Consider the following 72,089-nt stretch of genomic DNA (forward strand, 5'->3'; position numbering starts at 1 on the left):
ATATGTAGATTACCTGTTTAGCGTGCATGTAGGAAGCCTGCTAGATTACATTAGTTATGTATTTAGGCTTCGAACCATCCAACCCTGTCACGTCGGTACAGGCTGGAGTATGACCCGGCGGAGTATGACCGGTTCGACCGATCAGCCGACATTTGGTTGGTGGTTCGGTCGTTGACCTATCCCGTCGGTACAGCTGGAGTATGACCGACGGCGGAGTATGACCGGTTCGACCGATCAGGAGGATATTTGTCAATAGTACCGTCCCTATGAACGTTCAAAACTCAGTACCATGTTGGACATGGCAGTAGTGGCTCAGTACCATGTTGGACATGGCGATGCGGGACTCAGTATCGTGTTGGACACGGCAGTTAGTATTATGTATGATATTATTATGCTTTTCTTACTGAGTCTGTCGACTCACAGTTTATGTTCATGTGTAGGTAAAGGCAAGGCTATAGCTGATGGACCGTGAGCGAGCTTATGAGATTGTACATGTCGGGGCGGTTAGGCCTGGAGCGTACGATCCTCGGGACAGCAAGGCTGAATTTTTGTAACTGGTCGTTAGACGACTTTTAATTTTATCTAATAGTTAAACAGTTAAAACTTTTGTAAATGATTTTATAAATCGGGATCCCGAGTCTTTTGTAATATGGTTTATAAGTTTAATTAAAAAGCAAAATTTTAATTAATCACGTTTTTCCATAAACCTCGTTGATTAGCAACGAGCTGCACAGTACGTTTAAAAATCACGTAATACGCCTAAGGTAGTTAGGGTGTTACACTGGTCCTCTATCATTTTCTTCTCTATTATTTCACCAACTGATGCTTCATAAAATGAATGTTGATGTTGAGAAAGCAACATAAATCTAGTTTTACATTGGATGGAATGAGATGAAATTTGACTTGGTCGAGTTTGCACTGATTACAAGCCTCCACTTCACACATTGGCCAACAAATGATAAGAAAAATCCCAATTGGGCTTAGACCGGTTGATATACCTATATCAACCAGTCAGACAATGTTATTATAGAACTGTTGGAAATATTTTACCAGGATCTAGATTTACTACCATGTATGTTTCATTAACATCCTAAGATGAATTCTAAAACAATGAAATAAACACATAAGGGTTTAAGGAAACCTTACATTGGGTGCAGCGGAATATAATGAGTCCTTCCGTTCAGATCTTTAGCTCTTGATTCCTTTTTGTAGTAGAGCATCACCAAGATCTGAACCTGGATCTCTTTCTCTCCTTCCTTTGATGCCGATTCTCCTTCTTGTTGGTTGGATTCTTCACAATCTTCCACACTATGATTGAGATACCACTTGATGTGTGTGGGCACTACTCTATCACTAGGGTATTTCGAAATTGAAGAGAAGAAAAGAGAAGAAGAGTGGCGGCTATAGAGAACGAATAGGAGGATCAGGTTTTTCTCTGAAAGGAATAAGATGCATGTCTTTATTTCCTAAGCCATCACTATCTATTTATAGCAAGTCACATAGGGTTAGGTTTGAATTATATGGCATTAAAATAATGAAAATATTAAATGATAAACCCTATACAAGTGGCCCGCCATATTAGTTGATAATGGGCCTCACTTTTGCAATTTGTTGTTTTATCATTTCTGCATCTCATTTTCTCAAAAAATGCCAACTTTCAAATGCAACCAATTAAATGCCAATTCTAATTATTTAATAACTAAAAATTAATTATTAAATAATATTGCCATTTAATATTTTTATTAATTAGATATATATAGTCTCTTAATAAATAAATAAACCTAGAATCTCTTTTCTCCACAATTTCGCCCTTGCTTAGTGAAAATTCATAAACTAGACATAGTCTAACTTTAAAATTATAATTGATTAATTAAAATCAATTAACTGAGTCTTACAAGCAGTATGGTCTCAACTAGTATGGTGACCATGGGCCTATATAACCGAGCTTCTAATAAGCCGAACTGAATTTACCAAGTAAATTCCCTAACTTATTACTTCCTTATTGAATCCACACTTAGAACTTGGAATTGCACTCTCAGTCATATAGAACGCTCTATATGTTCCACGATATAGATACGCTGTTTATTATCCATTGTTATAATCCTAATTTGATCAATGACCCTCTAATAGATGATCTACATTGAATAGGGACTAAATTACCGTTACACCTTCAATGTATTTTATCCTTAAAACACTTAGCTCCGTATAAATGATATTTCAGCGAAGTGAAATGGGATCTCAACCATTTACCTCTGTTTAGCCAAGCTCGAAGGATATCATCGTTTCACTTCTAAATTCCTATAGAAGTTATAGACTCCATATTAATGTTAGCGCTCCCACTCAATTATACTATCATGTTCCCAAAATGTACGTATCACCCTGACTGTCAAAAGTAGGCTTAACTAACAAATCAAAGAACATGTATAATACTCTTGAGATCGAACCTAACCATATCATGAAGATCATTTGATCTAGGATCAACAGGTGATATTGAATTGAATAGATATTACGATAAATTTTAATTTATCTAATCAAAGTTCAATATTGTCCCTTCCGATGTATACTCCATACATCCGATACTGGTAAACTTTGCCAATGCCCTGAAAAGGACATAATACTTATCCAAGGTGTAAGAATACCTATCGCTAATTATCACGCCAGTCTAAATCCAGTGAACTGACAAATCAGGGAATAAACTTTCGAACATATAATAAAGATTATATTCCACTGTGCTGACAACACTATAATCATTAACAAATTCATATGTTCTGGACATAAATAGAATTCATACATTATATATATAATCATGAAATAAATCATGTGAACCATGCAACATAAAATGTTATTTCTTCTCTTTATTAGTAAGTAAATCTGATTATATTGAAATGAGATTTATTTAGGGCACAAAACCCAACAAACTTCCACTTGCACTAATATAAAACAAAAAGTGCATTTCAAATAATCTCAACACCTTGATATACAAATCAAGTGTAGTAGTAGTATACTCCTCGTAATAGGATTTGACAGGTTGAATTAAACACAACCTTTTCTCCACCATTACTCTTCCTTAATCACAAAATCCTTGATATTGTGAAATTCCTCTCTATATGTCTACTCTCTTGGGATACTGGATTCTATACTTTCGGCAACTACTTTTTGGTTAATCAGGAAGTAACACTAGTAGTTAAGAAATGTTGGAACACCGCCAAAAATGTATAGAACTTTCCTTAGACTGAATAAGTACCTTTCCTGCAACTTCAACATTTAGTCTCTCTCTGGTAGACTTAGAGACTTCAGATAGGTTTTTACACTTCTCCAAAATCACTACTCCACCCCAAGAGTAATCACCATCTTATCAGCAGACTTTCTAGCACAAAGGCAAGTCTAGAAATCTGATGTGGTGTAGTCTAAGAGTATTAAACACACCCTTATCGACTAACATATAGTTCCTCTTCTTAATCTTAAGATTTACTTGATTTCCTTCCAATGTTCTTTTCCTAGATTAATCTGATACCTACTCATTACTCCCACTCAACAGCAGGTGTCTGGTCTAAGGCATACTAAAGCATATCTAAGACCTCTCACTATTGATTGAGGGAATTCTTTAATGGCTTTATCTTTTCTGGAATAGTTGAGACTTTTCCTTAGATAAATAAAATCTATGCCTAGAAGTCAAGAAGCTTCTATAGATTGCCATTAAAAGGAAAATGATTCAGCATCTTACTAAAGTAAGCTGCTTGCACTAGAGTAAGTAATTAATTAACCTGGTATACCATAAGCCATAGGTTTACATAAACTCAAACCTATAATACTACAAACAGGAAGTTTTGTTAAGTCCATTGAATAGACTTATTAACGAAAATTTCCTTTCATGTCCTTGTAATAGAAAACTTTAGGTTACTCCACATGAATGAATTAAATCATAGTTCTCTTGGCTTTTCTTCTTAGTTTCTTCTTTCGACAATCCATTACTTGTTTAAACTCACAATAGATTTTAATCACTAGTGTCTTCCAAGTCCTAAGAAGGTGAGTTCCTACAAATCCTCCCACTACGATAACATACCGTGAATTATGTCTAAGAAGAAAAACTAAATGTCAAGACAACAGAAGCAGTGGGATCATCATATGTAGAATAAGATGATGGAACACTTTCGGAATCAAGGAAAAAAACATCTCCTATATTAGTTTAAAAAAACACTTTCTTATCTAATGACTATGGGATGGTCCACCCCTAATCACTTAGAATAGCTAACAAACATGCAAACCATGGTTAACAGTTCCAGCTTTTCTTAAGATTTCGATTAGGTCATCCATGAATCTAGTAATTGTTTACACTAAGTACCCAACTATTGCATCATTCTGAAATTGTATTACCATAGACGGACTTAGGCAACGATTAGTAACTAATCATCAGTATGTAACTCGAATTTCTGGGGAGGTAAGTTTGGATATAATTCAAAATCAACTTAATGATCTTTGAACTGCATATCTAGTAACTATATCTCCACCCTTATCAATTCGCAAGATCTTTAAACACTTACCTTAATGGTTTATCACCATTGCTAGAAATTCATGAAAATTTTCAAACATTTCAAATTTCTTTTGCATAAGGTAAAATCTAGAGTGATCGTTCTAAAAATATAACGAAAACTCATATCCACCCCTGAATGTACATCCATCTGCGAATGAGATGAACTTACTTTCAGTGGATATAGGCATATTAACTCTTTGCAGAGATTTCATCTTGTCAAAACCACTATGAACAAGATACAAATGCCATAGATTTATAAAAAAATGTGGTTGTAGTCTTTTGATGAGTTAGGTATAGTTACATTAAAGAGTTCTTAGAATAGTGCAAGTGGATCCTGGTCACAGAATACTAAACTCATATTCCATACAGTTGGAGTCCATTGATAGAAAATTGTTATTAAACACTTGTGAAAGTGTAACTGTATAATGAGTAATTCTTTTTTGGACGACCACTACTAATTTAACTCTAAGTCTTATTTGCCCATACAAGTAGGAGATTTCTAAGATTGAGGATTTATATCATTTTGGGATAGAATTTCGAGAATATAATCAAATGCGTCATTCAATTTGTAAGAGAAAATATAGAATGACATTATATGATTTATAAACCATTCATCCAATGATATGTTATTGAGCTAATTCGAAACGAATAAGCTAATAGGAATTAGGATAATTTCGTATTTAAATAAGAATCCAACAATGCACCGATTAGCGAGAGTCAAATTAATCTTATTTATACAATCTTCTTGTTTCATATTGTAAATACTAGTCTAAGCTGTCATCAATTGATGAACAGCTAGATGTTGCATTTACAATATTTATCTTTCGAGATCTAACACTATTATGTTTGTCTAATGTTGACAATCCATTAGGGATTTATCCCATTAGAACAACAAACCAAGTTAGACCAACAATGAAGATTCGAAATTAAACTACAATTTAATAACAGAAAATAACAGGGTTGAATATAAATTCATACACAATTCAGAAATTATTAAACATATAGCAAGTAGGAATGATAAGTGAAAATACAAAAACATACAATCCTAAATAATTTCCAAGGTCTCAAACAAACTAATATCATTGTCTCGTTTAGGCGAGAGTCAAAACTACCATCCATTGAATAGAGTTATGAGCTCATCTAAAATGATAAATATTCTAGCAACCTTTTATTCGATCAAGATTGGAATCCAGCGTTGTCCCGTTTAGGCGAGAGTCAAGGCTATTCTATCTTATGAGCTTCCACCATTGTTTCATACTTATGTAAGTCTTATACAGTCGCCACCATTAGGGTGATCAATAGTAATATAAAAAAATTACAAAAATACTTATCTTTCAAGATTAAACGGCGCTAACTTGCTAATGAACGTTCCTCCATTAGGGAGGATTACTCACTAAAACAATAGCTATGTAAAACCAACAATGGAGATCGAATATCCTAATAATAATAAAGCTCATTATTTAAAATGTATGTTCTTCTATTATTTATTTTTATCAATTTATTTTAAATATATATTTATTTAATTAAAATTTCCAATTTAGAATGAAAAATTCTAAATATAAATTTTAATTTAATATTTATAAATTATACTTAGATGGATATGAAAATAAAATGAATTATTTCCATCTTAGTAATAATTTCCAATAAATATTTAGAAAATTATTCAATTTAAGTTGTTTCAAAATTAATTTAAATTAATTTACAACTCAAATTTAATTTTCTATAAATATATATTGCATTTCGAAAAAAAAAGAAGTATATATACGAATACAATTTTCGAAAATGCTAGTTAAAATAAAATAAAAATAAATCATGGAAAAAATTATTCTAATTTTATGTGGGCCCAAAATTAATTAATAAAATTAATTTACAACAAAAAATATAATTTTCCTATTTAATTAAATATTAAAGAAAAATTTCAAATATTTAAGTATCATGATGAAAATCAACTTAAATATTAATTTTTTATTTAATTAAATACACTAGAAAAATACTTCAAGCATAACAGATAATAACTATCTAGACTTTCATTGACTAATTAATTTATTTTCTAATAATAATATATTTTAGTTCATTTATTTTAATTAATCATTAATTGAAAAAATCATTGATTTAAGTTGGTCCAAAATTAAAATAAATAATTTTCAACTTTAATCTTTTTTTGCAAATAAAATTCAAAATTTCTGCATTTAAGAAATGCAATTTCAAAATTGTGGGAAAAAGATTAATAAAATAAAATAAAATATATTTTGAAAATTATTCAAATTTAAGTTATTCTGAAATAAGATTCAAAACTTAAAACAATTTTCAATTTCACTAACTTATTAATTCTTCGTTGAATCCACGCATAACACTTAGAATTGCACTCTCAGTATATAGAATGATCTATATGTTCCACCATATAGATGCATCATTAGTTATCAATTGTTATAATCCTAATGTGATCAATGATCCTCTATATGAATGATCTACACTATAAAAGGATTAGATTACCGTTACACCGTACAATGTATTTAATCCTTAAAACACTTAACCCCGTATAAATGATATTTCAGCTTATGTGAAATGAGTACTCCACCATTTATTTTCGTTTGGTCAACCTCGAAGGAGATCATCCTTTACTTACTATTCGCCAGATAGAAGCTATAGATTCCATGTTTATGATAGCGCTCCCACTCAATTGCACTACCGTGTTCCCAAAATGTACGTATCACCCTGACCTAAAAGTAGGCTTAACTAACAAATCAAAGAACACGAATAGCCTTTCAAGATTGAGCCTAATCATAACAGGATTAAGAACATTTGATCTAGGATCAACTTGGCGATATTGACTTGAATAGATTTTACGGGAAGTTTAATTAAATCTAAGTCAAAGTTCAATTTCGGTCCCTTCCGATGCATACTCCATGCATCCAACCTGAGCTTTACTTTAACCAATGCTCTGGAAAGAACATAGCACTTCTCCAAATGCAAGTAAACTCTGTTGTAGATTATCATATCAGCAAAACCCTGTGTCTGATAAATCTAGGAAACTTTATTCACATAGTCATGTTTACTTTCCAATGTGTTGACAGCACAATAAATAGGATCAAGTATGTGAAAAGGGTTTCAGACGAATTCATACATTATGTACATATAATCATGAAATAAATCATGTGAACCATGCAACATTAAATATTATTTCTAATCTATATTAATAAGTAAATATGATTATATTGAAATGAGTTTTATTTAGGGCATAAAACCCAACAAGTATGTCATACCCACTTCTATTGGCCCCCAACTCTCACACAAGGCCCAAAAGAGAGGAATTTAACCTTTAAATAAACAATTGTTATTCATTGAATAAGCCCGAATCTCATTGGGCCTAAATAAAATTACTTATGTCAAATTTTATTTTAGCAACCTAGTCCATTTACTTAGTAAAACTTAAATGGGCTTCCTATATGCATCTAAGCCCAATAGCAAACATATAGTCTCACACAGGTCAAATGATTTGGATGGGCCCTATCATGTTACTAGGTTTACACAGATGAAAGAAGTACAAAATTTATCTGTTACTAATTATTCATAAGATCTATTGACAATTGGACTATGATTAAAATCAAATCACATCTGTCACTAAGTTAATCATACCAATTTATGTCAAATAAATAATAGGTTTGTTAAAAAAAAGTTTTGAATAAACAATATAAAATTAAAGAAACATTGTCCATGTAACAAATGTGAAATAAGATATTAATACAATTAAATTATTATTCTTAAACTAACCAACTAAATTTTGAAAATTTAGGGTTGTTAAAACAAACCTTAAAAATCTCAAAATTTAAATTCAAAATAAAAAAAAAAAGAAAACTAATTTAAAAATATCTAGGTTTATTTGAATTATTTTTATCAAATTAAATTAAATAAGAAATAAGATCAATGATTTGAAAAAAAAAATCTTCAATATCACTTTCAAATATTATAATTTAATAAAATTAAAATAATAAAATAAACCAATTTTAAAATAGATTTGGTAAGATAATTATTATTTTAAGAATAAAATAATAAATAAATAATAATTATCCTAATTATATGTAAAAATATCATAAATTAAGCATATTTAAAATTTCTACAAAAATATGTAAGTTATTTAAATATTTAAAATATGATTTATAAATTTCCAATAAGTAAAAAAATGATATAAAATAGTAAGATATCATTTTTAAAACTTATGATTTATAAATAATTAAATATTTAACAAAACGACAAATTTTTGAATTTAAAAATATTATGGTTAGAATATCTATAAAAATATCTAGGTTAATTTCAAATTTATTAATTATTTAATTTGTCATATAAGATAATTTCAATATAATATTTCAAAAAAAAAAAGATAAAGTTATCTTTTAGTTTAAAATGTGTTAAATATCAAAATATCTGATCTTATAATTAAATAATATATAAATATTAAAGAAATTAACCAATTTTTAAATCTGACCATAATTTAAAAATAAAATAATCAATTTTTAAATTTAAACCTCAAAATATCAAAATTAATAATAATTATTTAAAAATAATTATTATTAATTTAAAATATGATATTTAAGTTCAAATATATTTAAAAAATAATATTTTATTTTAAATTTGGGGTTTGAAAATTGGAAAAATTGGAATTTGGGAAAAAAATCCCATGAAAATCGAATTTGGGGTGAATGCTGCCTAGGAGGCTGCACGTGTAGCCTCCAAAGGCTGCAAATCAGCCATGCGCGCGCGGACGAGAGGGGGGGTGGGGGGGAAGCCGAGGGACCTCGGCGGATGCAGGGTGTCATGGGCGAGGCGCACGGGTTCAGACAAGAAATTGTCTAAAGCGCGCCCGCAGAATAAGCCTCCTGTCCAAGTGTACGCGCGCAGATCTAGGTTGTCCGAGTGCCTGGTGCACATCGATGCACGCACTCGGCAACCATGGATTCCAATCTTCCAAAATTCATAACTCTTTCAATTTTTATCGGAATCGAGTTCTATAAAAAATACAAAATTGTTTAGTTTTTCAAAAGGAATCCAAATAAAATATTTTCAGAAACAGAAAAAATATTTTCCGCTGAAAAATTTTCTACAACACATACATTCATCAAATAAAACATAAACCACATGAAGCCATCCAAATCAACACATATCATCGTTTTAATTCATATTTCATGAAAGTAAATCATTACCACGGCTCTGAGGCCAGTTGTTGGAAATATTTTACCAGGATCTAGATTTACTACCATGTATGTTTCATTAACATCCTAATATGAATTCTAAAACAATGAAATAAACACATAAGGGTTTAAGGAAACCTTACATTGGGTGCAGCGAAATATAATGACTCCTTCCGTTGAGATTTCTAGCCCTTGATTCCTTTCTGTAGCAGAGCATCACCAAGATCTGAACCTGGATCTCTTTCTCTCCTTACTTTGATGCTGATTCTCCTTCTTGTTGGTTGGATTCTTCACAATCTTCCACACTATGATTGAGATACCACTTGATGTGTGTGAGCACTACTCTATCACTAGGGTATTTCAGAATTGAGGAGAAGAAAAGAGAAGAAGAGTGGCGGCTATAGAGAAAGAACAGGAGACTCAGGTTTTTCTCTGAATGGAATAAGATGCATGTCTTTATTTCCTAAGCCATCACTATCTATTTATAGTAAGCCACATAGAGTTAGGTTTGCATTATATGGTATTAAAATAATGAAAATATTAAATGATAAACCCTATACAAGTGGCCGACCATATTAGTGGATAATGGGCCTCACTTTTGCAATTTGTTGTTTTATCATTTCTACATCTCATTTTCTCAAAAAACGCCAATTTTCAAATGCAACCAATTAAATGCCAATTCTAATTATTTAATAACTAAAAATTAATTATTAAATAATATTTTCATTTAATATATTTATTAATTAGACATATAAAGTCTCTTAATAAATAAATAAACCTAGAATCTCTTTTGTTCACAATTTTGCCCTTACTTAGTGAAAATTCATAAACTAGACATAGTCTAACTTTAGAATTATAATTGAATAATTAAAATCAATTAACTGAGTCTTACAAGCAGTATGGTCTCACTTAGTATGGGGACCATGGGCCTATATAACCGAGCTTCCAATAAGCCGAACCGAATTTACCAAGTAAATTCCCTAACTTATTAATTACTTATTGAATCAACACTTAAAACTTGGAATTGCACTCTCAGTCATATAGAACGCTCTAGATGTTCCACGATATAGATACGCTATTTATTATCCACTGTTATAATCCTAATTTGATCAATGACCCTCTAATAGATGATCTACATGGAATAGGGACTAAATTACCGTTACACCTTCAATGTATTTTATCCTTAAAACACTTAGCTCTGTATAAATGATATTTCAGTTAGAAGTGAAATGAGATCTCCATATTCCTATAGAAGTTATAGACTCCATATTTATGTTAGTGCTCCCACTCAATTATACTATTATGTTCCCAAAATGTACGTATCACCCTGACTGTCAAAAGTAGGCTTAACTAACAAATCAAAGAACATGTATAATACTCTTGACATCAAACCTAACCATATCAGGATTAAGATCATTTGATCTAGGATCAACAGGTGATATTGAATTGAATAGATATTACGGTAAATTTTAATATATCTAATCAAAGTTCAATATCGGTCCCTTCCGATATATACTCCATACATCTGATACTGGTAAACTTTGCCAATGCCCTGGAAAGGACATAACACTTATCCAAGGTGTAAGAATACCTATCGCTGATTATCATGCCAGTCTAAATCCAGTGAACGGAAAAATCAGGGAATAAACTTTCGAACATATAATTAAGATTATATGCCACTGTGGTGACAACAGTATAATCATTAACAAATTCATATGTTCTGGACTTAAATAGAATTCATACATCACATATATATAATCATGAAATAAATCATGTGAACCATGCAACATAAAATGTTATTTTTGATCTTTATTAATAAGTAAATCTGATTATATTGAAATGTGTTTTATTTAGGGCACAAAACCCAACAAGAACGACTTCAAAATAATTTCATAGCTTATGAGATTCTTGAAGATGCATAAAAACTAGCTCTGTGTTTGTTTGTGGAGATAGTGTTATTGGGCCGTGAGGGAAATGCGTGTATTATCACAGATATACTGCCATATGTTGAAGATCTTGATTTTTGTTCAAGATTTCTTGGGAGAAGTACGCATTTTCTAAACTTATGCTGTAACACCTGTTGGGTTTTATGCCCTAAATAAAACTCATTTCAATATAATCAGATTTACTTATTAATATAGGTCAGAAATAACATTTAATGTTGCATGGTTCACATGATTTATTTCATGATTATATGTACATAATGTATAAATTCATCTGAAACCCTTTTCACATACTTGATCATGTTTATTGTGCCGTCAACACATTGGAAAGTAAACATGACTATGTGAATAAAGTTTTCCTAGATTTATCAAACACAGGGTTTTACTGATATGATAATCTACAATAGAGTTTACTTGTATTTGGAGAAATACTATGTTCTTTCCAGAACATTGGTTAAAGTAAAGCTCAGGTTGGATGCATGGAGTATGCATCGGAAGGGACCGATATTGAACTTTGACTTAGATTTATTAAACTTACCGTAATATCTATTCAAGTCAATATCGCCTAGTTGATCCTAGATCAAATGTTCTTAATCCTGTTATGATTAGGCTCAATCTCGAGAGGCTATTCGTGTTCTTTGATTTGTTAGTTAAGCGTACTTTTAGGTCAGGGTGATACGTACATTTTGGGAACACGGTAGTGCAATTGAGTGGGAGCGCTAGCATAAACATGGAATCTATAGCTTCTATCTGGCGAATAGTAAGCAAAGGATGATCTCCTTCGAGCTTGACCAAACGAACATAAATGGTGGAGTACTCATTTCACATAAGCTGAAATATCATTTATACGGGGTCAAGTGTTCTAAGGATAAAATACATTGTAGGGTGTAACGGTAATTTAATCCCTTTACAGTGTAGATCATTCATATAGAGGATCATTGATCACATTAGGATTATAACAATGGATAACTAATGATGTGTCTATATGGTGGAACATATAGAGCATTCTATATACTGAGAGTGCAATTCTAAGTTCTATGCGTGGATTCAACGAAGAATTAATAAGTTAGTGAATTTTAGTGCTAAATTCTTGATCTACTTATTGGAAGCTCGGTTATATAGACCCATGGTCCCCCCACTAGTTGAGATAATATTGCTTGTAAGACTCATGTAATTGATTTTGATTAATCAATTATAATTCTCAAATTAGACTATGTCTATTTGTGAATTTTTCACTAAGTAAGGGCGAAATTGGAAAGAAAGAGTTTATAGGGACATATTTGTTAATTATGATACTTTGTATGGTTCAATTAATAAATATGATAAATGACAATATTATTTAATAATTATTTATAGTTATTAAATAGTTAGAATTGGCATTTAAATGGTTGAATTAGAAATTTGGCGTTTTTGAGAAAATCAGATGCAGAAAAGATAAAACTGCAAAATTGCAAAAAGTGAGGCGCAAATCCACTAGTATAGGGCCTGCCACTTTTGTAGGAAATTTAAACTGATATTTTCATTATTTTAATGCCAAATAATTCAAACCTAACCCTAGTGGAATGCTATAAATAGATAGTGAAGGCTTCAGGAAAAACACACTTAAATTTTCTATTTTTCCTTCAGAGGAAAACCTGAGCCTTTCTCTCTCCCTATCTTTAGCTGCCACTTCTTCTTTCTCTTCCCTCTTGAATTTCGAAATCCTTAGTGATTGGAGTAGTGCCCACACACATCAAGTGATACCTCAATCATAGTGAGGAAGATCGTGAAGAAAGATCATCAGCAAAGGAGTATCAGCATCAAAGATTCAGAGAAAGAGATCCAGGTTCAGATATTGATAATGCTCTGCTACAGAAAGGAATCAAGGGCTAGATATCTGAACGGAAGGAGTCATATTATTCCGCTGCACCCAATGTAAGGTTTCTTAAACTTTATATGTGTTTATTTTATCGTTTTAGAAAGTTCTTATTTAGGATGTTAATAAACATACTTGTGAGTAGATCTAAGATCCTGGTAAAATAAATTTCCAACAACTGGCCTCAGAGCCATGGTAATTGATTTACTTGCAAGAAATTTGGACTTTAAAACGATTGTTTGTATGTTCTTTGGATGGTATCATGTTGTATTCAGTGTTATTTGATGATTGATTGATGTTTGTGAAATTTTCGTGAAAAATAATTGCGATTTTATCTCTGGAATTATTTTTATTGGATAGTATGGAAAAAATTAAGCAAGTTAGCCTTTTACAGAACTTAATTTGGATTTTATTTGAATTAGTTATGATTTTTTGAAGAATTAACAAAATCGGAGCTGTGCTGATATTTTCCTGCGATCGCAAATCTGTCCGTACAGTTTCGTAATTTTTTGTTTTTCTTCAATTTTTCATGCTTTTTCATGGAATTAACTTCCAATTTTTTGTATAGTTTTGTATTTATACTATTACTATTCCTAATTCAATTCTAATTATCATTTTGAATTAATTTAATATTTTTTAAATTTAATTCAAGATATTAGTGTAATTTGAATTTGAATAGAATTAGTTTCTATCTTCTTGCTTAAAAATCTATCTTATTTTTAAATTTGATTATATCTTATTTTTTTTAAATTTAAGGTCAGATTTTATAAGATATTTATAAAATCTTTTAAGATATTTATAAAATCTTTTAATATATTTTTAAAATATCTTATCTTTTAAGATATTTTTAATTATATCTTATCTTCTTAAGATTTTTTTTTAAATTTTTTTAGATATTTTGACCTTATTTAAATTTAAAATAAGATATTTATAATCATGTAATTTTAAATAGATGTAAGATATTTTTGCTAACTTTTAAATTTTGTTATTTTATTTATTTAAATTAAATTTAAAATCTGAAAAGATATTTCATTTATCTTTTCTAATTTTTATTTTTAAAATAACATTTAAAATTTAAAAGTAGTTAGCAAATTTTTGAAATGATATTTAGGTTGGTTGAAACCTAATTTTTCAAAATTGTAGGTTTAATTTTAAATTTATTTTTTTTAATTTTCGAATTATTTCAAATTCTTTTAAAATTTTCGAATTTTTTTTATTATTAAATTAATTATTTTCGAAATTAAATATTTAATTTAAAATTAAATAAATCCTACATCCAACTATCCAGCTAACCTTGTTGCAGGAGTATGTGTTTTAGCTTATGTGTAAGTTTTCAAAACCTATTATTACTTGATTGCAAATAGCCATGGTTACTTTTTGCCAGATCTAATGATCTGATGGCTCCCTTGGTCAAGATAATAATTTGCAACAGGTATATTTACAATCTTCTTTCATCTGTGTATGACCTAGCAACATGATAGGACCCATCCAAAGTGTGCCTGTGTGAGCCTATGTGTTTAATTTTATTATAGATGCATATAGGTTATTGTTGCTAAAATAAATTATCATAGTTCTTGATAGAATTTATTTAGGTCCATTTAGTTATTGGGCCTATTCAATTAATAACAGTTGTTCTTATTAAGGTTAAATTCCTCTCTTTTGGGCCTTGTGTGAGAGTTGGGAGCCATAGAAGTGGGTACGACATACTGAACCCAGCACCCCCTCACACAAATCACCCCAATTGTGAAGGCCCATTTGCCTGATTTGAATAACTGTACTAGGTTAATTACACTAGTTTAACCTAATAAAATTGATTAGCAACATAATTAATTTCATTTATTTTGAAATTAATTTAAGAAAATTATAGTTTAAAGAATTTTTTATTCTAAGCTAAACTATATGTATTTTCTTGTATTTAATTAAATATAGAATTATAACCATCTAGATTCTTTCTGGAACTTAATTTAAAATTTTCATTAAATATTCCTATTTAAGTTGATATTTAGTTATCTTCAACTAACCAACTTAAATCTGAATATCTTTTGAATTTCAAATTTCAAAATTAAGTTGAGGAATTTTAGGCATTGGTTATTAAGATTCTTTAGATATTTTTTAAGTTAATATCTTTTCGAATATTAACTTAAAATGGAATATTTTCAAATTAAGTGGTTACAACTTAATTTTTTATATTTAATTAAATTTAAATTTGAAAAATATTTAAGTTCTAGATTTTTTCTAATACAACTTAAATTAGATATTTTTTCAAATTTTGTGGAAAAGATACTTAGTCAAATAAGATATTATCTAGATAGTTATTTCTAGACTACTTATTATTTCTAATATTAAATAGGAAAATATTATAAATTGTGAAATTAATTATTTAATTAATTTTGGTACAATTTATTTTAAGTATATTTTTCCTAGTATTAAACTAGAAATTAATAATTAAGCCTTCTCTACACTTAATTATTTATTTCTTGAATTTAATACATTTAATTAATTTGAAAATTAAATATCTAAGTTGATTTTTATCATCATACTTAAATATTTCTTTTTCATGACATTTAATTAAATAGAAAATTATTTTTAGTTGAAATTTAATTTTTCAACTAAATTTAAATAATTTTCAAAATATATTTTTTCTTTATTTTATTAATCAATTTTCGAAATTGCATTTCTTAAATGCTAGAATTTCGAATTTTATATTGAAAAATAGATTAAGTTGTAAATTAATTATTTTAATTAATTCTTGGATCAACTTAAATCAATGATTTTTTCATTTATTGATTAATTTAAAATAAATTGAATTAAAGTATATTATTAGAAATTGAATTAATTAGTCAAAGGAAAATCTAGATAGGTGATATTTTTGCTTGAAGTATTTTTCTAGTGTATTTAATTAAATAGAAAATTAATATTTAAGTTGATTTTCATCATCATACTTAAATATTTGTAATTTTTCTTATATATTTAATTAAATAGGAAAATTATATTTTTTGTTGTAAATTAATTTTATTAATTAATTTTGGGCCAACATTAAATTAGAATAATTTTTCCAGGATTTATTTTTTATTTTAATATGCATTTTTCGAAAATTGTATTCTTATATACTTTAATTTTTCGAAATGCAATATATATTTATAGAAAATTAAATTTGAGTTGTAAATTAATTTAAATTAATTTTGTAACAACTTAAATTGAATATTTTTCTAAATATTTATTGGAAATTATTACTAAGATGGAAATAATTCATGTTATTTTCATATCCATCTAAGTAAAATTTATAAATATTAAATTAAAATTTATATTTAGAATTTTTCATTCTAAATTGGAAATTTTAATTAAATAAATATATATTTAAAATAAATAGAATAAATAAAGAGAATCAAAGAAAATACAACTCTCTTTAAATAATGAGCTTTATTATAGAGACATTCGATCTCCATTGTGGGTTTTACACCGCGTTTGTTTTAGTGAGTAATCCTCCCTAATGGAGGAACGTTCATTAGCAAATTCGCACCGTTTAACCTCGCATGATAAGTAGTTTGTAAGTGTTTTGTATGGTATGGATCACCCTAATGGTGGCGACCATACTTGACTTGCAAATTATGAAACAATGGTGGAAGCTCATAAGATAGAATTGCCTTGACTCTCGCCTAAACGGGACAACGCTGAATTCCAATCTTGATCGAATAAAAGGTTGCTAGAATGTTTAACATTTTAGACGAGCTGACAACTCTATTCAATGAATGGTAGCTTTGACTCTCGCCTAAACGGGACACTGATATCAGTTTGTTGAAAACCTTGGAAATTATTTAGGATTGTAAGTTTTTAGTATTTTCACTTGTCATTCCTATTTGCTATATGTTTATAATTTCTGAATTTTGTATGAATTTATATTGAACCATGTTATTTTCTGTTATTAAGCTGTAGTTTAATTTCGAATCTTCATTGTTGGTCTAACTTGGCTTGTTTATCTAATGAGATAAATCCCTAGTGGATTTTGACCATTAGACATACATAATAGTGTTAGATCTCGAAAGATAAATATTGTATATGCGACATCTAACTGTTCATCAATTGATGACACCTTAGACTAGTATTTTTACGATATGAAACAAGAAGATTACATAAATAAGATTACTTTGACTTTCGCTAATCGAAGCATCGTTGGATTCTTATTTTAAACGAAATTATCCTAATTCCTCTTAGCTTATTCATTTTGAATTAGCTTAATAACATATCATTGGATGAATGGTCTATAAATCATTTCATGTCATTCTATATTTTCTCTTAAGAAATTAAATGACGCATATGATTATAATCCCGAAATTCTATTCCCAATTGATATAAATCCTCAATCTTAGAAATCTCCTACTTGTATGGGCAAATCTGACTTAGAGTTTGTATTAGTAGTGGTGGTCCAAGAAAGAATTACTCATTATATTTGGTTGAATTTAAGTCTTTGACTTTAATTTTAGAATTCAAACAGAAATTTTCTTATATTTCTAATTCCAGAATACAATACAGTTACACTTTCTCAAGTGTTTAATATCCATCTTTTATTTATGGATTCAAACTGTATGGAATATGAGTTAGGTATTCTGTGACCAGGATCCACTTGCACTATTCTAAGAACTCTTTGATGTAAATAAACCTATGTCATCAATAGACACTACCATTTTTTTTTAATCTATGGCATTTGTATCTTGTTCATAGTGGATTCGACAAGATCAATCTCTGCAAAGAGTTAATATGCCTATATCCACTGAAAGTAGTTCATCTCATTCGCAGATGGATGTACATTCAGGGGTGGATATGAGTTTTTCGTTGTATTCTTAAAACGATAACTCTAGATTATACCTTTTAGCAAAGAAATTTGAAATGTTTGAAAAATTTCATTAATTTCTAGCAATGGTTAAAACCATTAAGGTAAGTGGTTAAAGATCTTGCGAACTGATAGGGGTGGAGAAATAGTTAGTAGATATGCAGTTCAAAGATCATTAAATTGATTTTTGAATTATATCCAAACTTACCTCCCCAGAAATTTCGAGTTGCATATTGATGATTAGTTACTAGTCGTTGCCTAATTCCTTCTATGGTAATACAATTTCAGAATGATGTAATGTTGGCTACTTAATGTAAATCATTACTAGATTCATGGATGACCTAATCAAAATCTTAAGAAAAGCTAGAACTGTTAACCATGGTTTGTTAGCTATTCTAAGTGATTAGGGGTGGACCATCCCAATGTCAATAGATAAGAAAGTGTTTGTTCAAACAAATACTACTTTTCTAAGATAATGACTAAGTCTGAAAACAAGTAGCAAATAAAGGAGATATTTTTCTTGATTCCAAAAGTGTTCTATCATCTTATATAACATATGATGATCCCACTGCCTCTGTTGTCTTGTCACAACCAAAGAGGTTAATACCATTTTCTTAGACATAATTCACGGTACCTTGTCGTAGTGGGAGAGTTTCTAGGAACTCACCTTCTTATGACTTGGGAGACACTAGTGATTAAAATCCATTGTGAGTTTAAACAAGTAATGGATTGTCAAGATAAGAAACTAAGAAGAAAGCCAATAGAATTATGGTTTAATCCATTCACATGGAGTAACCTAAAGTTTTCTATTACAAGGACATAAAAGGAAATTTTCGTTTATAAGTCCATTTAATGGACTTAAGAAAACTTCCTGTTCCTAAGTTTGAGTTTATCTAAACCTATGGCTTGTGGTATACCTGGGAATTACTTACTCTAATGCAAGCAACTTCCTTTAGTAAGATGCTGAAGCATTTTATTTCTAATGGCAATCTATAGAAGCTTCACAACTTCTTAGATATAGATTTTATTTATCTAAGGAAAAGTCTCAACTATTCCAGAAAAGTTAAAGCCATGAAAGAATTTCTTATTTCAACAGTGAGAGGTCTTAGATATGCTTTTAGACCAGACACCTGCTGTTGAGTGGGAGTAATGAGTAGGTATCAGATTAATCCAGGAGAAGAACATTGGAAGACAATCAAGTAAATCCTAAGATTAAGAAGAGGAACTATATGTTAGTCTATAAGAGTGTGTTTAAAACTCTTAGACTACACCACATCAGATTTCGAAATTTGCCTATGTGCTAGTAAATATTTCTGATAAGATGGTGGTTACTCTAGGGGTGGAATAGTGATTTTGGAGAAGTGTAAAAACCTATCTGAAGTCTCTAGTTCTACCAGAGAGGGACTGAATGTTAAAGTTGCAGGAAAGGTACTTATTCAGTCTAAGGAAAGTTCTATACATCTTTGGCACCATTCCAAATTGCCTTAAACTACTAGTCTTAATTTCCTGATTAACCAAAAGTAGTTGCCAAAGGTATAGAATCCAGTATCCCAAGAGAGTAGACATATAGAGAGGAATTTCACATTATCAATGATTTTGTGATTAAAGGAAGAGTAATAGTGGAGAAAAGGTTGTGTTTAATTCAACTTTTTAGATCCTATTACGAGGAGTTTACTACTACTACACTTGATTTGTATATCAAGGTGTTGAGATTATTTGAAACGCACTCTTTGTTTTATATTAGTGCAAGTGGGAGTTTGTTGGGTTTTATGCCCTAAATAAAACTCATTTCAATATAATCAGATTTACTTATTAATATAGGTCAGAAATAACATTTAATGTTGCATGGTTCACATGATTTATTTCTTGATTATATGTACATAATGTATAAATTCATCTGAAACCCTTTTCACATACTTGATCATGTTTATTGTGCCGTCAACACATTGGAAAGTAAACATGACTATGTGAATAAAGTTTTCCTAGATTTATCAAACACAGGGTTTTACTGATATGATAATCTACAATAGAGTTTACTTGTATTTGGAGAAATACTATGTTCTTTCCAGAACATTGGTTAAAGTAAAGCTCAGGTTGGATGCATGGAGTATGCATCGGAAGGGACCGATATTGAACTTTGACTTAGATTTATTAAACTTACCGTAATATCTATTCAAGTCAATATCGCCTAGTTGATCCTAGATCAAATGTTCTTAATCCTGTTATGATTAGGCTCAATCTCGAGAGGCTATTCGTGTTCTTTGATTTGTTAGTTAAGCGTACTTTTAGGTCAGGGTGATACGTACATTTTGGGAACACGGTAGTGCAATTGAGTGGGAGCGATAGCATAAACATGGAATCTATAGCTTCTATCTGGCGAATAGTAAGCAAAGGATGATCTCCTTCGAGCTTGACCAAACGAACATAAATGGTGGAGTACTCATTTCACATAAGCTGAAATATCATTTATACGGGGTCAAGTGTTCTAAGGATAAAATACATTGTAGGGTGTAACGGTAATTTAATCCCTTTACAGTGTAGATCATTCATATAGAGGATCATTGATCACATTAGGATTATAACAATGGATAACTAATGATGTGTCTATATGGTGGAACATATAGAGCATTCTATATACTGAGAGTGCAATTCTAAGTTCTATGCGTGGATTCAACGAAGAATTAATAAGTTAGTGAATTTTAGTGCTAAATTCTTGATCTACTTATTGGAAGCTCGGTTATATAGACCCATGGTCCCCCCACTAGTTGAGATAATATTGCTTGTAAGACTCATGTAATTGATTTTGATTAATCAATTATAATTCTCAAATTAGACTATGTCTATTTGTGAATTTTTCACTAAGTAAGGGCGAAATTGGAAAGAAAGAGTTTATAGGGACATATTTGTTAATTATGATACTTTGTATGGTTCAATTAATAAATATGATAAATGACAATATTATTTAATAATTATTTATAGTTATTAAATAGTTAGAATTGGCATTTAAATGGTTGAATTAGAAATTTGGCGTTTTTGAGAAAATCAGATGCAGAAAAGATAAAACTGCAAAATTGCAAAAAGTGAGGCCCAAATCCACTAGTATAGGGCCTGCCACTTTTGTAGGAAATTTAAACTGATATTTTCATTATTTTAATGCCAAATAATTCAAACCTAACCCTAGTGGAATGCTATAAATAGATAGTGAAGGCTTCAGGAAAAACACACTTAAATTTTCTATTTTTCCTTCAGAGGAAAACCTGAGCCTTTCTCTCTCCCTATCTTTAGCTGCCACTTCTTCTTTCTCTTCCCTCTTGAATTTCGAAATCCTTAGTGATTGGAGTAGTGCCCACACACATCAAGTGATACCTCAATCATAGTGAGGAAGATCGTGAAGAAAGATCATCAGCAAAGGAGTATCAGCATCAAAGATTCAGAGAAAGAGATCCAGGTTCAGATATTGATAATGCTCTGCTACAGAAAGGAATCAAGGGCTAGATATCTGAACGGAAGGAGTCATATTATTCCGCTGCACCCAATGTAAGGTTTCTTAAACTTTATATGTGTTTATTTTATCGTTTTAGAAAGTTCTTATTTAGGATGTTAATAAACATACTTGTGAGTAGATCTAAGATCCTGGTAAAATAAATTTCCAACAACACCCTAACTACCTTAGGCGTATTACGTGATTTTTAAACGTACTGTGCAGCTCGTTGCTAATCAACGAGGTTTATGGAAAAACGTGATTAATTAAAATTTTGCTTTTTGATTAAACTTGTAAACCATATTATAAAAGTCTCGGGATCCCGATTTATAAAATCATTTACAAACTTTTTAACTGTTTAACTTTTACATCAAAATAAAGTCGTCTAACGACAGTTACAAAAATCCCAGCCTTGCTGTCCCGAGGATCGTACGCTCCAGGCCTAACTGCCCCGACATGTACAATCTCATAAGCTCGCTCACGGTCCATCAGCTACAGCCTTGCCTTTACCTACACATGAACATAAGCTGTGAGTCGACAGACTCAGTAAGAAAAGCATAATAATATCATACATAACTAACTGCCGTGTCCAACACGATACTGAGTCCCGCTACTGCCATGTCCAACATGGTACTGAGCCACTACTGCCATGTCCAACATGGTACTGAGTTTTGAACGTTCAGGGGACGGTACTATTGACAAGTATCCTCCTGATCGGTCGAGCCGGTCATACTCGGCCGCTGGTCATACTCCGGCTGTCTGCAGAACGGGATAGGTCAATAGCACCGAACCACCAACCAAGTGTCGGCTGATCGGTCGAGCCGGTCATACTCCATTCTTGGTCATACTCCGGCTGTACCGACGTGACGGGGTTGGATGGTTCGAAGCCTAAATACATAACTAATGTAATCTAGCAGGCTTCCTACATGCACGCTAAACATGTAATCTACATATGCATACTGTTATACTAATCTTACCTGGATTCCGATTTCAGGTGTGCCGGTCAACCTGACTGGAACTGAAGCTGAGCGGCGGATTACTGGCTCCTAAACCATGAAAATCACAACGCTATAAGTGACACGCTAAATCACTTCCCGGGGACTAAAAATTGGAACTAAAAGTTTCCCTATCGATAAAAAGCATGGCAATACCCCTAAAAACATAAAAACGAGGAAAACTAGGGTTCGGAAAAATTCCCCAACCGGTAGACCGGTTGCCCAACCGGAATTCCGGTTCTGGGAATTACTGGACACCCATCCGGAATTCCGGTTGCACAATCGGAATTCCGGTTCCTCGCAGGAATTTTTCAAAAATTCATAACTCGATCAAATCTAACCCAAATCATGCAAGACCTTCCAGACCTGATCTATATACCCCAAATAACCATTCAAAGGCAACAAAATCACCCAGAATTCACAGAATCACAAAATGCCATTAAAGACCAAGATTTGAGTTCCAAAACTCAAACTTGATTAAAATCCACTAACATGCAATCAAGCTAGATCAAACCTACATAAATATGCATAACTAAGCCTCTGAAAATGAAAATGATCAACCACAGCGAGTAATTTACAGATTCACATACATTTTCAAAAATCATGCTCTTGAACTAAAAACTCCCAAAACATAATTCCAAGTAATCAACATGCATACACTAGCTCTAAATTACTTAAAAATAGCAAGATAAACTTTAGAAAACAACAACAATTCACAGCAGCAAGAACTTCAAATAAACAAGCATTTACTCAACTTTTTCATCATTTTTTTCAAAATTTAAAGGAAGAAATCAAGAGAGCTAACCTAGCTTGGAAAATGCTTAGATTTAGGATGAAAATTCACTTGAAAGATTGACAAAATCCAGCCCTTTGAATCCCATGCACCAGCCGAAAATGAGAGGAAAAGAGAGAGAGTTTTCTTGAAAATTTCTATTTTTTTTCTCTAAGTGTTGAAAAATGAAAGAAATTAAAAGAATAATGCCATTTAACTAAACTCATTTCAGCCAACTAAAAATAACCAAGTAATATTTAATTTCCATTTAAAAGTCACTAAAAGACAAAAAGTCATTGGGGCAAAAAGACCATTTTGCCCCTCCACCATAAAATCACATAAAACACACTAAAGGGGTATTTTTGGGAAATTCTAAATTCCCGGCCATTCCCGACATTCCCAATGTCTAAAACCCGTCCCCAAATTACCAACATACTAAGTTGTGATTTCTACTGAGCCAAACGCCGAGTTCCAAAATACCGGACACCGGAAATGCGAAATATAAGAACTACTGATGACATAATCATGCATTTCTAAATTCCATAAATAACAGTAATAAATTATTTAAATAGCTATAAATAATTTCATAATTAAACATAAACAACTGCTAATTTCCAAATTAACTAAGCGGGCTTTACAACTATCCCCCCCTTAAAAGGATTTCGTCCCCGAAATCTAACCTGAATAACTGCGGATATTGAGCTCGCATATCTGACTCTAGCTCCCAGGTGGCTTCTTCCACCTTACTGTTTCTCCAGAGAACCTTGACCAATGCTATGGTCTTATTCCGAAGGACTTTATCCTTTCTATCCAGGATCTGCACTGGTTGTTCCTCATATGACATGTCTGGCTGAAGCTGAAGACTCTCATAACTGAGTATATGAGAGGGGTCTGAAACGTATTTTCTCAACATTGAGACATGGAATACGTTGTGCACTGCTGATAAGGCTGGAGGCAATGCTAACCGATATGCCACTTGACCTATCTTCTCGAGAATCTCGAAAGGTCCTGTAAATCTAGGGCATAACTTGCCTCTTTTCCCGAAACGTTTAATCCCCTTCATCGGAGATACCCGTAAAAATACATGTTCCCCTACTTGGAACTCAACATCCCTGCGTTTCGGATCTGCGTAACTCTTCTGTCTGCTCTGTGAGGCAAGCATTCTAGCTTTTATCTTTTCTATTGCCTCATTGGTCCGCTGAACTGACTCTGGACCTAGGTATTTCCTCTCCCCTGTCTCATCCCAGTGGATAGGGGATCTGCATTTTCTACCGTACAACAGTTCATAGGGAGCCATCCCTATCGTACTCTGATAACTGTTGTTGTAAGAGAACTCTATTAACGGTAGATACTTACTCCATGAGCCTTCAAAGTCCATAACACAGGCTCTCAGCATATCCTCCAATATCTGAATTGTCCTTTCGGACTGACCATCTGTCTGCGGATGAAATGCTGTACTGAATTTTAGCTTTGTACCCATTGCCCGTTGCAAACTTTGCCAAAATTTGGAGGTGAATTTCGGATCCCTGTCCGAAACTATAGACTTCGGTACCCCGTGAAGTCTCACTATCTCCCTGACATATAACTCTGCCAACTGATCCACTGTAAATGTTGTTCTGACCGGCAGAAAATGAGCAGATTTCGTAAATCGGTCCACCACTACCCAGATGGAATCATACATACCCGTGGTCCTAGGTAACCCGACCACAAAATCCATAGTAATATCCTCCCATTTCCATTCTGGTAGGGTTAGAGGCTGCAACAACCCTGCTGGTCTCTGATGTTCAGCCTTGATCTGCTGACAAGTGAGGCATCTCGATACAAATTCTACCAAATTCTTCTTCATACCGTTCCACCAGAAGTACGGTTTCAAATCTTGGTACATCTTGGTGGTGCCGGGATGCAGAGAATACGGGGTAGAATGAGCCTCCTCAAAGATCTCATTCCTCAGTTCCACACTGCTCGGAACACAAACCCTGGCTTTATACAAAAGCATCCCACTATCTGACACTGAAAAGTCTTTGGCTTGACCAGCCAATACCTCATCTCGGATTTTCACTAATTCCGGATCTGTCATCTGAGCGACTTTTATTCTTTCTAATAGATCAGATTGCAGCGTTAAGTTGTGAAGCTGACCTATCACAAACTCAATGCTGGATCTAACCATATCCTCTGCTAGCTGAGGTGAGATCTGAACCATGCTAGCTACTTGCCCGGGACCCTTTCTGCTCAGGGCATCAGCCACTACATTGGCTTTTCCGGGATGATAGAGGATCTCGCAATCGTAGTCCTTCACTAATTCTAACCAACGCCTTTGTCTCATGTTCAAATCTTTCTGAGTAAAGAAATACTTGAGACTCTTATGGTCAGTATAGATCTCACACTTCTCTCCATACAGGTAATGCCGCCAAATCTTCAGTGCAAAAACCACTGCGGCTAATTCTAAATCATGAGTCGGGTATCGCTGTTCATAATCCTTTAACTGACGGGAGGCATAAGCGATAACCCGATCGGCTTGCATCAATACACACCCCAAACCCTGTTTGGATGCGTCACAGTAGACTACGAACTTCTCCTTGTCTGAAGGCAAAGCTAGTACCGGAGCAGTAATCAACCTCTGTTTCAGCTCCTGAAAACTAGCTTCGCATTTATCTGACCAGATAAATCGCTGATTCTTCTTTGTAAGCTCGGTTAGGGGCATTGAAATTTTGGAGAACCCCTCCACGAACCTACGGTAGTACCCAGCTAATCCCAAGAAGCTTCGATCTCCGTCCTTGTCTTCGGTCTCGGCCAATCCCTGACGGATTCAATCTTCCCGGGATCCACCTTGATCCCATCTTTACTCACAATGTGCCCTAGGAAGGACACCTGAGACAACCAGAACTCACATTTCTTGAACTTGGCGTAGAGCTTATGTTCTCGAAGTGGTTGCAGTACCATCTGAAGATGTAACTCATGCTCCTCTTCTGATTGAGAGTACACGAGGATGTCGTCGATAAACACAATCACACAGATATCGAGGAAATCCTTGAATACTCTATTCATCAGGTCCATGAATGCTGCAGGAGCATTGGTTAGTCCGAATGACATAACCAGAAACTCGTAGTGTCCATACCTAGTGCGGAGAGCCGTCTTCGGAATGTCCTCCTCTCGGATTCTCAACTGATGATAACCCGAACGGAGATCAATCTTAGAAAAGACCGTCTTCCCCTGAAGCTGATCGAACAAGTCATCGATCCTAGGTAATGGATATTTATTCTTCACCGTCAGTTTGTTCAACTCTCTGTAGTCGATGCACATCCTCATAGATCCATCCTTCTTCTTGACGAACAAAACCGGGGCTCCCCAGGGTGACACACTGGGCCGAATGAACCCTATGTCAAGCAATCCTTGGAGCTGAATCTTTAATTCCTTAAGTTCAGCTGGAGCCATCGTATACGGGGCTTTGGAAACCGGATCCACCCCTGGTGCCAAGTCAATCACGAAATCGATCTCCCGCTGAGGTGGTAACCCTGGAAGTTCTTCGGGAAAGACGTCCAAAAATTCCCGAACCACTCTGATGTCCTTTGGCCGAATGGTGTCTGGCCGAGTGGTGTCCACCACCACGGCCAGAAACCCTAAGCACCCGCCGTGCAATAATTCTCTCGCTGACATAGCCGAGATCACCGGGATCCGAGATCCCTGAACCGAACCCACAAACACGAACGGTTCTTCACTTTCCGGTTGGAAGACCACCATCTTCCTCTTACAGTCAATGCTCGCCGAATATTTAGATAGGAAATCCATTCCTAAAATAATATCAAATTCGACTAAGCTCATCTCTATCAGATCAGCGCTTAACTCTCTACCATCTATCCTGATCGGCATAGACCTAATCCACCTATTGGAGATAACCAATTCTCCGCCAGGTAACAGGGTTCCAAACCCTGATTCATATCTATCAAAGGGTCTACCCAACTTACTAAAGACTCTGGCCGCCACATAAGAATGTGTAGCCCCAGAATCAAACAGCACTGAATAAAGCGAGTTGTTAATGAAAAGCTGACCTGTGACTACTGATGGGCTGGCATCTGCATCAGCCTGCGTGATAGCGAATACCCTGGCTGGAGTGGGTATCGCTGGAGCTCTCGGTGCCTCTAGTCGGAGCTGGGGACATTCCCTCTTGAAGTGTCCGAGCATGCCACAATGAAAGCATCCCTGCCCCTTGCACTCACCCCGATGATGCCTCTTGCAGCTAGGGCACTCGGGATAGGAGAATCGGGTCTCATTACCACCAGGACGACTCCCTCTGTTCTGGTTCCCCCGGAACCTCTTGTTCTGACTCGAGCCGCCGGAAGCAGTGGGTGCCCTCTTCCTCTGATCAATGGCCGAACCACTACTCCCCCTGTTAAAGCCTGATGCAGGAGGGGTAGGAGCTCCGCCACTCACCGGAGTACTAGCTGGTTCTGACATGCACCCCACTGCGCCCTCAGCTCGCAGTGCCTTCTCCACCATCTGAGCATAGGTGGTGCTGTCGTCCGTGGTGATCATCAGGTCATGCCTGATCTTGGGATTCAACCCGTCCAAGTACTTCTCCTTCTTGCTGAAGTCGGTCGGCACAATTCCCAAGGCTAACCTCGCCAACCGATCAAACTGAGTAGTATACTCAGTGACGCTCATGTTCTCCCGCTGGGTCAGGTGAACGAACTCTTTCCTCTTGGCGCTTCTGACCGCCTCATTGTAATATTTCGCGTTGAAGAGTTCTTGGAACCTTTCCCAAGTCATGGTGGTGACGTCATGGATCTGAGACACCATGTCCCACCATACCAGGGCGTCCTCCTGGAACTGAAATGTGGCGCACACCACTCTGTCGTTACCGGTGACACCCATGAAATTCAGGATTCTGGTAATCACCGTCAGCCACTGTTCGGCTTTCATCACGTCCTAACCTCCCAGAAATACCGGAGGTGCTTGCTTCCGGAACCGCTCATATAAAGGTTCCAATCTGTGGGCCGCCACCACTATCTCGGCCTGGGCAGCAGGGGCAGGTGCCACTGGAACTATAGGCACTGGAACTGCAGGAGCACCCTGCTGTCTCAACCTCTGGATCTCGAGGTCTTGTTCTTCGATCCGGGCTTGCATTTCCGCAAACCGTAACTCCCAGTTCGGGGCTCCCTGATCGAGGGGGGAGCTGGGCGGCACAGTGGCGGGTTCTCATCACCCCGGCCACGAACCCTGCCTCGGGGACCTCTGCCTCGGCCCCTAGCAGGTGGGGGAAACTGAGCTCCCTGTCCCTGATTCGACCCTACGGAGTTGCCCTGACTCCTGGTAGTCCGCCTGGCGTCCATCTAGTTAGAACCGCCTGCGAAACCAAGAGTTGGCATATCAGGTCCTATTCAAGGCGAGCTTACTAATGCCGCTTAATTTGGAAATTAGAAATGAAACATGCGCCTATTCTACTATCAGGCTACTAACATGCTTCCTAACAGGCTTTTCTTTTTCATAACTGAATAAAATAAACTACTAAAGCAATAAAGGCTTACTGAACCGTGAACCGAGCTAACTGCTGATGATGATTGTACATGTCGTGACGATCTTCTAAGACAACCCAGCGGCTACGATACCAAATTGTAACACCCTAACTACCTTAGGCGTATTACGTGATTTTTAAACGTACTGTGCAGCTCGTTGCTAATCAACGAGGTTTATGGAAAAACGTGATTAATTAAAATTTTGCTTTTTGATTAAACTTGTAAACCATATTATAAAAGTCTCGGGATCCCGATTTATAAAATCATTTACAAACTTTTTAACTGTTTAACTTTTACATCAAAATAAAGTCGTCTAACGACAGTTACAAAAATCCCAATTGCCGTCCCGAGGATCGTACGCTCCGTGCCTAACTCGCCCCGACATGTACAATCTCATAAGCTCGCTCACGGTCCATCGCCTACGACCTTGCCTTTACCTACACATGAACATAAGCCGTGAGTCGACGGACTCGCAAGAAAAGCATAATAATATCATACATAACTAATCGCCGTGTCCAACACGATGCGAGTCCCGCTTGCCATGTCCAACATGGTACCGAGCCACTACCGCCATGTCCAACATGGTACCGAGTTTTGAACGTTCGGGGGACGGTACTATTGACAAGTATCCTCCCGATCGGTCGAACCGGTCATACTCCGCCGCCGGTCATACTCCACGTACCGACGGGATAGGTCAATAGCATTGAACCACCAACCAAGTGTCGGCTGATCGGTCGAACCTGGTCATACTCCGCCGCTGGTCATACTCCACCGTACCGACGTGACAGGTTGGATGGTTCGAAGCCTAAATACATAAGTAATGTAATCTAGCAGGCTTCCTACATGCACGCTAAACATGTAATCTACATATGCATACCGTTATACTAATCTTACTCGGATTCCGATTTCGTGTGTGCCGACAACCCGACCGGAACCGAAGCCGAGCGGATTGCGGCTCCTAAACCATGAAAATCACAACGCTATAAGTGACACGCTAAATCACTTCCCGGGGACTAAAACTTGGCACTAAAAGTTTCCCTATCGATAAAAAGCATGGCAATACCCCTAAAAACATAAAAACGAGGAAAACTAGGGTTCGGAAAAATTCCCCAACCGGTAGAGAGTTGCCCAACCGAATTCCGGTTCGGGAATTGGACACCCATCCGAATTCCGGTTGCACAACCGAATTCCGGTTCCTCGCAGAATTTTTCAAAAATTCATAACTCGATCAAATCTAACCCAAATCATGCAAGACCTTCCAGACCTGATCTATATACCCCAAATAACCATTCAAAGGCAACAAAATCACCCAGAATTCACAGAATCACAAAATGCCATTAAAGACCAAGCTTTGAGTTCCAAAACTCAAACTTGATTAAAATCCACTAACATGCAATCAAGCTAGATCAAACCTACATAAATACGCATAACTAAGCCTCTGAAAATGAAAATGATCAACCACAGCCAGTAATTTACAGATTCACATACATTTTCAAAAATCATGCTCTTGAACTAAAAACTCCCAAAACATAATTCCAAGTAATCAACATGCATACACTAGCTCTAAATTACTTAAAAATAGCAAGATAAACTTTAGAAAACAACAACAATTCACAGCAGCAAGAACTTCAAATAAACAAGCATTTACTCAACTTTTTCATCATTTTTTTCAAAATTTAAAGGAAGAAATCAAGAGAGCTAACCTAGCTTGGAAAATGCTTAGATTTAGGATGAAAATTCACTTGAAAGATTGACAAAATCCAGCCCTTTGAATCCCATGCACCAGCCGAAAATGAGAGGAAAAGAGAGAGAGTTTTCTTGAAAATTTCTATTTTTTTTCTCTAAGTGTTGAAAAATGAAAGAAATTAAAAGAATAATGCCATTTAACTAAACTCATTTCAGCCAACTAAAAATAACCAAGTAATATTTAATTTCCATTTAAAAGTCACTAAAAGACAAAAAGTCATTGGGGCAAAAAGACCATTTTGCCCCTCCACCATAAAATCACATAAAACACACTAAAGGGGTATTTTTGGGAAATTCTAAATTCCCGGCCATTCCCGACATTCCCAATGTCTAAAACCCGTCCCCAAATTACCAACATACTAAGTTGTGATTTCTACTGAGCCAAACGCCGAGTTCCAAAATACCGGACACCGGAAATGCGAAATATAAGAACTACTGATGACATAATCATGCATTTCTGAATTCCATAAATAACAGTAATAAATTATTTAAATAGCTATAAATAATTTCATAATTAAACATAAACAACTGCTAATTTCCAAATTAACTAAGCGGGCTTTACAACTATCCCCCCCTTAAAAGGATTTCGTCCCCGAAATCTAACCTGAATAACTCTGGATATTGAGCTCGCATATCTGACTCTAGCTCCCAGGTGGCTTCTTCCACCTTACTGTTTCTCCAGAGAACCTTGACCAATGCTATGGTCTTATTCCGAAGGACTTTATCCTTTCTATCCAGGATCTGCACTGGTTGTTCCTCATATGACATGTCTGGCTGAAGCTGAAGACTCTCATAACTGAGTATATGAGAGGGGTCTGAAACGTATTTTCTCAACATTGAGACATGGAATACGTTGTGCATCGTCGATAAGGCTGGAGGCAATGCTAACCGATATGCCACTTGACCTATCTTCTCGAGAATCTCGAAAGGTCCTGTAAATCTAGGGCATAACTTGCCTCTTTTCCCGAAACGTTTAATCCCCTTCATCGGAGATACCCGTAAAAATACATGTTCCCCCTACTTGGAACTCAACATCCCTGCGTTTCGGATCTGCGTAACTCTTCTGTCTGCTCTGTGAGGCAAGCATTCTAGCTTTTATCTTTTCTATTGCCTCATTGGTCCGCTGAACTGACTCTGGACCTAGGTATTTCCTCTCCCCTGTCTCATCCCAGTGGATAGGGGATCTGCATTTTCTACCGTACAACAGTTCATAGGGAGCCATCCCTATCGTACTCTGATAACTGTTGTTGTAAGAGAACTCTATTAACGGTAGATACTTACTCCATGAGCCTTCAAAGTCCATAACACAGGCTCTCAGCATATCCTCCAATATCTGAATTGTCCTTTCGGACTGACCATCTGTCTGCGGATGAAATGCTGTACTGAATTTTAGCTTTGTACCCATTGCCCGTTGCAAACTTTGCCAAAATTTGGAGGTGAATTTCGGATCCCTGTCCGAAACTATAGACTTCGGTACCCCGTGAAGTCTCACTATCTCCCTGACATATAACTCTGCCAACTGATCCACTGTAAATGTTGTTCTGACCGGCAGAAAATGAGCAGATTTCGTAAATCGGTCCACCACTACCCAGATGGAATCATACATACCCGTGGTCCTAGGTAACCCGACCACAAAATCCATAGTAATATCCTCCCATTTCCATTCTGGTAGGGTTAGAGGCTGCAACAACCCTGCTGGTCTCTGATGTTCAGCCTTGATCTGCTGACAAGTGAGGCATCTCGATACAAATGAGAGGAAAAGAGAGAGAGTTTTCTTGAAAATTTCTATTTTTTTTCTCTAAGTGTTGAAAAATGAAAGAAATTAAAAGAATAATGCCATTTAACTAAACTCATTTCAGCCAACTAAAAATAACCAAGTAATATTTAATTTCCATTTAAAAGTCACTAAAAGAAAAAAAGTCATTGGGGCAAAAAGACCATTTTGCCCCTCCACCATAAAATCACATAAAACACACTAAAGGGGTATTTTTGGGAAATTCTAAATTCCCGGCCATTCCCGACATTCCCAATGTCTAAAACCCGTCCCCAAATTACCAACATACTAAGTTGTGATTTCTACTGAGCCAAACGCCGAGTTCCAAAATACCGGACACCGGAAATGCAAAATATAAAAACTACTGATGACATAATCATGCATTTCTGAATTCCATAAATAACAGTAATAAATTATTTAAATAGCTATAAATAATTTCATAATTAAACATAAACAACTGCTAATTTCCAAATTAACTAAGCGGGCTTTACATATGCACACTCTATTGGAATTTATTTTACTAGGATCTTAGATCTACTCACAAGTATATTGTTTAACTCCCTAAATATGAACTTTCTAAGACGACAATTAAACACATATAAAGTTAAGAAAACCTTACATTGGTTGCAGCGGAATAATGTCTCCTTCCACTCAGATCTCTAACCCTTGTATCCTTTCTGTCGCAGAGTATTATCAAGATCTGAGCCCGAATGTCCTTCTCTTTGTGTGTGATCCTTCACAGTCTTCCAATCTATGATTGAGGTACCACTTGCTGTGTGTGGGCACTACTCTATCACTAAGGGTTCGAAAATGTGAAGAGGAAAAGAGAGAGGTATAGGGTCGGCTATAGAGAGAGAAGTGGAAGGCTCAGTTTTTCTGAAAAGGCAATCTTTGAATTTCTAAGAAAAAGGTTGAAAAACTTGTTGAAAACTTATTATTTGACTGAGCCATCACTTTCTATTTATAGGCAACTACTAGGTTTAGGTTAGTAATTATTTGGCATTAAAATAATGAAAACATTAATTGGAAAAACATCACCCAAAACGCCATAGGTGTTAATGGGCCTTACTTGGATTTTGCAGTTTTCACAATTTTTATTTTTTTTTTCACAAAAACGCCAATTTTCTAATTCTAACCTTTTAAATGCCAAAACTAATTATTTAATAACTAAAATAGATTATTAAATAATATTGTCATTTAATTTTATTACTAATTAGACATATAGAGTCTCTTAATTAATAAATAAACTTAGAATCTCTTTTCTTTACAATTTCACCCCTGCTTAGTGAAAATTCACAAATTAGACATAGTCTAATTTTAGAATTATAATTGATTAATCACAAATCAATTATTTAGTCTTACAAGCAGTATAGTCTCAACTAGAATGGGGACCATGGATCTATATGTTGAGCTTCCAATAAGTGAACCAAATTTACTAAGTAAATCCATACTTATTAATTCCTCGTTGAATCCACTCTTAGAACATAGAATTGCACTCTCAGACTTATATAGAGCATATTATATGTTCCACGATATAGATATGCTATCTCATTTAACCACTTTTATAATCTTATTGTGATCAAAGACCCTCTATATAGATGATTTACATCGAGATGGGATAATTTTACCGTTTTCACCCCTCAACGTATTTTGCCCCTTAAAACACTTAGCTACCTGTAAATGATGTTTAGTGATCTAAGAATTAGTCACTTAAACTAGAGCTCATCCATTTACTTCTATTTAGCTAAGCTCGAAGGGAGTCATCACTTGACTTCTATACACCAGTAGAAGCTATAGATTCCATATTTATGTTCAGCACTCCAACTCAATCATACTATCATGTTTCCAAAATATACGTATTACCCTGACCCAAAAGTAGGCTTAACTAATAAATCAAAGAACATGAATAGCACTCCTGAGTTGAGCCTAAGCATATCAGGATTTAGATTCTTTTAATCTTAAGATCAACTACTGATATTGACTTGGAAAGATATAACGGTAAGTTTATAATATCTTAACTAAGTTCAATATCGGTCCAGTCCAATGTATACACATTCGAAACTAGTATACTTTACCAATGTCCTTGAAAGAACAAAACACTTACTCCAAGTGTAAGTACACATCATCGCTGATTATCACATCAGTGTAAATCCAAAACACTGATGAAACAGGGACTAAGACTTTTAATTCATATAATCACAATCACATTCCACTGTGTTGACAATAATGTAATTGTGAATAAACATATGATCTGGACTTAACTGATTTGTTGTATAAATATAAAAAACATATTAAACCATAAGCATGTAAAATTCATGCAAACATAAATCACTTCAAATTTCTTATATTGATAACTAATCAGATTGTGAAGGGTTTTATTTAGGGCACAAAACCCAACAAACTCCCACTTGCACTAACATAAAACAAACTGTGCAAATAAATCCATCTGATGTCTTGATCTTCAGATCAAGTGTAGTATATTTGAATCCAACCGAACTTCTAGAAACTAGTTCATAAAAATATATGCATTACTCATCAAGGGATACTGAAATCCTTACTGTTTAAAGTACATCTGAATGAACAGAAGACATACCTCTCATATTTTAAAATATGGAATTGAGATAATACATCGTAGACTTTTCTTCAGTAAAATAACTTTCTGGTAATTTCGAATTTACAAAGTTATAAATCTTCTTTGGTAGAGCTTGAATTATTATAGAATAACTCCTCCACCCCCAGAGTAACCACCACCTCAAAATCTGAATGAGTTGGGGTAGATATAAGGATAACTGATATACAGTTCCTTAATCTCTAACATATAGGTCACTTTCATAAATCTTTCTTGAATATCTTCTAACGTTCCTTATTTGATTACATCTCAAATAGCTCCCACTCAATAGCAGATGTCTGGTTAAATAATACTTTTAACCTCTTATTGTTTGGAGAGTTATCTAGTTGTGACTTATAGTATTAGTCTGAAACTATGAGTTTCTTTTAAGACTAAATCATCAACATAGCAGGCTAGTATTTGAAGTGAAAAATACTTGCCAGAGATTAAGTAATCAAAATTAAGATATCATAAAATTTTATGAGGATTAAGCAATCTTGGCTCAAGTCATTCGAATAGACTGTGCTAGAATTCTTTTATCTTATTCTCATAATTCTGATAAGTTATATCTATCCACATGAATGGTTAGATTTGCTTTTCAGTAGTGTTCTTAAGTTCCTATCACAATTGTCAACCTAATGAAGATGGGTAAAGAATTTTAAAATTCTCCCACTCAATTAAGGTGGTGTGATACATTATCAAAGAACTTTTATAGGTATCATTATTTACTACAACAGTAAAACTAAATTGGAACATACAATCAAGATCAAGGACTTATACTGATAATAGCTAATTCATTATATTACTTCCATGTTTAAAGAAAATATATGTTACATAGGGTATTGTGGATAAATTCCACCCCTAAGCATATAGAGATTATGATCCACCCCTAAAGGTTATAAAGATCATGATTCTCTAAGTGTTATAGAGATTATGTGGAATTGAATACAATCCAGAGTTCATTAGATATAAAAGATCGTTGAACTGCATAGTTTTCTTAACTTTTCTCTACCCCTATCAGATCAAAAGATCCTTTTATTAAACAAATTCTCAATAATTGTATTAGAATTAACAATTATTAATAAACATAGAAATAATTTCTAGTGTTTATTTAATATAACTCTCTGAAGAGTTGTAAATATTATAGAATTTGTATCAATAATAAAAACACTTACACATGCAAACATATAAACATAATGTGGTAATTGTGGTTTAAGATAAAGTAAATGAAGCTCAATCTCATAAATTGCAATTTATTTGTAATAGAAAATAAAATATTATTAATAAAAAAAACATTGCAACATTATGAGAAATCCAAATTGTTTTTAAACTAAAACAATTAATTCAAAAATAGATAAATAAATGAGCTTCATCTTCATCTTGGACGATCTTTACCCTTTTGTCCAGCTTATCGATCCAACTCACTAAGATAGCATCTGAGTTCAAGTAGCTTGGCCTATAAGAAGAAGAACAAATAAACAAAGCTAGTCCAGAATCAAAAATCCAATTGGATAATAATTCACTAAAACTCTTAAAGTTTATAAAAAGAAATACCTTGTTTCTTTGCAAGAAGTTTAGGACATTGGGGTTTCCAATGACCTTTCTTATTGCAGTAGAAACACTTTCCTTTTAGAGCATCACCAGAAGCAGCAGCCTTTCTGTTTTTCATGGCGTTGGCTCGCTTCTTGGTGTTTTTCCACTTCTTCTTAGATTTGGGTTTTGAAGTAGAGGTAACATTTGCCAGAATTTTGAGGTTTACCCCCTTTCTTCTTGCGGCCTCCAATCAAATTTTCATATGTCTGAAGGTCATTGACTAACTCATGAAAGTCTATGTCCTTTTTATTTGTGGCATAATTTGATGTATAGGGCAGAAATGATAGAGTCAGACTATTCAAGATAAGGCTTACTTGAGTAGTGTGATCCATTTCAGCACCATGATGCTGGGCTTCTTGGAAATAACTTGCCATTAGGAGAACATGATCACGCACATTTTGATGGGGTTCCATTCGTGCATTGATGTATTTCTTAGTCGCGTCAAAGCGAGACTGAAGAGATGCCCTACCGAATAGCTCAGTTAACTTCGTCATAACTTCAGCAGCCTTTTCGGTTTTAGAAAACTGAGTTTTAAGTGTGTCAACCATGCTGGAAAGCATGAAGTATAGAGCTTTATTGTTAGCATTCTGCCAACGCTCATACTTTTTTTAACAGCTTTGGTTGCATTGTCACCCGGCAGTTCAGGAGACGGCTCAGTTAACACAAACAAGGCACTTTCTCCTATGAGAGCAATATTAATGTTCTCATTCCTTTTTGGAAAGTTAGATCCATTTAGCTCATTTTTGGTCAAGAGTGATAACATGGGATTCATCATGGTTATAAAGGATACTACAAATTAATAAATAGAAATCAATAATGGTTTAACACAAAATCCAATTCAGAAATTATAAGCACATAGCATATAGGAATGATAAGAGAAAATACTAAAAAATACAATCCTAAATAATTTCCAAGGTTTTCAACAAACTGATATCAGTGTCTTGTTTAGGCGAGAGTCAAAGCTACAATCAATTGAATAGAGTTGTCAGTTCATCTAAAATGTTAAACATTCTAGCAACCTTTTATTCAATCAAGATTGGAATCCAGCGTTGTCCCGTTTAGGCGAGAGTCAAGGCTATTCTATCTTATGAGCCTCTACCATTGTTTCATATTTTGTAAGTCAAATACAGTCGCCACCATTAGGGTGATCCATACCATATAAAACACTTACAAAGCTACTTATCTTTCGAGATTAAACGGTGCTAACTTGCTAATGAATGTTCCTCCATTAAGGAGGATTACTCACTAAAACAAAAGCTATGTAAAACCAACAATGGAGATCGAATATCTTAACAATAATAAAGCTCATTCTTTAAAATGTATTTTTTTATTATTTATAATAAAATATATTCATTAAATACCGAATTTAGAATTAAAATTCTAAATTAGAATTTAATTTAATATTTATAAAATTATTCTTAGATGGAGATTGAAATAAATTGAATTATTTCCATCTTAGTAATAATTTTTTATATAAATATTAAGAAAATTATTTAATTTTTATTTAAATCAATTTGCAACTCAAATGAAATTTTCATGAGAATATATATTTATTGTATTTTGAAAAAGAAAGTATAAAACTTTAATATTTTCAAAATACTTAAATAATAATTACTTAGAAAAAATACTTCAAGCAAAAATATCACCTATCTAGATTTTCCTGTGACTAATTAATTCATTTTCTAATAATATACCTTAATTCATTTATTTTAAATTAATCATTAAATGAAAAAATCATTGATTTAAGTTGGTCCAAGAATTAATTAAAATAAATAATTGATTTACAACTTAATCTATTTTTCAAGATAAATTCAAAATCATCTTTCATAATTAAATGCAATTTCGAAATTGATTAATAAAATAAAGAAAATATATATTGAAAATTATTTAAATTTAAGTTGAAAAAATAAATTTCAACTAAAAAATAATTTTCTATTTAATTAAGTGTCATGAAAAAGAAATATTTAAGTATCATGATGAAAATCAACTTAGATATTTATTTTTTAATTTAATTAAATGTATTAAATTCAAGAAATAAATAATTAAGTGTAGAGAAGGCTTAATTATTAATCTCTAGTTTAATACTAGGAAAAAATATACTTAAAATAAATTGTACCAAAATTAATTATTTAAATAATTAATTTCACAATGTATAATATTTTTCTATTTAATATTAGAAATAATAAGTAGTCTAGAAATAACTATCTAGAAAATATCTTATTTCAACTAAGTATCTTTTCAACAAAAAATTTAAAAAATATCTAATTTAAGTTGTTATAGAAAAAATCTAGAACTTAAATATTTTCAAATTTAAATTTAACTAAATATAAAAAATTAAGTTGTAACCACTTAATTTGAAAAATATTCCATTTTAAGTTTAAAATTAACTTAAAAAATATCTTAAGAATCTTCAATAGCTAATGCCTAGAATTCCTCAACTTAATTTTAAATTTTAAAAAAATATTCAAATTTAAGTTAGATAAGGAAAATCAGTTAAAGTAACTAATTTATAACTTAAATAGGAATATTTAATTAAATAAGCTTCACAAAGAATCTAGTTACTTAAAATTTTTTATTTAATTAAATACAAAAAAAATACAAATAGTTTATCTAGAAATAATATCTAAAACTAAGAGTGTTTTCCTTAAAATTAACTTTAAAATATTAAAATGAAAATAAATTTCATATATTTTAAAAGTTAATTATGTTGCTAATCAATTTTATTAGGTTAAACTAATTTAATTAACCTAACACAGTTATTCAAATCAGGCAAATGGGCCTTCACAATTGGGGTAGTTCATGTGAGGTGGAGCTGGGTTCAGTATGTCGTACCCACTTCTATTGGCCCCCAACTCTCACACAAGGCCCAAAAGAGAGGAATTTAACCTTAAAATAAATAACTCTTATTAATTGAATAGGTCCAAAAACTAAATGGACCTAAATAAAATCTATCATGGTGTGACATTTTATTTAGCAACAACCTATATGCATCTATATAATAAAATAAACATATAGGCTCACACAGGCACACATTTGGATGGATCCTATCATGTTGCTCGGTCATACACAGATGAAAGAAGATTGTAAAATTTACCTGTTACAAATTATTTACTTGACCTATTGACAATTGAACCATGGGTTAAAATCAGATCATTGGATCTGTCAACAAGTTAACCATGGCAATTTAGATCAAGCAATAATAGGTTTTATAAAACTTACACATAAGCTAAAACACATACTCCTGCAACAAGGTTAACTGGATAGTTGGATGTAGGATTTATTTAATTTTAAATAATTAAATTTCGAAAAAAAATAATTAAATAATAAAAAATATTTTCAAAATAAATAAATAAAATAATATTTAAAATTAAACCTACAATTTTGAAAAATTAGGTTTCAACTAACCTAAATATCATTTCAAAAAAAAAATTGTTAACAACTTTTTTAAAAAAATTGTTATTTTATAAGTTAAATATCAAATAAAAATTAAAAAAGATAAATAAATATCTTTTTCAGATTTTATAATTTAATTTCAATAAATAAAATAACAAAATTTATAAGTTAGCAAAATATCTTATTTCTATTCAAAATATCATGATTATAGTTATCTTATTTTAAATTTAAATAAGGTCAAATTTAAAAAAATATATTTAATTTTAAAAAAATTAATATCGGATCTTAAATTTAAAAATAAGATAAGATATAATCAATTTAAAAATAAGAAAAAAAATCAAGCAAAAAGATTGATATTTACTAGTTTTCAAATTCAAATTACACTAATATCTAAGATTAACTTTAAAAAATTCAAATTAATTTATTTCTAATATTAGATTTGAAAATTGAATAATAAAAATCTAAATACAAAACTACACAAAAAATCAGAAGTTAAATCCATGAAATATCATGAAAAATCGAAGAAAAACGAAAAAATTCTGAGCTGTACAGACAGTATGTTGTGCATACTGCCCGCGCGTGCATGGGGAGATGCATGGCTGAGGTCCCTCAGCGCAGGAGGCTGCATGCACCCTCTTCCGCACGCACAGGGACGAGTTTTAGACAAAAACTCGGTCGAGCAGCTGTCTGAACGCGTGCTGTCCGAGGGTTACCCCTCATCCGCGCTCGTAGGTCAGTTGCATCTTCCTGATATTTTTCGAAACTTGAAAAAATCATAACTAATTCAAATTAAATCAAAATTTAGTTCTGTAAAAAAGTAAATTGCTTAATTGTTTTCATACTATCCAACAAAAATAATTCCAGAAATAGAATTTTGTATTATTTTTCACGAAAATTCACAAACATCAATCAATCATCATATAACACACAACACAACATGAAAACCATCCAACCCACAAACAAATCGTTTTAAAGTCCAAATTTCTTGCAAGCAAATAAATTACCATGGCTCTGAGGCCAGTTGTTGGAATTTATTTTACCAGAATCTTAGGTCTACTCACAAGTATGTTGTTTAACACCCTAAATATGAACTTTCTTAAACGATAATTAAACACATATAAAGTTAAGGAAACCTTACATTGGTTGCAGCGGAATAATGTCTCCTTCCACTCAGATCTCTAACCCTTGTATCCTTTCTGTCGCAGAGTATTATCTAGATCTGAGCCCGAATGTCCTTCTCTTTGTGTGTGATCCTTCACAGTCTTCCAATCTATGATTGAGGTACCACTTGCTGTGTGTGTGCACTACTCTATCACTAAGGGTTCAAAATTGTGAAGAGGAAAAGAGAGAGGTATAGGGTGGGCTATAGAGAGAGAAGAGGAAGGCTCAGTTTTTTTGAAAAGGCAATCTTTGATTTTCTGAGAAAAAGGTTGAAAAACTTGTTGAAAACTTATTATTTGACTGAGCCATCACTTTCTATTTATAGGCAACTACTAGGTTTAGGTTAGTAATTATTTGACATTAAAATAATGAAAATATTAATTGAAAAAACATCACCCAAGTGGCCGGCCATAGGTGTTAATGGGCCTTACTTGGATTTTGCAGTTTTCACAATTTTTGTTTCTACTTTCACAAAAACGCCAATTTTCTAATTCCAACCTTTTAAATGCCAAAACTAATTATTTAATAACTAAAATAGATTGTTAAATAATATTGTCATTTAATTTTATTATTAATTAGACATATAGAGTCTCTTAATTAATAAATAAACCTAGAATCTGTTTTCTTTACAATTTCACCCCTGCTTAGTGAAAATTCACAAATTAGACATAGTCTAACTTTAGAATGATAGTTGCTTAATCACAAATCAATTATTGAGTCTTACAAGCAGTATAGTCTCAACTAGAATGGGGACCATGGAGCTATATGTTGAGCTTCCAATAAGTGAACCGAGTTTATTAAGTAAATCCCTACTTATTAATTCCTCATTGAATCCACTCTTAGAACTTAGAATTGCACTCTCAGACTTATATAGATCGTATTATATATTCCACGATATAGATATGCTATCTCATTTAACCATTGTTATCATCTTATTGTGATCAAAGACCCTCTATATAGATGATTTACATCGAGATGGGATAATTTTACCGTTTTCACCCCTCAACGTATTTTGCCCCTTAAAACACTTAGCTACCTGTAAATGATGTTTAGTGATCTAAGAATTAGTCACTTAAACAAGAGCTCATCCATTTACTTCTTTTTAGCTAAGCTCGAAGGGAATCATCACTTGACTTCTATACACCAGTAGAAGCTACAGATTCCATATTTATGTTCAGCACTCCCACTCAATCACACTATCATGTTCCTAAAATATACGTATCACCCTGACCCAAAAGTAGGCTTAACTAATAAATCAAAGAACATGAATAGCACTCCTGAGTTGAGCCTAAGCATATCAGGATTTAGATTCTTTTAATCTTAAGATCAACTACTGATATTGACTTGGAAAGATATAACGGTAAGTTTATAATATCTTAACTAAGTTCAATATCGGTCCAGTCTAATGTATACTACATTCGAAACTAGTATACTTTACCAATGTCCTTGAAAGAACATAACACTTACTCCAAGTGTAAGTACACATCATCGCTGATTATCACATCAGTGTAAATCCAAAACACTGATGAAATAGGGACTAAGTCTTTTGATTCATATAATCACAATCACATTCCACTGTGTTGACAATACTGTAATTGTGAATAAACATATGATCTGGACTTAACTGATTTTGTGTATAAATATAATAAACATATTAAACCATAAGCATGTAAAATTCATGCAAACATAAATCACTTCAAATTTCTTATATTGATAACTAATCAGATTGTAAAGAGTTTTATTTAGGGCACAAAACCCAACACATTCTACAAAAATACATGACGAAATAGAAGGTAAATTTTAAGAAGAAGTTGAAGATGGACGTTCAGCACGAATGCAAGTACACAGCCTATGGCTTTGCACCTGCATTACAGTATTGGGCCTATGAGTCCATTCTAGAGGTTGGGAAGAGGTATTGTTCAAATTAGGGAATTCATTTTCCCAGGATGCTAAGCTGGACCAACAAGGGTAAAATTGGGAAGAAGGATCTCGGTCCATTATTTTCAAAATGGGTATGAGCATTTCTTTTATGTTTATGTTTATGGATATTTATTTTTTAAAAAATTTAATGTTTATTGATATTTTTCGATAATTTTTGAATATTTTCTCGACATTTTATCAACAGTTTTGTCAATATTTGGTTGTAACTTGTTTATGAGGATAATTTTGAAATACTAATATGCTACTGATATATTATTGACTATTTATCGATATGATGTCGACAAGTTATCGATTGTTTGTAGATAATTTCTTGGCATTTTTAATTAGTGATTAAGTTTTTATTTTTCAATCGTATATCGATATTTTGTCAATATTTTATCGATAATTTACTAGTATCTTATTTTATTAGGATAAATGTGAGTTTGTTGATAGGATGTTGTCATATTATTGACAGTTTGTAGATAATTTTCATGCCTTTTTAATTTAGATTAATTTTGAGTTTGTCGATAGGATATTGACATTTTTATCAAAATTTTGTCAATAATATGCTCGTAACATCTTTCTTTAGGAATATTTTGGGTTTGTTGATAGGATATCAACACTTTGTCAATAATATGCTTGTAACTTGTTCTTTAGTAATTTTGTATTGTCGATAGGATATGAATATTTTATTGACACTTTATCGATGCTTTGTTGACTATTTATTGATAGTTGTTCCATGAAAATATTTTTTTTATTGTTTTTAACACTTATTTTGATTTGCTTCTTAAACAGAAATTGGTAGTCATGAAGGGATTATATCCTCGCCTAGATGAAGAGGCATATGCAAAGACCATCACTTACAATGATGCTGAGGTGTAAGTTGAGTTGGGTGTTGATGAGACGTAGCCTGAAGATAACACCCAAGACCCTACTTTTTTTGAGAGGCAACCTAAAAGAGTAGAAGAACATGGGGAATCTGCTATTCCCGAGTAAGAGACTCAACCTACAGCATCATCTTTAGACATTGATCGTGCTGACAACAGTTATTTGGTTAAGAGGTTGAATAAGATAGAGGATGAGCAAAAGGGTTTTTAAGCCTCTCTGATAGAGTTCAAGGAGGTATATCAGCGTAGCCACCTAGAAATGAAGGCTAGCCAGGACATTATGATGGAGCAGTTGAGATTTATCTTGACTATACTACACAATAAACCAGCAGTGGATCTAACACCCGATCCTTCAATGGAAGAAGATGTTGATGTGTACCCTGACGGTTATGATCCTTATTTTGATGAGGCACCTAGTACTCCTGTGGATGCCGCCATTATTGCCATAGATGATAGCCAGTCATAGGGTGATATCTAGTTACCAAGTTATAGCCAATCACAGGGTGATGTATTTCCCTTAGACAAGAAACCAATGGGAATTAAGTTTGGAAGGAGGAAGAGAGTCCCACCTACTTAGTTTAATGAATATACTGAGATGAAGAAAAAACATAAGCCCTTCTTCTCCAAAGTTTGATCCCCTCAGTCTGCCGGATGAAAGACTATTAGGTAGCTTTCATAGGTGGTTGTGTGGGGCCATCCGTAACCATCATCTTTGAGACATCAAGACTGGTGTCTGGATCTTTTCTATCAAATTCTTAGTTGGTCAAATTTATTATTTTCATGTATATATTTCTAAAATAATTGGGGTATTTGATTGGTAATATTTTGACAATAGTTTATGCAATTATGTGTCATAGGAATACTTTTATTATCAATAACTTTTTGGTTACAAGTCTGCAAACTACTACTCGTTCTTTTATAGATATGACAAATTTATATGACTTAAAATTTTATAATGAATAAGTACAATATATATATAGAAAAATTAATGATATAATATTGATAAAATATCTAAATTATCGATATAATGTCTAAATTATCAACAATACAAAAATTAATATGAAAGAATCATATCGACAAATTATGGATATAATATTAATAATATATCAAAAAGACAATTTTTGGCCTTTGCATCGAGAACATATTGACAAAATGTCGATACAATGTCGACAAATCTCAGCATGCAAGAATCACAAAATATAGACCTTTCCATCGATAAAATATCTTCAAAATATCAACAAAATCTCAAGACGCGAAAATCTTAAAGACAAACCTTTGCATCGGCAACATATCAATAAAATATCGATATAAAATCGACAATTCACAACATGCAACAATCATAAAACATGGGTTTTACATCAATAAAATATCAATAAAATGTCAATAATATGTTGATAAAATCTCAAGATGTAAGAATCTCAAATACTAACATTTGAATCGATAACATATTGATAAAATGTCGATATAATGTCAACAAATCTCAACATGCAAGAATCACAAAAACATTGGCCTTCTCATCGATAAATGTCAATAAAATCTAAAGATGCAATAATCTCAAATACAGACTTAACATCGACAAAATGTTGACAAACCGTTGATTACAAAAAAAAAAAAAAACACAAGTTCTTTAACATATTAAAAATGCACCTGCTAACAACCTAATTTCAAAGCAGAAACCAAAACAAAATAAGCAGTTCTAAATAACAAATCCAGTTGAAAAAATATATTATTACAACTAATAGTACACTACGCCTAAAATATGGGCTTTCCTTGTTGCTCTATTGTGGCCTGAACTGTCACAAATAATGCAGTTTCGAGGTATCGTGACTCTTTTATCACTAAACAGGAAACGATTCTCCTATCTTCTTCCAGCCTTTCTTTTCCTTGGATGACCTATTGGTTTCTTCTCCACGGGTACCCCAACCTTCATGTTCTTGATGTGTTTAGGGAGAACCGAATCATCCTTATCACCAACAAGATTAATGGTATCATCGTAAGTCTTCCTCCATTTATCTTTTGAATAATAAGGAGAGCATAATATGTACACACTCGTATTCATTTTCAATGTCGCAAAACATGCATGAGTACAAGGAAGCTTCAACAACGTAAACATGACGTAGATGCATGTCCTTTCAACTAGGTTTACATCACCACCTCTTTCACCATTAGGCCACCTACCACTGTTATACATAGCTCCATTTTATTGGACTCCCCTTAACCTTCCATCATTATGATTTTTGGCCAAGTTATTTTCAAAAAGAGTCGCTAAAGAGGTTGTACATTTGTCTGCCTTTTTGAGGCGATCAGCGAACCAAGCTTTTAGTGTGAACCTGATAAATTTAACTAAAGTAGTTATTGGATATTTCCTAAACTCTTCTTTCACAATATTAAAGCTTTTAGCAGCATTGCTAGTCATGATGTTGTATCGATTGGCCAAACAATTAGAGTGATCCCACTTCTCAACCCCTATACTCTCCACATATGTAGGAATGGCAGGATTCATCTTTCTAAAGTTCTCAAACTATCTATCACAATCAGTTTTCAACCATCAGTAAGCTACAATATATATTTGGTTGTGAAAAGGATCAGTCTTGAACTTGAAGTTTACGTTCATAACAATATAGTAATAGCATGCACAATGGACTACTTTAATGCCTATCTGACACAAACACTAATTTTTCAATCACCCCAATTGCTTCCCTCAACTTCTGTAAGAAAACGTCCAAGAGTCATCATTCTACTTGTCGATGATACCAAAAGCAATTAGAAACAATTGGTTATTTGCATCATATTGTTACGCTAATTTTAGTCTAAGTTTTGGGTCACTTTCTAGGGTAGTTTTTTATCTTTGTTTCCAGTTTTAGGACTGTTTTACGCTTAATTCTCTTTGTTTCAGGTCCATAAATGTTTAAAGGAAGTATTCGCAAGAATAGAGTGGACAAAAAAGAAAAGAGTTAAGAAAAGAGCGAAAGTCCTTTTCTGGCAAAGCTCGCCACGACAGCCATTCTTTCTAGTCGTGGTGGAGATTGGCAGAGAGAAATTTAATTGGAGAGGTCCCAGGCGTCGCTTCTACGAATTCAGTGGTCGCGGCAAAGCCTTCTTGATGAGTTATGGGCAGTTACGTACTTTCACAAATTTTAAAAGGAAAACTTGGCTCATTTAGAAGAGAGGCTCGAGATTTTTGGGAATTATTCAGAATTGGAGACCTAGAAACAGAGAAGAGAACTTCAAGAGTGGGTGGTGGCGATCTGAATCGATTTCTCCAACTAGTTATTTCTTCTTTCTTAATTTTTCTATTTTATTTTTTGTTTTAAATTTGATTATTGATTTGATTATTGAGATTATGAACTAAACTCCTATTAGGGGAGATGATGAATGTTGATTAACATTATTTCTTGAGTTTATGATAATTGTTATTTCTTCTTTCTTGATTGTAAATTTGTCTACATTTGTGCTTAATTCCATGTTTGAGTTTGATCTCCTTAGGCGTGTTTTATGATCCCAATTCAAAATCTGAAAGTGATTTTTGGGAATGCTAAAATTGGATAAACTAAGTTTTGAGGTGAAACAAAAGTATTTACATAGTGTTTGTGACATTTAGATTATTGTTTAATGCGGATGATATGTTTGTCTATCTCTGAGATGATTAGATAACACACGATTTAGGACCTAAAAGATCTAAAAAAATTAGGTTAATTTTTATAATCTTTCATTCACATTAAGAAAGAGGAATTCTAATTAGCATTAACAAATAAATAATTGTAGCAATAGGATTCTTTTCCCTAATTTCTCATCCTTGATTAAACACTTTTTTTTGCTTAATTTTATTTTTTGGTTATTCTTTATTTTTATTTGCATCAAAATTATTGGTTACCAAATAGAAATACAAGTCCAATGTAGTGTTATTTAGTTCAATTCTTTGTGGGATCGACCTCACCTGTGTGAGTACTACTTGATTACGTGCACTTGCATAGTTGTTCATAATTTACGTAACATGTACGCAACAGTTACTAACATTATACTGCCATACTGCATCTTCAAGAATGTGCCATTGATACTCAAACTAGGACGACAGAAAGTAAATCCCCTTCTACATGCATTGTGTGATATAAAATAGCACTTGAATCGTTAATCGTCTACATATAGGTTAGTCATGGTACCTGGATCCTTTATTGCAGCATGTACAAGTATCCAGGTAGCTTCAACTAGGAAAACTTCAAAGTACCCCTAACGTACATATGTGCCTTCTCCCTACAACTCCATGCCTTCACATAACTCATCTAGATACCATAGGCGGTAAACATGTCCCTCTGTATGTCTTTAGCCTTGTACTTAGTTCTATCTAGGGTGTACTTCCCCTTAATAAAGTGGTCAACCACCCATTGTACTGCTTGACGGTTATCTAAATGTCTCGCATTTAGGTTACATGTGTATTTGTTGTGAAATACAGTAACCTTAAAGTTGTCAGAATGCATCTTCTTCCTCCCTCTCAATATCCATTTGCAATCTAGATCCTTGCATATAACGTATAACACATCGGGGGCTGCCTTCTTCACCATCCACTGAACATTGTTATTAATTACAAGCCTAGCCACTACTTGTCTCAGTTATTTCTTATTTTCATAAAAATTTCCAAGTTGTATCTTCCATGATTCCTTACTATGTAAACAAGTAGTAAGCTCATGATTTTCTATTATATCTTTCTTTGCCCACGTAGGATCTTTGAACATGGTACAAACTTCAAATGATGAGAACGTTGACAAGGGTGCATGATGAGGAGAAGCATGTTCTTTGGATCTACCTTGTCGACTACTGCTAGTTGTAGGTGTATTGTGATATTTATTACGGTGTCATCGTTCTTGGTGTGTACCCTGCTTTCTCGGTGCACACTCTTGTTGGGTTTTATGCCCTAAATTAAACTCATTACAATCTGATTAGTTATCAATATAAGAAATTTGAAGTGATTGATGTTTGCATGAATTCTACATGCTAATGGTTTAATATATTTATTACAGTATTGTCAACACGGTGGAATGTGTTTGTGATCATATGAATCAAAAGACTTGGTCCCTATTTCATCAGTGTTTTGGATTTACACTAATGTGATAATAAGAGGTGATGTGTACTTACACTTGGAGTAAGTGTTATGTTCTTTCCAGGACATTAGTAAAGTATACTAGTTTCGAATGTATGAAGTATACATTGGACTGGACCGATATTGCAACTAAGTTAAAATATTACAAACTTACCGTTATATATATCTTTCCAAGTTAATATAAGTAGTTGATCTTAAGATTAAAAGAATCTAAATCCTCATATGCTTAGGCTCAACTCAGGAGTGCTATTCATGTTCTTTGATTTATTAGTTAAGCCTACTTTTAGGTCAGGGTGATACGTATATTTTGGGAACATGATGTATGATTGAGTGGGAGTGCTGAACATAAATATGGAATCTATAGCTTCTACTCGTGTATAGAAGTCAAGTGATGATTCCCTTCGAGCTTAGCAAATAGAAGTAAATGGATGAGCTCTTGTTTAACTGACTAATTAATAGATCACTAAACACCATTTACAGGTAGCTAAGTGTTTTAAGGGACAAAATACATTGAGGGGTGAGAACGGTAAAGAAATCCAATCTTGATGTAGATCATCTATATAGAGGATCTTTAAATCACAATAAGATTCTAACAATTGTTAAATGAGATAGCATATTGATATCGTGGAACATATAATATGCTCTATATAAGTCTGAGGGTGCAATTCTAAGTTCTAAGAGTGGATTCAACGAAGAATTAATAAGTAGGAATTTACTTGGTAAATTCGGTTCACTTATTGGAAGCTCAGCATATAGATCGATGGTCCCCATTCTAGTTGAGAACATTCTGCTTGTAAGACTCATTAATTGATTGATGATTGATCAATTATAATTCTAAAGTTAGACTATGTCTAATTTGTGAATTTTCAGTAAGCGGGGGTGAAATTGTAAAGAAAAGAGATTCTAGGTTTATTTATTTATTAATTGACTTTATATGTCTAGTTAATAATTAAATTAAATGACAATATTATTTAATAATCTATTTTAGTTATTAAATAATTAGTTTTGGGATTTCAAAGGTTAGAATTAGAAAATTGGCGTTTTTGAGAAAATAGAAATAAAATTTGATAAAACTGCAAAAGTAAATGGGGCCCATAAACTACACCATGGCCGGCCACTATTTGTGGGATTTCAAATTAATATTTTCATTATTTTAATGCCAAATAATTCCTAACCTAAACCTAGTGGTTGCCTATAAATAGAAAGTGATGGCTCAGTCAAATCATAAGTTTTCATAACGTCTTCTGACAGAAATTTCTCTCTTCAGAAAAACTGAGCCTTCCCTACTTTCTATACCTGGCCGAAATCCCTCTTCTCTTTTCCCTTCATAAATTTTGTGACCCTAGTGAAAGAGTAAGTGCCCACACACAGCAAGCAGTAACTCAATCATAGATTGGAAGATTGTGAAGGATCAAATTCAAAGAAGAAGGATATTCGGGCTCAGATCTTGATTATACTCTGCTACAGAAAGGATACAAGGGTTATAGATCTGAGTGGAAGGAGACATTATTTCCGCTGGATCAATGTAAGGTTTTCTTAACTTTATATGTGTTTATTTTATCGTTTTAGAAAGTTCATATTTAGGGTGTTAAACAACATACTTGTGAGTAGATCTAAGATCGTGGTAAAATAAATATCCAACAACTGGCCTCAAAGCCATGGTAATTGATTTGCTTGCAAGAAATTTTGACTTTAAAACGATTATTTGTTATTTGGATGGTTTCATGTTGTATTGAGTGTTATATGATGACTGATTGATGTTTGTGAATTTCCGTGAAAAATAATTGAAATTTTGTTTCTGGAATTATTTTTAATGGATAGTATGGAAAAAATTAAGCAAGTTACTTTTTTACAGAACTCAATTTCGATTTAATTTGAATTAGTTATGATTTTTTGAAGTTTCGAAAAATATCGGCGTCGTGCATCAGGGCACGTGCGCGCGCACGAGCTTGTCACTCGGACAGCACGCGCGTAGACAACCTGGTTGTCTGAAATCAGGGCTCCGCGCGCGGACATGGCTGCTTGCAGCCTTCTGCGCCGCACAAACCCGCCCTTGCAGCCTCCCTTGTGCGCGCGGACAGTATGCCGTACAGCTCACAAATTTTTCGTTTTTCTTCGTTTTTTCATGCTTTTTCATGGATTTAAGTTCCGATTTTTTGTGTAGTATTTATATATTTACTATTCCTAATTCAATTCTAATTATCATAATTATTTTATTTAATATTTTTTAATTTAATTCATGATATTAGTGTAATTTGAATTTGAAATTAGTAAATATCTATCTTTTTGCTTAATTATCTATCTTATTTTAAATTTGATTATCTCTTATCTTTTTTTTTAAATTTAAGGTCAGATATTAAATTTTTTAAATTAATTTTTTTTTTAAATATTTTGACCTTATTTAAATTTAAAATAAGATAACTATAATCATGTAATTTTAAATAGATGTAAGATATTTTGCTAACTTTTAAATTTTGTTATTTTATTTTATTTAAATTAAATTTAAAATTTGAAAAAGATATTTATTTTATCTTTTTTTAATTTTTTATTTGATTTTTATTTATAAAATAACATTTAATTTTTTAAAAGTAGTTAGCAAATTTTGAAATGATATTTAGGTTAGTTGAAACCTAATTTTTCAAAATTGTAGGTTTAATTTTAAATATTTATTTTAAAATAATTTTGAAATTTAAAATTAATTTTATTTCTTTTAATATTTCGAAAAATAAATTAATTTTTTTATTATTTATTTATTTTATTTCGAAAAATTATTTATTTATTTAATTTAATTTCGAAATTTATTTATTTAAAATTAAATAAATCCTACTAATTCAAACTATCCTGCTAACCTTGTTGCAGGAGTATGTGGTTTTAGCTTGTATGTAAGTTTTCAAAACCTATTATTACTTGATTGCAAATAGCCATGGTTAACTTGTTGACAAATCCAAGGATCTGATTTTAACTCATGGCTCCCTTGGTCAAGTTAATAATTTGTAACAGGTAAATTTTACAATCTTCTTTCATCTGTGTATGACCTAGCAACATGATAGGATCCATCCAAGTGTGTACCTATGTGAGCCTATGTGTTTATTTTATTATATAGATGCATATAGGTTGTTGCTAAATAAAATGTCACACCATGATAGATTTTATTTAGGTCCATTTAGTTATTGGACCTATTCAATTAATAACAGTTATTTATTTTAAGGTTAAATTCCTCTCTTTTGGGCCTTGTGTGAGAGTTGGGAGCCATAGAAGTGGGTACGACATACTAAACCCAACACCCCCTCACATGAATTACCCCAATTTTGAAGGCCCATTTGCCTGATTTGAATAACTGTACTAGGTTAATTATATTAGTTTGACCTAATAAAATTGAATTAGCAACATAATTAACTTTTAAAATATGTGAAAATTTATTTTCATTTTAATATTTTAAAGTTAATTTTAAGAAAAATACTTTTAGTTTTAGATATTATTTCTAGATAAAATATTTGTATTTTTCTTGTATTTAATTAAATAAATAATTTTAACTAACTAGATTCTTTCTGGAGCTTATTTAATTAAATATTCCTATTTAAGTTATAAATTAGTTGTATCAACTGATTTTTCTTATCTAACTTAAATTTGAATATTTTATTTAAATTTTAAATTAAGTTGAGGAATCCTATGCATTAGTTATTAAAGATTCTTAAGATATTTTTTTTAGGTTAATATCTTTTCGAATATTAACTTAAAATAAAATATTTTAGATATTTTTAAGTTAATATCTTTTCGAATATTAACTTAAAATAGAATATTTTTCAAATTAAGTGGTTACAACTTAATTTCTGATATTTAATTAAATCTAAATTTGAAACTATTTAAGTTTTTAGATTTTTTCTATACAACTTAAATTAGATATTTTTCAATTTTTTGTTGAAAAGATACTTAGTCAAATAAGATATTTTCTAGATAGTTATTTCTATACTACTTATTATTTCTAATATTCAAATAGGAAAATATTATACATTGTGAAATTAATTATTTAAATAATTAATTTTGGTACAATTTTATTTAAGTATATTTTTTCTAGTATTAAACTAGAAATTAATAATTAAGCCTTCTCTACACTTAATTATTTATTTCTTGAATTTAATACATTTAATTAAATTGTAAAAATTAAATATCTAAGTTGATTTTCATCATGATACTTAAATATTTATTTTTCATGACACTTAATTAAATAGAAAATTATTTTTAGGTTGAAATTTAATTTTTCAACTTAAATTTAAATAATTTTCAAAAAAATATATATTTTTCTTTATTTTATTAATCAATTTCGAAAATTGAATTTTAATTATGCAATATTTTTGATTTTTTTAAAAAAATAGATTGAGTTGTAAATTAATTATTTATTTTAATTATTTCTTGGACCAACTTAAATCAATGATTTTTTTCATTTAATTGATCAATTTAAAATAAATGAATTAAAATATATTATTAGAAATTGAATTAATTAGTCAAAAGAAAATCTAGATAGTTGATATCTTTGCTTGAAGTATTTCTTTTCTAATTTTTATTATTTTCGAAATATGTATAATTTTATACTTTATTTTTCGAATACAATAAATATATCCGCAAGAAAATTTTTAAGTTGCTAATTAATTTAAATTAATACAACTTAAATTAATTTCCTTAATATTTATATTTAAGATTATTACTAAGATGGAAATAATTAATTTTATTTCAAATCACCATCTAAGTATAATTTTATAAATATTATATTAAATTCTTATTTTTTGAATTTTTTAATTTTTAATTCGAATTTAATGAATATATTTATTAGAATAATAAAGAAAATACATTTTAAAGAATGAGCTTTATTATTATTAAGATATTCGATCTCCATTGTTGGTTTTACATCGCGTTTGTTTTAGTGAGTAATCCTCCCTAATGGAGGAACGTTCATTAGCAATTTCGCACCGTTTAATCTCGAAAGATAAGTAGTTTGTAAGTGTTTTATATGGTATAGATCACCCTAATGGTGGCGAGCATATTTGACTTGCAAACTGCGAAACAATGGTAGTAGCTCATAAGATAGAATAGCCTCGACTCTCGCCTAAACGGGACAACGCTGGATTCCAATCTTGATCGAATAAAAGGTTGCTAGAATGTTTAACATTTTAGATGAGCTGACAACTCTATTCAATAGATGGTAGCTTTGACTCTCGCGTAAACGGGACACTGATATCAATTTATTGAAAAACCTTGAAAGTATTTAGGATTGAATTTTGTAAGTATTTTCTCATATCATTCCTACGTGCTATGTGCTTATAATTTCTGAATTGATTTTGTGTAAACCATTATTAATTTCTATTTGTTGATTTCTATTATTTTGTAGTATCCTGTATTATCAAAATGAATCCCATGTTATCACTGTTGACTGAAAATAAGCTGAATGGATCTAACTTTACTAAGTGGAATGAGAACATTAATATTGATCTCATAGGAGAAAGTGCCTTGTTTGTTTTAACTAAGCCGTCACCTGAAGTGCCTGGGGACAATGCATCCAAAGAAGTGAAAGAAAAGTATGAGTGTTGGCAGAAAGCAAATGACAAAGCTCTATACTTTATGCTTTCCAGCATGGTTGACACCCTCAAAACTCGGTTTTCCAAAACCGAGAAGGCTGCTGAAGTTATGACGAAGTTAAATGAGCTATTCGGTAAGGCATCACTTCAGTCACGCTTTGACGCGACTAAGAAGTACATTAATGCACGGATGGAACCTCATCAAAATGTGCGTGACCATGTTCTCCTCATGTCGAGTTATTTCCAAGAAGGGCAGGATCATGGTGCTGAAATGGACAGTGCTACTCAAGTAAGCCTTATCTTGAATAGCTTGACTCCAGCATTTCTACCATACACATCAAATTATGTCATGAATAAGAAGGAAATTGACTTTCATGAGTTAGTCAATGACCTTCAAACTTATGAAAATTTGATTGGAGGACCCAAGAAGAAAGCGAGTAAACCTCACAATCCTGGGAATGGTAATGGGACGAACAAACCTGAAGCAAATGTTGCCTCTACTTCGAAACCCAAATCGAAGAAGAAGTGGAAGAACACCAAGAAGCGAACAAAAGCCATGAAGCATAAAAAGGCTGCTCTTTCTGGTGATGCTACAGTTAAAGGAAAGTGTTTCTACTGCAATGAGAAAGGTCATTGGAAACCCCAATGTCCTAAACTTCTTGCAAAGAAACAAGGTATTTCTATCTATAAACTTTAAAACTTTTAGTGAATTATTATCCAATTGGATTTATGATTCTGGACTAACTTTGTTTATTTGTTTTCTTCTTCTTATAGGCCAAGCTACTTGAACTCAGATGAGTTGGATCGGAAAGCTGGACCAAGGGTGAAATCGTCCAGATGAAGATGAAGCTCTTCAATTTATTTTTGAATTAAGTGTTTTAGTTTAAAGACAATTTGAATTTCAAATTTTAGTTAGGGATATTTATCCTTGTTTTTCTCATATTGTTGCAATACATTTTTTTAATTATTAATAAAGTTTCTTTAATTTTCGAATTCAACAATTGCAATTTATGAGATTGAGCTTCATTTAATTTATCTTCATCAATTATTACCACATTATATTTATATGTTTGTATGTGTTAGTGTTTTTATTATTGATGCAAATTCTATAATATTTACAACTCTTCATAGAGTTATATTAAATAAACACTAGAAATTATTTCTATATTTATTAATAATTGTTAATTCTAATACAATTATTAAGAATTTGTTTAATAAGAGGATCTTTTGATCTGATAGGGGTGGAGAAAAGTTAAGAAAACTATGCAGTTCAACGATCTTTTATATCTAATGAACTTTGGATAGTATTCAACTCCACATAATCTCTATCACACTTAGAGAGTAATGGTCTTTACAACCTTTAGGGGTGGATCATAATCTCTATATACTTAGGGGTGGAAGTTATCCATAGTACCCTATATGTATATACTTAGGGGTGGAGTATATTCCACAATTCCCTATGTAACACACATCTTCTTTAAACATAGAAGTAATATAATGAGTTAGCTATTATCAATATATATTCTTGATCTTGATTGTATGTTCCATTTCGTTTTACTGTTGTAAGTAAAAGTTTGATACCTATAAAAGTTCTTTGATAAAGTTTCACACTATCTTAATTGAGTGGGAGAATTTTAAAATTCTTTTCCCATCTTCATTAGGTTGACACTTGTGATAGGTACTTAAGAACACTACTGAAAAGCAAATCTAACCATACACATGGATAGGTATAACTTATCAGAATTATGAGAATAAGATAGAGAACTCTAGTTCAGTCTATTCGAATGACTTGAACCTAGAATTCTTAATCCTCATGAAATTTTTTGGTATCTTAATTTTGATTGCTTTATCTCTGACATGTATTTTTCACTTCAAATACTAGTCTGCTATGTTGATGACTTAGTCTTGACTTAAAGTTTCAGACCAATACAAAAGTCACAACTAGATAACTCTCCAAACAATCAGAGGTTAAAAGTATCATTTAACCAGACATCTGCTATTGAGTGGGAGCTATCTTAGATGTAATCAAATAGGAAACATTAGAAGATATTCAAGAAAGATTTATGAAAGTGATCTATATGTTAGATATTTAGGAACTGTGTATCAGTTGTCCTTGTGTCTCACCAACTCATTTCGAGATTTCATGAGATGGTGCTTACTTTGGGGGTGGAGGAATTATGGTATAATAATTCAAGCTCTACTAGAGAAGAACTATAACTTGGTGTATTCGAAAATCCAAGAAAGTTATATCACTAAAGAAAAGTCTACACTGTATTATCTCAATTACATATTTTAAAATATGAGAGATATGTCTTCTGTTAATTCAGATGTACTTTTAAAATAGTAAAGATTTCAGTATCCCTTGATAAGTAAAGCATATAGTAAGGATGTTTCATAAGTGTATTTATGAACTAGTTTCCAGAAGTTTGGGTGGATTCAAATATACTACACTTGATCTGAAGATCAAGACATCAGATTGACCTATTTGCACAGTTTGTTTTATGTTAGTGCAAATGGGAGTTTGTTGGGTTTTATGCCCTAAATAAAACTCTTTACAATCTGATTAGTTATCAATATAAGAAATTTGAAGTGATTGATGTTTGCATGAATTCTACATGCTAATGGTTTAATATATTTATTACATTTACACACAAAATCAGTTAAATCCAGATCATATGTTTATTCACAATTACAATATCGTCAACACAGTGGAATGTGTTTGTGATCATATGAATCAAAAGACTTGGTCCCTGTTTCATCAGTGTTTTGGATTTACACTAATGTGATAATCAGCGATGATGTGTACTTACACTTGGAGTAAGTGTTATGTTCTTTCCAGGACATTAGTAAAGTATACTAGTTTCGAATGTATGGAGTATACATTGGACTGGACCGATATTGTAATGCCCTAATGCTAAGGCACGCTACAGTGCTTTTTCAATTGATGTGCAATCTTTGCTAATCAAAGAAATTTCTCGAAAAACGTGTCAAATTAAAACTTTTGCTTTAAATACTAAACTTTGTAATATAAAATAATATTTACAAATTCCGGGATCCTGTTTTCAAACTTTGTAAAATTTACTTTTCAAACTATACATTTCAAAATACATAATTTCCAGGTCGCACAGCGACTTTCAAAATACAACTCCCAGATGTCCCGAGACCGAACACTCCAGGTCGCGCTGCTTGACATGTACAATCTCACCCAAGCTCAGGTTCATTCTTGTTCAGCCTTCGCCTTTCCCTTACCTACACATGGAAGCAGAAACTGTGAGTCAACAGACTCAGTAAGAAATGCATATAACATATCATATAATTTTCGACCTGTAAATAGGCGCCTATACACCTATTTACAGAGCTTAACAGATGAGTATGAACGTTCAACACTAGGGTACAACCACTATACCACATACACATCGTACCTCACTGTACGAGTGTTGGTAGGGTTTACCCCGAACACTGAGTAACACTGAGTGATGTACCTCACACCTTAGCATTTTCCCGTGCCTGTGTTGTTATCACTGTATCGTACTCACAACGATAATAATCACTATACCAATGCACTCTATAACTTATTCATACAAGTGTTGGTAGTGCATAACATAATTCAAGCATGCATATACAAACACATATACACACATTCAGATAATCACATCATACATTATACACAGTTCTTACCTGTTTTCCGAATTCAAGTGTGCTGCCCGACATGAACAGAAATCTCGTGCTAGATGGATGCCCTAATCACAATAATTGTAACACAGATGAGTGACTCGCTAAATCACTTTCCGGGACTTAAACTTGAAACCCAAAGTTTCCCTATCAATAAACCTCATGGAAATACCCTAAATATCTCAAAATTTGGCAAAACTAGGGTTCTGAAAATTCCCCCAACTGGCAGACCGGTTCCCAACCGGAAATCCGGTTCTGGGTCACCAACCGGTCGACCGGTTGCCACAGGTCCCCCAGAACCGGAATTCCGGTTCTGTGCTGGGAACCCAAAAATTTCCCCCATGACCTCAAAACTCAACCAAACTTTATCAAACTCTCTTGTACACCTATACAAAGTATAAACAACCATTTCCAACCAATAATTCACAGAACAAACCAATAAATCTCAAGTTACCATTAAAGCTCAAAGCTTGAGTTTCAAAACTCAAGCTTGCTTAGAACTAACATCAAGCATCAAAACCACCTGCTAGGGACTTAGACTAACTCAAACAAACCCTAGAAATTGAACCGTAAGCATTTTAAAACCTAACAGCCACTAAACCTAGAAATTTCATAATGAAACTAAACTACAACTTCAAAAACATAAGGGGGAAAGAAACTAGGGTTACCTTGTCTTGATTCCTCTTGAATCCCTTGCTAAAAACACATAATTTCAACTCCAAAATCCCTTTGCCTCAGCTGGTTTCGAAGAGAGAGAGGGAAGGAAAAGAGAGTTCTTCAATTTTTGATATTTTCTTTTAATTTTTCAAAAATGAGATAAATGAGTAACAAAGTTGATTCTTTGCTGAAATAAAATGCTAGGTGTCACTTCTTAAGGCAGCCACCTATCCTCAAATAATCCAAATGACTAAATTGCCCTTTAGACTTAAAACTAGGGTAATTCAAAAGTTAGGGGTAAAATGGTCAAATTCCATAACCCCGCTTAAATCCAATAATTTATTTTCTCTAAAATATTTCCCACTATGAAATAAGGTTCTAAACTTACCCATGTGATCAATCTAGCCATCCATCGCATTTTCCGTTGTCGCCGAGCAAAAATTCCAAAAATAGCATATTACACATATAAGCTAAATAATACCCGTAGAGTTTAATAAAATCTCCGGAATTGAGAAATTATAACTCTAATATTTAATTCTAAATATTGGGGTCCAAAATTAAATAAATTCTCAAATAATAATAAAATAATAGAATAATAAACATTAGTGCTAATTGCTCTTATTAATCTAAATTACTAGAGCGGTCATTACAGATATTGCAACTAAGTTAAGATATTACAAACTTACCGTTATATATATCTTTCCAAGTGAATATCTGTAGTTCATCTTAAGATTAAAAGAATCTAAATCCTGATATGCTTAGGCTCAACTCAGGAGTGTTATTCATGCTCTTTGATTTATTAGTTAAGCCTACTTTTAGGTCAAGGTAATACGTATATTTTGGGAACATGATAGTATGATTGAGTGGAAGTGCTGAACATAAATATGGAATCTCTATAGCTTCTACGGGTGTATAGAAGTCAAGTGATGATTCCCTTCGAGCTTAGCAAATAGAAGTAAATGGATGAGCTCTTGTTTAACTGACTAATTAATAGATCACTAAACACCATTTACAGGTAGCTAAGTGTTTAAAGGGGCAAAATACATTGAGGGGTGAGAACGGTAAAGAAATCCCATCTTGATGTAGATCATCTATATAGAGGATCTTTAAATCACAATAAGATTATAACAATTATTAAATGAGATAGCATATTGATATCGTGGAACATATAATATGCTCTATATAAGTCTGAGAGTGCAATTCTAAGTTCTAAGAGTGGATTCAACGAAGAATTAATAAGTAGGGATTTACTGGGTAAATTCGGTTCACTTATCGGAAGCTCAGCATATAGATCCATGGTCCCCATTCTAGTTGAGAACATTCTGCTTGTAAGACTCATTAATTGATTGGTGATTGATTAATTATAATTCTAAAGTTAGACTATGTCTAATTTGTATATTTTCACTAAGCAGGGGTGAAATTGTAAAGAAAAGAGATTCTAGGTTTATTTATTTATTAATGGACTTTATATGTCTAGTTAATAATTATATTAAATGACAATATTATTTAATAATCTATTTTAGTTATTAAATAATTAGTTTTGGCATTTAAAAGGTTAGAATTGAAAAATTGGCGTTTTTGAGAAAATAAAAAAAAAAGTTTGATAAAACTGCAAAATTAAGTGGGCCCATAAACTACACCATGGCTGGCCACTATTTGTGGGATTTCAAATTAATAATTTCATTAATTTAATGCCAAATAATTCCTAACCTAAACCTAGTGGTTGCCTATAAATAGAAAGTTATGGCTCAGTCAAATCATAAGTTTTCATAACGTCTTCTGACAGAAATTTCTCTCTTCAGAAAAACTGAGCCTTCCCTACTTTCTATACCTGGCCGAAATCCCTCTTCTCTTTTCCCTTCATAAATTTCGTGACCTCTAACTCTTCATATAAAATTTGGCACAATTGTTGTATAGTTGTGTCGGTTCTAACTTTCAACGTGAAACTGCCTTCGGCTTTATAAACCCAATTAAAACTCTCAACACACCAAACACCATCGTACGATATAACAAGAAACACAGTTGATACTGCAATTTCAAACAAAAAAAGGTTAGGGAAAAAAACCAAAAAAATATCAAAAACATTATAAATGGAAGACATATTTAACATGATCGATATCCCATTAATAAAAAGTGTCATGATTTTGAGCAGTGAGATAAATTGACAGAGTGTCGATATTCTATCGATATCTTATCGATAGAAAAGTCATGACATTGAGGCATTTCAAACACTTGACAAAATGTTGACGTAACATCGATATCATATCAATAAAGAGTGTCGTGAATTTAATTTTGTGTCATTTTCGGTGCCTATCAAAAAAATTATCGACAACGTATCGATATATTATCAATAAAAGCACATTGCATGACAAGCACGTGTACAGTTAAGAATTTAATGCTAATTAATTTTTGACATTTATTTTCTCACCTTCCCAACAACTATTCTAGTTTATAAAAGAAAATTTTGACTTCATAAGTTACATATCTTTCTTATTCTTTAACCCTAGAATATTCTTCTCTTCTAAGTTGTAAATATCTAGTAAAGAGAGCAAATAGAAATGTAGTGAAGAATATCGTCACGCTCTACAAAAAGAGCAATTGGAATGTATGGAACGGTTTGAAAATGAAAGGTTGGCGAAAGAATGGAGGTTCCAATTCAAAAGAATGGGTATCTCGCTTATTTACCACCAAGGTTCTCCCAAAGGTGTCGTCGTTACAAAGTAGGTTTTGTTAAAGGCGAACCAGTCAAGCCTAGGTGGTTGAGGGTGTATTGCATGAGTCACCTGAACTACAGACACTTTTAAATTTAACGTTTAGGGGTTACATTTAAAGTTCATGATTGTTATGATAATTTTGTCTTTACTTATGCTTAAAAGTTTTCACTTGTTTCTTTTTTCCTTATATTTCAAATTTTTCACTTGTTTTGTCTTTACTTATGTCTAAAAGTTTTCACTCTTTTGTATTAATATCGACATTCTATCAATAAAATGTCAACAAAAAAAAATACTAGAAAATATTCCAATACATCGACAAAGTATGGATAACCAATCGACAAATAATCGAAAAAAATACCAGAAAATATTTTCTAAATATTATCAACAATATGTCAATATACTGTCGACAACGATGATTAAATTTAAAAGTACGTATACTGTCGACAACTTATCAACATCATATCGATAATGGTCATCCTTGACCTTTGCCTGCAAGAAATCGATATTACATTACTATCGATAAATCATTGATAAACAGTAAAAAAAAAACCTAAATTGAGAGAAAATTAGATTTAGTGTTTTGGACAGAATAAAGCAAAATAACACTATTTCAAACAACATCATACATATATAAAGGAAATAAATTACATACTATTCTTAATGTCTAAAAAATAGTTAAAATACAACTTACTTATTATAATGGTTGAATGATTTCTGAGGGATTGAGTGTGGTCGGGTTGTTCAATGTCTACTATAGACAGAGAGGGATCGAAACGGAAGTGACTGAGAGAGGGTGAGTTGAGAGAGATTGTTGGGCTGAGAGAGAGAGTGAGCTACTTGTGTGTGAGCTGTTGAGAGAGAGAGTGAGCAATTGTGTGGTTGAGTTTTCTTTTTTTTTTTATTAATAAATTGTAAAAGGGGAAGTTTGTCAATTAAAATATAGGGAAAAAAACAAAAAAATACAAAAAAGGAAAAAAAATTACAAAAATACTTTGGGCCGGCCCATTAAACATTTATACAGTCTATATACAAATATTTACAAAAATACCACATGCACTAAGCCTTCAGCTGTACAGAGCGAACCATGAAGATGAAAATACGCGCTCGTTTCAAAACCGCAAAACAACCAAAATGAAACCAAAACGAGAAAAATACAACTATATATTAATTCTGGCAAAATCAACTGGAAAAGAATACCTGCAATGATCTAAACTGAAAATGACGAAAAAAAAATCAGAAAAACTGTGAAGAAACTGAAATTACACATTTGTTTTCTATTTTATTCGATCAAAATAACTCCCCCTAATATCGAAATCTATATTCATGAAATGTAGATCTGTAACAAACAGATCTGGAGCTCCCACTAAATCCAAAACAATGTATGATGTGAAAAATTTAAAAAAAAACCTCATGAATAATACATCTACGTTATATACAGTTGCATTTTGATTTATTTTTTGTTTTGGTTGCCTTATAGTTGGATTATCGTTTTATGATAGTTTATATATTATGCAAGAATTTAATTTGATGGGGACTAAGAAATAGTAGTTATACATAGTAAGTTTTGTGCAAATAGTTGCATATTAATTTTATAGTGAAATAACATATGCAAGTAGCAAAACTATAATAAAACTACAAAACAACTGTATGCAAGTGCAAATAGTTGCCTTATAGTTGCATTATCGTTTTATGATAGTTTATATATTATGCAAGAATTTAATTTGATGGGGACTAAGAAATAGTAGTTATACATAGTAAGTTTTGTGCAAATAGTTGCATATGAATTTTATAGTGAAATAACATATGCAAGTAGCAAAACTATAATAAAACTACAAAACAACTGTATACAAACTAAAATACAGGAAAAACTCTTTGAACATCAACATCCATGATAAATCTCATTGTTACCCATTGATGATATAAAAATGGGACTGACCAGGTTAATCTAATCTATTAGCTTTGCCACCTTCACTCATAAATTTTAATCATGTTTGTCCTAATACTTTTCTAATATTAATTTTATAACTCTACTCACGTCAATACTACTATAAGCATGAATTAGATCGTTTTCTTTTCAAGTATAGAATATCATCGGTAATTGTTTCTTATTATTTTATTTTGTTATCTAATTATTTTGACGTGGCTTTGAGCTAGTCCAGCGAGAATGAAAATGACATTAAAATTGTATGAATTTATTTGTACATGCTTATATCAGTTGAATGGCCTAGTCAAAGTCTTCTCTTTTGTCATGAAAGTATTTCAGAAGTTGTAAAGTTAAACTAATAAGTTAAAAAGATTTAATTAAAAACTGAAATAAAATTAAAAATAAAAAGGAAAGAAGAAAAAAAGAGAGTGAAATGATGGATTGATTAATAGAAGTCAATCCTAGACCTAAGCAACAATATATAAGAAACTAGCTTTACAATTAAAAATTAAAAATAAAAAGAAAAGAAGAATTGTTATGGAAAAAAAAAATTAAAAATTAAAAACTGAAAATAAAATTAAAAATAAAAAATTAAAAACTGAAATAAAATTAAAAATAAAAAATTAAAAACTGAAATAAAATTAAAAATAAAAAGAAAAGAAGAAAAAAAGAGAGTGAAATGATGGATTGATTGATAGAAAATGAAAAAAGAGAGGGAAGAGAGTAGGATTTGATTGATGATGGATGGAATGATGACTAAGTGGTATATGTGTAATAAAACAAACATTGTAAGTAAAAAAGTAGGTATAAGCGTGTATGAGTAATTTTGTAATAAATTGTGTAAAATGGATTTTTCATGTAAAAATTTCTAAAATATATAAATGTATTAAGGAATATAATTTTAATATGGAGTTATTTATGAATAATAGATGTGAAATTTTCCTTTTCAAATAAATATAGTACACTGAGTACTTTTGAAGATATTGATTCTTGATGAGTTCAAAAAGAAAAAGATATTGATTATTGACAAATTTCCGTAAGATTAAAAAATATGAAAAGAAAAATGGAAAAATAAAAAGAAAAAGACAGAAAAAGTTGCTCTTTGTCTAATTCCCATGCATGAGATTTTCTCTAATAAGCTGCACTTTGGTTTGACTTTTCAATGTAAAAGCCAAGAGTTTATCATTATATTATTATTTTGTAGGCAAATAAAAGACTTGAATTCCTCAATTTATTTGCTTCAATTAATTATGACGGAATGTGTGATGCATGCACACATCATTAATTTTTCGGCCGCATGATCGAACACAGATATAATTGAGGACTTAACTATACTATACCTGTGTGTGAACTCAAATACCCAACACTTTTCTTTTACCAAACACATATTTGGGCGTTTATAAAGGTCCTTGTCTTTATTCTTTCAAGAAATTCTTTTTAATCGACTTATCGATTCACGCATACAACATCTTATTCAAAGATGGTTTTTTTTTCTTTGTTTTCCGTATCCTTTTATAAAGGTACAAAATTATTGATTCATGTATTTCAAGTGATATATGGTGCATAAAGATTCATATGGATATTTTGGACACTATACAGTCTTCTATTCTCTTAAGAGAAATATATTTACCCTTACAGTTGTTGTTGACAACTTTTAAGCCAATATTTGAAGATGTATTTCTGGAGAAATCAAATAATATAAGAATATCACTACTACAAAAGACACTTTTGGTATCAGTTTCAGAATCATTTAATTTAAAAAACTGACACCATAGAGTAGCTCAATTTTAAGGTGTCGGTTTATAACTGACATTTAAAAAAAGTAATGGTGTCAGTTAATTAACCGAGACTAAAGCCTAAACTGAAATTAAAAGAGCTAAAAAAAAAACCAAATGCCTCTATGGTGTTAGTTAATAACTGATATTTGAAAGTTTAAAAACCCCTTTAGTCTCAGTTATAAATCGAGGCCAAAAAGATATTATATACCAAAATGAAAATAACAAAGCCCCGCCTCTTTCACTTTTTATCTCCCGCCTCTATTATTTTTTTTTTCTATTGAAATAAAGAAAACCATGCTGCCCTAAAAAACCCATCAGCTAGCCCCTTATACAGAACCAACCCCATAAACAAACCAATCTCATTCTACTCTCGTCAGAGGCGTCGCCCAACCCCGATTTGTTCCCTCTCCGACCATGACGACAACCACGAAGCATCTCCGCCCATAAATCCGTTCGGGCTACGAAGAGGTTAGCATTTGTTCCCAACTTATCTATGCTGATTTTTCTGAGTTAAAATTTTCCATAGTGTGGAATTCCTTTGATTTTTTTTGTGTTTGAGATTTTCTATATTCAAAAAAAAAATATATTATCAAACTTAGCTTTTTAGTAAAGTTAAAATAGAAACTGAAATGCCCAGAATTATATTCTTATTTATACATATATGTATAGAAAAATACTTTCGTATTAAGTCGGATAAAACGATAAACTATAATCTCACATTTTATAACGTATATTATAGTTCTAATATACATGATTATACATTAAGATATCTGAAATAATTTACAGTATAAAAATAAAATTTGTATGCATGCACATACGTATTTTTCATTGTACACGCGAAAGAAATTATTTGACAAATTTCGATTAGGATGCCATGCATAAATTGTTATTATTATTTTATTTTAAAAAAAATAAAAAATTGGCAGACCTCTAGAGGCGGACCCACATTATAGCGAGAGGAGAGGGGGCAGTCGCCTTGAGAAAAAAATATACATGTATTTTAGTTAGTTACAAGATATATTTGTATTAAAAGATAATATTAATAGACATAATAGTAAGCTTGGTGTAATGGTTAAGATAGATTACCAATACATTAGTGGGTAAAGGTTAAATCCCACTAACTACACTTTATTTTTTCTTTTTAAATTTATTTTTGCTCCCTACTTTTACTAAAAAAAAAATACACCTCCACTCACTTTAAATTATGGGTACGCCATTAACCATATAATATTGTATCTCAGATTAATTATAATTATCTTCGTGCCAAAAACAAGGAACAAGATGGTGCCACTACTCTGCTCCCATTCTTAGGGAGGGCACCATAGAAACTATACATAATTTCATAAAATCATGTATTTAAGGAGACTACAGAGATACACGTTTTGTATTTTCCATATTTGAATGGTGAATAAATATTTTAATATGATAATATACATTAATGATTATAGTAGACATTTTATTAATTCTTAAGAAAAATATTAAAGAGTACAGGTGTTAAGCACTACAAAAATTAACATATTAGTAGTGCACATTAGATTGCGGAAAGAGAGAGAAAGAAAGAGAGTGAAAACTCTATTTATTATTCATTGAATTAGAAAAAATAGAGTACAAGATATATGTAACTTAGAGATACAAGAAACTAATTAGTTACAGGTAACAAGTAACTAATTAACTAACAACTTCTCCCAACTAATTTCTCTAACTGATTCTAACTAATTCAGGTCAGCTCATTTTTAATACTCCCCCTCAAGATGGATGGTATATAACTATATATTTACCAATCCAATCTTGTCTTTAAGAGCTCTGAACTACTTAGGAAGAGGAGTTTTTGTCATCATATCAGCAAGCTGGTCTTTAGGGGAAACATGAGAAGTTTTGATCAATCCTTCTTATATTTTTGTCTGATCAAATGACAGTCAATCTTTATGTGTTTAATTATTTCATAAAACACCAGATTGGCTGCAATGTATTGAGCGTCTTTGTTATCACAAAACATCAAAGATGGACCTTTGTGTTCAACCCTTAGTTCCTTGAGCAATGGCAGCAACCAAATAACTTCACATGCAGTATTTGCCATCGCCCTATACACTACCTCAGCAAATGACCTTGAAACTATATGCTGCATTTTACTTTTCCAAGAGAAGATTGAATCTCCATGAAAAACAAAAAACTATGTAGTCGATCTCCTAGTGTCCACACAAGCTGTCCAGTCTGAATCCGTCTAAGCTTTGAGTAATATCTCTGATGTTGGAGGAAAAAATAGTCCCTGTCCTGGACTTGATTTAACATATTGCAGAATCCTTTGTACGACTTGAAGATTTCTAGACTTAGGAACAGTCAAGAATTGGCTTAATTTGTTCACAGGGTATGCTATGTCAGGTCTAGTAATTGTTAATTATTGTAGCTTCCCAATTATCTTCCTGTATAATGTTGGATCAGCAAAATCATCTTTTTTTTCTTGTGCTTCTTGTGATAGTTTCAAGTTTGTTTCCATTGGTGTGCTAACTGGTTTAGATCTCAAGTAATCAAGTTCTTCAAGGAGTTGAAATGCATAAGGTCATTGTGACACAAAGATATCCTTTTTGGATCTAGCGACTTCAAGTCAAAGAAAATACTTTAAGTTTCCCAAATCTTTCAGTTTAAACCTATTGTTCTAACTAATTTTTATTGCTTCCAACTCCTCAATGTTGTCACCAGAAAGAATAACATCATCCACATAAACAAGTAGAACGATGTAACTTGCTGAGGAAGAATTTCCTCAATAAAGAATGGTTTATAGTTGAATGAGAAAAGCCTTCTTCGATTATAGCAGTGGAGAATTTTTCAAACCACTGTCTAAAGGCTTGTCTTAGTCCATATAAAATATTATTCAATATTTCGTACAACATTTGATGGCAATTTAGTCTCGCCCTTAGGACTATACCCAGGAGGTAGAGTCATAAAAGCATCTTCATGAAGATCCCCATGAAGAAAGACATTATTGACATCAAGTTAATGTAAATGCCACCCATGCACAGCAGCAAGAGCAAGCACAAGTTTTACTGTAACCAACTTAGTTATAGGTGCAAAATTTTTATAAAAATCAACTCCTTCCTGCTGGTTATATCCTTTCGCAACAAGTCTTGCCTTAAATATTTCTACTGATCCATCAGTATTGAAATCGATCTTATACATCCATCTACAACCAATGACATGTTGATCCGGTGGAAGGCTAACAATGATCCAAGCCTCATTTTCTTCCAAGAAAATTATCTCTGTAGAAATAGCATTATCCCATTTAGTGATACCTTGAGCTTGCTCAAAACAAGTTGTCTCTGTTTGACTTTAGATGGCCAAAACAAAGGCACGAAATTGAGGTGACAATTTTGAGTAATCAAGAACCTAGTGTAATGAATGTGTAGTGACAGGCATGTTATCCTAAGAAGAAGCACAAATATTATTAGTGGATATGAAATAATGATAGTCATTTAAGTAAGATGGTTTAGCAGTGTGTTGAATTACTCTCCCACTGTGAGAATTAGAAGTATCTTTAATAGTGTTTGTGTCAAAATGAGGTGAGGAATGAGGATGATTAATAGCAAGATGAGAAAAGAATTTGTTATAATGGTAAGGCAAAGTGTCAGAATTGACAAAGGTTTCCTCAAATAATAGTGTCTTCCAATCTTTTCACCTGTCCCAATCACTTATTTCCTCAAATTTTCTTAAATGACACAGTGTTTAGTTTAAAAATTGAAAGAATTAACACCAGAATCAGTTAGTGCACTAATAGACAATAAGTTGCAATAAAAATCTGGTACATAAAGCACATTAAGAAGATACAAATTGGGTAAAACATGTATTGTTCCTAAGCAAGTAACTTTACCATTAGCTCCATTTAGAAATTTGACAAGTAGTGATAGAAGAATCAAAATATCTATCTTGAAATAAAGAAATGCCAAATGTCATGAAAAACATGGTGAGTGGCACTTGTGTCAATTATCAAAGTAGATTTATAAATTTTTAGAATCTTACCAGAAAACTTAGAAACCATAGGAGGTTCAGTAGAAGAAGATGGAATCTATGGAACCCTTTGAGACAACAATGTCATCAATCCTTGACACTGTATAGTTGAAAGACTTGAAACCAGGTGCTAGGCTAATTTTAGTCTAAGTTTTGGGTCGCGTTTTTGGGTAACTTTCAACTTTTGTTTCTAGTTTTACTGCTATTTTACGCTTGATTATTTTGTTTTAGGTCCCCAGATGTTTAATGGAAGTATTCACAAGAATAGATGACAACATATAAAAAAGTTGAGAAAAAATGTACAAAGTTCTTTTCTGCCAAAGCCCGTCACGACGGGGAAAGGCTTTGCCACGACGGGACTTGGTAAAAAGTTTTCCAAGTTGAGAATGCTCCAGCCGTCGTGATGGGGAATAAGCTTCGCCGCGACGAAGCCTTCCTGACCAAAAAAAATTGGCAGTTTTGTAATTTCACGAATTTGAAAGAGAAAACTTGGCTCATTTAAAAGGGAACTCATGATTTTTTATCAATATTTAGAATTGGAGCCCTAGAAACAAAGGACACTTCAAGAACGGCTTGTGGCGACTCGGATCGATTGCTTCAACCAGTTCTTTTCTCTTCTCTTAATCATTCTAGGTTATTTTCTGTTTCAATTTTAATTATTGATTTGACTATGGAGATTATAAACTATACTCCTAATTTGGAGAGATGATGAATGTTGATTGACATTATTTTTAGTTCATGGTAATTGCTATTTCTCCTTTCTTGATTATGAAATTTATCCATATTTGTGTTTAATTACATGTTTAAGATTGATAATCTTTTGCATGCTTTATGATCCCAATTCAAAATCTAAAAAGGAAGAATTGGGAATGTTGAAATTGGATAAACTAGGTTTTGATGTGAAATGAAAGTATTTGCATAGCGTTTGTGACATTTAGATTATTGCTTAATGTTGATTACATGTTAATCTAATTCAGAGATGAATAGATAACATGTGATTTAGGGCCTAAAAGATCTGAAAAGAGTTAGGTTAATTTTTATAATATGTCATTCACATTAAGAAAGAGAGTAGTATTTAACATTAACAATTGGGTAATTAAATCAACAGGATTCTTTTCCCTAATTTACCATCTTTGATTAAATCTTTTCATTGCTGAATTTTATTTTATTGTATTTCCTAATTTTTATTGTCATAAAAATTTTTGGATTGGTAGATAGGAACATAACTCTAATCTAGTGGTATTCAGTTCAATTCCTTGTGGGATAAACCTCACCTGTGTGAGTACTACTTGATTACGATCACTTGCGTAGCTATTCATATTTTTCGTAACAAGTTTTTGGCGTCGTTGCCGGTGATTAAACTCGGGTCACCCGCGTGACAGGCGGGAATACTTACAACTATACTACAACGAACATTAATGTAAATAACCATTGGATGCAAGGACCCGTAAAATTTTTTCATTTTGTACAAGGACCCTTTTGGATGCAAGAGGTGGGCTTGATCCAATTTGAAGCAGTATTGAGATCCAACCCCTTCTGATGGGGGTCCTAGGTAAGTCCTTCTCACCTTGAATATTATGTCACATTGAGGACAATGTGAGTCTTTAGTTTGGGGGGAGGGATTTAAAATTTTTTACGTTTTCAATGTCTTTGTTTTTAGTAGGTTAGATTGTTTAGTTTTTAGTTTTAAGTTTCCATGTGTTGATAGTTGAGCCAATGATAATATATTGATTGAACTGATGTTGTTTATTTGTATGATGGATTGAAATTTAAATCGTCTGCTTAATTCAATAACTCTTTGGATTGAATTGGATGCCTTGTGAAATTTTTTTGCTATATAGATGTGAATTATTGATTTTTGGATAGTATCACTTTTGTTCTACTTGGGTTTGTGGAATGTTTGCTTGACATCGAATAGAACTTGCTTGACTTACCTCCTTGAAGCTAAAATCCTTGATGACTGTTAATTGGAAAATGATTTAGGCATTTTTCTTTGGACCGATTGGCCTTTCAAGCTTACCAGTAAAATTTCGTCCTTAGTATACCCAAAGTTGAGCGTTAGCATGTTTCAAAAATTTTAACAACTTAATTGACCCTAATGTGTTTCCATTATTTACTTTAATTCCCAATGTACCTTATTGTGCCATAAGCTTTTAAATAAGTTTGGGGGGATGAAGTGTTATGAGTGGGTATTATTTCAGAAGTGGGAGATTGAGGAAAGTTGTGTAGAGAAAAAATATTTTCATCATCACTAGAAAGAAAAAATTGTGCTAATTCCTTAAGAAAAAAAACAAAAGGAATGTATCCAAAAAGGAAAAGGAAGAACAAAACAAAATAGAAAAAAAGAAAAAAGAGTAACAAGTCTTAGAAAAAGTGATGTTGGAAACATAAAGTGGAAATTCTCAATCTTTTACAAGTTTCTTTTGGTAAATATTGAAAAATGTGGATTTATATGGGTGCTTGTTTGGGTTAAAGTGTGCTTATGGTATAATGTAGC

This window comes from Cannabis sativa, chromosome 6 (genome assembly GCF_029168945.1).
Source record: "Cannabis sativa cultivar Pink pepper isolate KNU-18-1 chromosome 6, ASM2916894v1, whole genome shotgun sequence".
NCBI classification, from domain to species: Eukaryota; Viridiplantae; Streptophyta; class Magnoliopsida; order Rosales; family Cannabaceae; genus Cannabis; species Cannabis sativa.